The 72089-nt window shown below is 40.9% G+C and overlaps 4 protein-coding genes across 4 annotated transcripts in view; 2 read left to right on the top strand and 2 right to left on the bottom strand.

Moving 5' to 3' along the window:
• Positions 1-7197, bottom strand: part of TK2 (thymidine kinase 2) — a gene marked incomplete at both ends in the record, with an annotated part of 14031 nt that extends 6834 nt beyond the window's left edge. The window contains 6 exons of the mRNA XM_082005473.1: positions 1041-1114; positions 2354-2443; positions 3979-4032; positions 5408-5482; positions 6257-6294; positions 7032-7197. Coding sequence (XP_081861599.1) covers positions 1041-1114; positions 2354-2443; positions 3979-4032; positions 5408-5482; positions 6257-6294; positions 7032-7197 — 497 coding nt within the window. The remainder of the gene's footprint in view (positions 1-1040; positions 1115-2353; positions 2444-3978; positions 4033-5407; positions 5483-6256; positions 6295-7031) is intronic.
• A 168-nt stretch (positions 7198-7365) lies between these two features.
• CKLF (chemokine like factor) lies at positions 7366-9800 on the top strand (the record flags this gene model as incomplete). The annotated part of the gene is made up of 4 exons (XM_082005813.1): positions 7366-7428; positions 7512-7670; positions 8241-8336; positions 9526-9800. 4 exons carry the CDS (start codon positions 7366-7368, stop codon positions 9628-9630), a joined length of 423 nt encoding a protein of 140 aa, XP_081861939.1. The 3' UTR covers positions 9631-9800.
• Positions 9801-10402: 602 nt separating this feature from the next.
• On the top strand, positions 10403-24975 carry CMTM3 (CKLF like MARVEL transmembrane domain containing 3; the record flags this gene model as incomplete). Its single annotated transcript, XM_082005757.1, has 5 exons — positions 10403-10849; positions 19810-19965; positions 21765-21860; positions 23144-23261; positions 24947-24975. Exons 1-5 carry the CDS (start codon positions 10760-10762, stop codon positions 24973-24975), a joined length of 489 nt encoding a protein of 162 aa, XP_081861883.1. The 5' UTR covers positions 10403-10759.
• Positions 24976-39576: 14601 nt separating this feature from the next.
• On the bottom strand, positions 39577-71456 carry CMTM4 (CKLF like MARVEL transmembrane domain containing 4; the record flags this gene model as incomplete). Its single annotated transcript, XM_082005896.1, has 4 exons — positions 39577-39750; positions 40660-40758; positions 51684-51860; positions 71271-71456. The coding sequence occupies 4 exons, from the start codon at positions 71454-71456 to the stop codon at positions 39577-39579; spliced, it is 636 nt and encodes a 211-aa protein (XP_081862022.1).
• Positions 71457-72089: the final 633 nt, after the last annotated feature.

Raw genomic sequence — 72089 nt, 5'->3', positions numbered from 1 at the left:
ATACAGACTGGGATAAATAATGTCTCTTTCTGTTTGCCTTGCATCTTACTGCTTCTCTCTCAAATTTCAAAGCAGTTGCAGTAACAGACTAGGAGTTTACGGAGCATGGATGCCATCTTGTGGCATGCAGCCAGTCTCCCTGCAGACAGCAGCAGGAAACTGGTTTTGTCCCTTAAGACCACTGAAAAATCCATTAAAACAACAATCTGTTATGTACACTTCCCAATAGAAGGTCAGCATTCTAAACAAAAAAAACCACCCAAACAAACACAGACAACAAAGGAAATCAGTACTAATTATGGCATTATTTTAGTTAGTACAGAATGGATGAGTTATACATCACCCAGATATTAAATGCTTTTTCTACGTCAGGCCACAGTCTTAACCCCCAGAACAAAATAACCCAGGTTAAGCCCAACTGCTCTACCCCTGGCCCAAGAACGCCTGGGGGTGGGGACCTGATTCAGAAAGTGACATTTAGAGACCAGCAGCTCTTGTTCCTTCTTTACTCACTAGCCTACCAAGGTGTGCAGTCTGTTTTGATCCTATGAATCCTGATTCTGAGCACATGACTTGAGTTCCTGCTTGTCACTCAAGTTCCTGCTTGCAAGAAATGCCAATCCTGGACACCAGATAACACTATCTAGTTCTCTCCCTCTTACAGTGTTGTGCTTTACATCCTCATCGTTTTTTACCTGTTCCGTATGTGTTTGCTTTGATTTAAGCAAGACTTTTGTATTCAGCTGGAGAGCAGATAACTTCAATATGTGGTGTTCTAAATAACAAGAAGTTCTAAATACCCAAGAGCACTTCTAAAAAAGGCCCTTGCCTGGCCCATGTCCTACAGGTTTTGTTCTACCAGTGGGCAGCACATCTCATACAAAACACGCTGCCACTCCAACAAAGAACTGAGAGATTTCACAGACCACTTAGATGCAAATTACCTAAGAAATGATCAGTCAATTTTTTATATATATATATATATTTTATTTTTAATCTAATTAAGCCAAGCAAGTAAAATGGAAAACCATATCCCATACCTTCGATACAAATTTTCTACGAAAATGTACTTTGCACTGTGAATTGATCGCTCCATCATTCTTATGGGGGAAATCTACAAAATAAAACTTGACAGTCACTGACTAGTTTACATTTTCCAGCAGGTTTGTTTCTTTTCAAGCTCATATTGCACATCATGTCCTTTACATTATGAGATACATAACATTTTCAGTTCTTCCAGATCTTGTGATAAACAAATTTACTGGGAGGGTGGGAACCACAAAAAACAAGTGTTCTTCATCTTACTTATGGTCACTGCATTATTAAACACGTCCATAACTAATCTGTTATTCTCAGAGATTCTCTGACACTCTCTGGCCCCTGCAGAGCAAGGCAACCCTGGCAGGGCTCTTTCTAGCCAGGTATTCTGCACATTAGTCACCACAGAAGCAACAATTGCTCCGGCAAGGCTCAAACGGCAAATGACAGCAAAGCTCAGACTGAAACGCATGGTGGTCCTCAGGAATTTCTGAGTGAGCTTTTTCTGCAAGAAAATGAGATTTCTATCATCCTGGAAAAACAACTCTTTGAAAAACCTAATGATTATATGTGCGGTATAACTATCATATGTGGTACTGCTGAACATTTGCCCTGACACAAACTCAGAAAACGTAATGCAAGAACAATCATTAAGATTTCAGTGTGCCACCTAAGATCTGATCTTGTGATCAGGGAATGGAAGACTTAGCACAGAAGGTATCAAAAGATGTCTGAAGGAAGGAAAGAGAAATGAACAGGTGTTGATAAAAAAAGTAGAACGTGTGAATTGAGACAGAACAAGAAAAAACTGAGAAAAAAAAGGATGAAAACCGTCTGAAAAGAAGCAATAGAAAATTTTAGTGCAAGTATCTTGGATAATCACAAGAAGCAATGGCTAAGTTTGTGCTAAACAGCATGGAGACACAGAATGAATAACAAGAGTGTCTTTAAGATTACCTAATGATTGCCAAAGGTTTGAAATAGTGACATTTACATAGAAACCAATTACAGACAAGTCACTGATGTGCTATGATGAAGAGATATGTGCAAGTCTAGCTCATAAGGATGGTGCAAAAGAAAGCAATATTAGTTTTGGGAAGTAAAAGTTCTGAGCAGGTAGGAAGCAGATGTTTCGCGCCTTCTGAAAAACGTGTTGAGCATATCAGCAACATCTTTGCGTTATACATTCATACTCACTTCAGGAACAAGGAAAGAAAGCAAACAACATCTTACCTTTTGGATACAATGTTAAAAATACTTATTACTCATAACCGCATCGAACTCTTTTTTTAAATCAAAAGAAAAATATGTTTACCATTGGTCTGGTATGCTGCTCCAACATTGTAAGCTGTATGTAAGTCTGCAATGTTATCCCCCATCTTGAGGCATCTTGGTACATTAAGCCCTGGGGTTAGACAGACATTTTTGTTAGGTCAAACAGCAAAAAAAATGAAGTTGGGTATTTTGTAAGCTTTCGCATTACAACAGAATTGCTAAAAGGAGGGCACCAAAAAAGCTGACACCAGGTCAGACAAGAACTAAGTGACCGTTTGCTCTCCACAATGCAGATCAAGAATTACAGTCCGGGTCCTCAGACACTAAGTGGGGCACTTAGAACACTCGCTGAAGACAACAGGGATTAGTTACACTGCACCTGGAACAGTCAGGACCAAGGCATAGCTCATTTGAGACAGCTCAAATAGGCTTAGTAATTAAAAAACCTGTATCTGCTACTCTATTTTTGTGCACTGACAGACTCTCAGTATACCCAGTCTGTCCAGAAATGCATATAGGGTTTCCAGTAAGTGTGGGCTGGGCCTCAGAAAAGGTGTCTTTTAACACAGACAGTTGTTCTTCCCAAAGTATCCTAAAAGCAGTTGTCAGGTCTTCCACTCTTTCCGATTGCTGCAATTCCACACACACATTCACTTACCAGTAACAGTCTATCCTGCAAAGCAGAGAAAAGATCTGACTCAAACTAAGACATCATTCAGTGTCTATTTGCTGAGGTGACAAACTAAGTCAGCAGCATGGCTTCCACCCACAGATCTGATCTCTTTCTTTTCCTTGTCCCAGATCAGAATGAGAAAGTACCCTGAAGTGCACATGTTGCTGTGAAGATGTGCGACCCAGCCAAGCATACCCCATCCCTTTACTAATAAGAAAAGCATCAGCAACTCCTAGTAAGGAGAATTTACTTTTCTGGAGGACCTGTACTAGCAGTAATGGCATTAAATGCAAGTTTGGGCACATATGGTTTGGGTTGTATCCACACCACTGTGTTTACGCTGAATTCCACATGGGCTTGAGCATAGATACCCATCTCAGCCAACAATGAGATTTTCGCAACAGAGGTGATCATATAAGCAGGGAAGAGTGACATCAGAAACCACTTCAACCACCCCGGCAAAAGCGTATCTGCAGACCTCGTCAGGGCCCTGACCACCCTCTCCAAGCACAGCTGTGACAAAGGGACATACTTGTGCAGAATGGTTCCAAGAAACGATGACTACGCAGAAGACAACAGAAGCTCTCAACACCTCAAAGGACTGAATTTTCCTTATCTTCAACAGTCAAACAACATTAACCGATCAGATCCACCCCTCACTTTGAGTGATGTTCTTCCCTTCTTTGAAATAGGTATAAGTAGATTTAGAAACAACTGTCACACTCAGAGCTTACCTTTCTGTGAATTTTGTTAGCTCACACCCAATAAAAGACCCAGTCCTTGCCAAAACCCCATTTTATATGCAAAGTTTCTATTATATGCATGTCTTATCACAGCAAAAGGTCTTTTGCATTGTGGAGCTTTATCTTTTTTGCAGTGTGAGATTATGACCACACCTTTCGTAACAGTTTTGCTGGTTGGGAAGAAGTCCTCATGCGTGTCTTTCTAAAAGAACAGTAATTGTAATTGTGGGATTAATTTGTGCCACTTACCAGGATATTATGACCACGAACATTCCTCCATTTAGTCACTGGTTCTGTCAAAACCTTGTTAAAAAGAATTATTCCATGTTAAACATCTTCTACATTCAAAATATTTAATTTGACCCTACAAGTCTACAACTGTTTTTACTGAATACTCATTCACTAAGTCAGAGTATTCAGGACTTGTATTAGAAAGCTCATCCCTCTTCAAAAAACAGCACTGACTCCTGTAATACAAAAGGTAATAATGAACACGGTTAAAAAAATAGAAAAAGATACAACATCTTCTTAGCATTTTTAAACCCCCAAAATAAAACACTGGATTAATAACCTAATGAGCCTGGATATAATTTCACTTTTTTGAGTCAAAATCAGTACAACGTAAGGGAAGGAATGGCTTAGCCGAGTGCTGATTGCCTTTCAATGATCTGCTCATTTTCTCACAAATCTCTCAGAGTAACGCTCGTCAGCCAAGGAAGAAAGGATCAGAATGCTATCATATTACTTTTCATTTAATTTTTTGTGATCTAACAACAAAACGTATTCAAAAGTTTTATGAAACTGATCAGAAAAGCTTCTATCCCAAATAGGTAAAATCACAGGAGACTTATCTGGTTCAAACAGGGTCTAAAACTCCAATGATACTCTAGAGCCAGGCCTAAGAGAACCTGCTAAGCCTGGGAAGTTAACTAGCTTTTTAAAAAAATGTTGCACCGTATGCAAATTAATGTTTGTTATCCTTGAGTTAACAGCTATTTGCTCCATATGGATCATTCCTGTTAAATTACCAACTAACATCTGGCAACCCAGCATTTCTATGAGGAATCCTACAACTTAACAAATGTGTTCCCAAGTCCTCTGAGAAAAGTATTAATATCTGGTGCAAATGCAATTGCTCACTGAGGTTTGATCTCAGTTTTGTGTAAAATACAGTAAGTCTGGCCTTCCCCTAATTTTGTGCTAAGCAATATGAAATCAAAACCATACTACTCTAAGAAATCACCAGAAAAAATTCTAATAGATTTAGCATTTTTTTAAAAGACATCCATTTACTGGGATCTCAGTTACATGACATCGGTATTTTTACATCATTACTTCTTTACTTTTACTTTGCTTATTACAAGATACACGTAAGATCTAAGTTACATGAAATGGCAAACAAGCATGCCCAAACATGCCCAACCCACATGGGTTGCTGCTGCTTTACAGAGGTACAAACTCTAATCCACAGGTTTTACTGATATTTTAGTACCCAGTACTACATTACATAGGATCTAAATCTCTCTTCTACAATTTGACCATAAATAATTAGGGGAGGAGGGGGCCAAATATGTGCACCAGTAAGTGCACTGGCTCACAACCTGCTGCTCCTTTCTCAACTGTCAATTTTGTCAAGACAAGCAACTGCTTAATGACGTAAATAATGTAAATCCAGTACCTCAATGCTGGTAGTTTGTGCAAAATAATCCAGGCATGTTGTTTTTCCACTTGCAATGTTCCCCTCGATACATATCTGATGAAAAATAGTATGACCTTTTAAAAAACGTACTATCACATAGTAGCAAACAGCATATGTAAAAATATACTTTTTCCATATCAAGTATACTATATTCCCTTACACCGTAAATAGGTTATTTTGTAGGAAGACACTGGGGATCAGTCTGGGTGTTGTGACACCTCGCGGACCACTTTTTCTCTCCCTGAGATACATCTCCTGCCTCTTTACCCGGCAAGGGTAAGGATAAGAGGTACCTTACTCGCCGGACCCCTGCAGCAGCAGCTGCCTGCCCCTGCTTCCACCCCTTCCCACAGCCCCCAAGAGTTTCAGAGGGTGGTGGCCGGGCTGCTCCTCCTCCCACGCCCACACTGCCTGCCACAAGTCGCCCTCAGAGGCTTCAATGTAAAATAAATGCCAACCGAAGTAACAATTTCAGTACCCGTTAAAGAGATTGCTTAAACCTTAAGATGCATAAAATTTTTATTTTTAAAAACCTGCCCAATTAAAATAAGCTGAGGGAATTTTTGTTTCTTCTGTTTTAAGGTAGTTTATAGCTTAAAGTAATTAGAGTCCAAATAAAAAAAAAAAAAGCACCTCACAGGCAGGGTTGTATAGGGCAACTGCCACGCTGACCCCAAACCGACCCCAAAAAGACCCGGTAACAGACCCAGCACCCAACGCCATAAAACCACCTCGTCCAACGGCTGCCAATATACATACACTCGGCTTACAACAAAGTAAGAGGCTGCACGTTTTACGCAGCTTTCTGAACAAAACGCCAATACTCACAACTGTCTTCCTGTCATCTTCCTGTATCAGATGTTTATCTGGAACGGAAATGAACAGGAGTTACGACCAAGGAGGCCCTCGCACCTTACAGTTACGCTGAGCCTCTTGAGCTCCTCCGGCAAGTTTTCAGGTTCTCCATTGCTGAACAGGCGTATTTGCTAAAGCGCCCATCTTCAGGGCTTTCGGTAACCACGTACCAGACACGTGTGGCACACACACACGGCCGCGTTAGCTTAAGTGCCCCACCGGCCTCCACACTACAGCCACTGGGACGCGCGCAGCCCACGCGCCGTCAGGAGGCCGCCGCTGCAGCTCCGGCGGCAGCTCGTGCCCACCGCGGGAAAAACGGGTCAGCACGGCGGCTGCAGGACGCCCCCAAGACGAGCAGTTTAGGCGCCTCACATCTCAGAACTGCCCGTGTAAGACGTCAGCAGGCGCCGCTGGGATGACCGGACCCTTTCCAGGACAAGCGGGAGGCGGCGGGCGCCAGGCGGGGAAGCAGGGGTGCTCAGTCCGCAGGGGGGAGGCTGCGGGCAGCCCCGCTGCCGCCCCGCCGGTGGGGTCGGTGCCTCCTCGCACCAACGTAACCTCCGGCGCAGACTTTTAGAAAGAGCCGAGCGACGCCCCTTGCTTCCCCCCGCGCCGCCGCCGCCTCCCGCCGTTCGGGCGGCGACTGTCACCTCCCCGGCCGCCGCGCTCGCCCTTCCCTTTCCCCGCCGCTGCCCGAGCCCAGGTGACCGCGACCCGGCCCCGCGCCTCCGGCCCGCAGACTTACGGCCGCCGGGGCCGGGCCGGGAGCGCAGCGCCAGGCCGCCCGCCGAGGAGCCCGCGGCCGCTCCGCCCGCGTGGGCGGCCCCTGCCGCGCCGTTCCCCGCGCCTCGCCGGCCTCGGGCCCCGCGCAGCGCCGCGGGTCGCGCCCAGGCCGCACCCAACCGCCACATGGCCCATCCCCGCCACCGGCACCGGCACCGGCGCGGCCCCGCCCCGCTTCCGGCCGCTGCGCGCTCACTTCCGCCGCCGGGAGAGGCTTGGGGTGGGGCTGCGGTCGCGTTGGTGGTGTCGGTAGCAGCGGTGGCCGTCTCAGCTGAGGCTTGTCTCGTCCCGTCGCCATGGTGGTGGTGGATACCGGCTTCCCCCGCTCCCCGCGGGGCGCCGTGAAGATAGCCCGCGCGGTAGGCCCTGAGGGGAGCGGGGCGGCGTGGGGCGCCGCCGGGGGTCCCGCCGCTAGCCCCCGTGCCGCTCTCTGTCCCTTCAGCTGGTGGCCTGTGTCGCATTCCTCTGCTTCGCGGCCTCCCGCGCCCACGGGGCCTACACGGCGCTGGCCGTCATGGAGGTGCTCATCACGGCGCTGTTCTTCCTCCTGTACCTGCTGAAGCTGGACAAGAGGCTGAGCGGGCTGTTCTGGCCGCTGGCTGTGAGTACCGCGGGCGCGGCAGCGGTTGCGCTCTCGGGGCGGGCCGCTCTCCGCGCCTCAGCGGCCGCCGCTGCAAAGCACAAACCGGCGTTTCCTCCGTCTTGAACCGGCTTTCCCTAATGGAGGCGGCTGTTCTTCGGCACCCGTTTCTGAACGGCTGGCCTCTCCCCGATAAGGGCCCCTCCTGTAACGAGCACCATTTGCTTAACTTTCTAACGCTGTCCTCCTCATTTACATCACGAATCGAACATACGCTTCCACTTAAATATGAACGAGCTCTCCTCTTACCTCCCTTTTTTAGAATTTATTTGCTGCTTTAGTCTATCAGGCGTAGCCAAGTTGCACAAATCTGACAGGGGCAAAAAAAGGTAAAATGAAGTTTTATCACAAGCAGTCTTTTTAACACCAAACCACTGGGTGTCACTATCGACCTTACATGGCTATTACTGTAATTCTATTTTCACAGTAAACCAGCAATTTTTAACGATTCGTACCATATTGGGAGCTATTCACGTTCTTCTCCAGGTGTGTATTTCATAATAAATGTTTTGCCTGCACTGGCTGTTTCAGGATATTTTCAACTCGGTGATTGCAGCGTTGTTCCTCCTCATAGTGTGCCTCTTTGCGATAATTATCAAGACCAACAATGGGACACTGGCTGGAGGAGTAAGTAGGAACATTATTCACCAATTTCAGTTCTTCAAGTGGATGTGATTTTAAGTGATACTGTGACTATAAAGATTTTCGTGTACTTAAGATCAAACCAGTTTAGTAGTTTAAGCAACTAGTATTTTTAATTCAAATTAAAACAAATGTAACAAACATTAATAAACAAGGAGGGGGGAGACTCAGTTTTGAAAGTATTTCAGTCTCTGGAAATACAAGATAAGCTAAAATGTGGCGAGAAACCAAAAGAAACACAGAACTTGCCACAGGAGTTTTTCAAAATCAGCTTAAGAGCCAGAGAGGTGCAGAGCTGTTGTCTTGCTGCTGCTGGTGATGACAGCCTAAGCAAAGAGGACACTTTCTTCTGATAAAGTGACTGGCTGTGGTAGAATAAAGTTGTATTCTCAGTTGTGAAATTAATAGAAATGAAAGTTAAGTTGGAAGCAGAAGCCTAAGCAGGTAGCTTGGAAAACAAGTTTGGGCAGAATGTGTCATATCTTCAGTGTTGGGAGACACCGAACTGCCCCTAGGCCTGTGTTCCTAGGGTGCAAACTGCCTTGAACCGAAAGAGCTTGCTATAGCATTACTCCTGCTGATCAGATAATTCCGTTTTAAAACATGCTTACATGAAAAAAATTGCATGCGTTTGCGAGTTACCTCAGTGGTCGTTTTGCAAACACATTTTCCCAGGTGCCGGCCTGAAGTTGTATGTTTTTTAAATACCTAGGCACATTTTCCTCACTTTGGAATATGTGTCGCATTCAGAGCTTCAGAGGAGAGGAGTGCTATTTTTTTCCCTGCTAGGCTTGTTTCTACAAATGTTGACTTGTCTCTAGGTCAACACCAATAATTAGGCAATCCTTAAAGAGACAGAAGAGTTTTCATTTAGGATGAAAGCACTGGCTGGCATAATGCCGCATCAGCTTAGCTTTCAAGGAGAACACATCATCTCCAAGGCTTCAGACAAACATCAAACAAAGCCAGGGTGTAGGCTGCTATATGAAAGGCTGATGGGATTTAAATATGGATGTTATTTAATTTATCAGCTGTCTCACATCATGCATATTTAGAAGGCCAGAACCAACTTAGCAAGATGTGTTTACTGCTTCTTTGAGGAACGGTAGATGAGTCACTACAGTAAAAGATAACAGATTCTATAAGAAAACTAACGTTATCGTTATTTTTATAGGTGTTTGGTCTTGTATTGCTTGTTCTCTGTGTTGTCGATGCGGTTCTTCTTTTCCAGAAGATTAGCCTTGATGGACCGAGGGGAAGGAATACTCCTGCAAAATAAGATTAGCACTTTAGTAAAAGAACGATTTCTCCATTGATGACTGGTTTGCTGTTCTCTTTTAAAGAATTTGGTTTTTTATGTGTTCACCTTTGAATTTCCCATGCATTTATGTACATTTTTGCAAGTATTGTTCTTAAGTTTTCTTACATTTACAAACGTAGTCTCAGTGTTGCAATTTCACCACCATAAGCTTTGCAGAAAATGGTCTCATTTTTCTAAACTCGATTACATTTTCACCTGTATAAAAATTAATTTTGTAATTGTCTTCTTTCTGTAATAAAAATAAAATACAAACAGGCCTAAGTGCTTTATTTAACATTCTTTATTTATTAGGTGCACTTGGAGGAGAAATTACTTGATTTAACATACAGGTAAACATTTGATAGGATGAGAGGAAATGGCCTCAAATTGCACCAGGGGAGGTTTAGATTGGCTCTTAGGAAAAATTTCTTTAGTGAGAGAGTGGTCAGACATTGGCACAGGCTGCCCAGGGAAGTGGTGGTGTCACCGTCTCTGGAGGTGTTCAAAAACCGTGGAGACGTGGCACTTTGGGGCATGGTGGTGTTGGGTTGATGGTTGGACTTGATGATCTTAAAGGTCTTTTACAACCTTAATGAATCTATGATGATCTTTAGGAACAGGTATTTTTTCACCCTTGGGCGTTCTTCATGCCGTAGCTCAGCGTCTCACGCCACATTATTGCCGCGGGACCTTTTGGTCCCCGAGTTTTCCCGTTCACGTTCAGAGCAGTGCTGAGCGTAACCACGCCGTCCCCCCGGGGTAAGACAGTCACGACTGTCCTGCAGCGCAGTGGGGAGCGCAGAGAAGGTTACACGAGCGTGACAAGCCCGACGACGCGTCCCGGGGCCCCTGAGGAGCGCTGCCGCGGGGGCAAGCCCGGCGCCCGCAGGGGTAGCCCGGCCGCTCCGGGCGCCCGGGCCGCTGCAGGGCCACGGCCGAGAGCTAACAGACCTCGGGGGCCGCCCCCCATTTGGGGCTGCTGAAGCTTTTTTTCTCGTTTCCGCAGTGTCACGATTTCCGCTTCCCTCCTTCCCCAAAAAAAAAAAACCACCCAACCCCGAAGCGCCGAGCGCCCAGGCGCCGCCGCCGCCCGCGCTCCCCGGCAGCCATGGAGGAGCCCGCCGCGCCGCCGCCCGCGCTGCTGCCGCCCCGGGAGCTCCTCCGCTCCCGCAAGGGGCAGCTGCTGCTGGCCGAGTCGGTAAGGGCGCGGGCCGGGGCGGCGCCGCGGCGGGGGGCTCGCAGGGAGGGGGGACACACACACGCACCCCCGCAGAGCTCCCGGGGAGGCGGCGGGCTGCGGGAGCGCCCCCCGTCACGTACCGGCCACCTCGGGAGAGCGGGGCGGCGTGCGTGGGAGCGGGCTCAGCCCACGCGGGAGAGACCCCGTCTCTGGCCGGCGGCAGCGCGGTGGCAACCGAGGGGCAGCGGAGCGGGGGCAGCCGGGGGGCGGCCCTCCTCGCACCGGGGCCGGCGGTTCAGCTGACGGTGCTCAGGCGGGCGCTGTAGGACTCCAGCGCCCTTGTCACGATCAGCTTCCTGCGCCTTAAGCGTGTGCCCCTGCGGCAGCAGCCCCTTGTCCGCCAAAAAGGGCTTCGATTCCGCTTTAACCTATAGGCAGGGTGAAGCCAGTGACCGCTGCTCACCAGCGTTGCATTAGCTCCTAGTGACGTCAGGGAGGCACGGTTTACAAGACAGCTTCTCCCGCGTATGTCAGCAAAGGTCCAGCTCCTTCCTTTATGGTGTGTGGCATCACATAGGGGAGCACAATCTCTCAACTTTCATCCTGGGCGCTCCGAAACCTGTGTTTGACCCTGACCGCCCAGCAGCACAGGCTTGCTCCCTGCCTTGGAGCCAGTTACTTTACTGTGAAAATGTCAAATAACCATCATCATCGCCACAAGCTTAGTCCAGCGATAGCAGTGCTGGTCCCCTAAGAAATACAGCACATTTTTCCTTTAGGTTCAAGTTCTGAGATCTGGGCTAGTGTGGCAATTATAGACCTTTGATTTTTGATGTAACACTTTCTGGTGTTTTACTTGTAAAAGCTTAAAGTCTGACAGCTGAAACAGTCCCCACCCAGAAAACTCACCCCCATGGGTAAGGGGTATTTGACAATTAAAAGTTAAAATTTAAGAGGAAGTTACTTGATTGAAATAAACCTTCAACATCATTTATACTAGACATCATGAGAAATTTAAACACAAAGTTCTCTGTAATTTTAGCTGGAGTTCTGACAACAAGTAGTCAAATACCGGGACAGCCCAACCTAGCAGTCAAGCACATGTGCGGTGTGCCTGGCTGTGCACTGTGCTAGCTCAGAGAAGGAAACAAGGAGATTCAAGCAGGAGAAGGGGAAGCAATGGGCAGAAGGAGGCAGCACCATCAGGCTCCCTGACCAGCCCTTCTCTACCAGCCCTCTGAATTTGTGAGGCTGTGGGTGCTGCCCTGTGGCAGACAGTGAGAGGAACAGCCCGGAGATGCGAGGCTGGCTTTGAGAGGAAAAACCATTCATTCAGGAGATGAGGATGACTCCTGTGGTGGGGAACATAGGCCTTGGTCGGGGTAGCAGCAGCTGTATCCGCTCCACCAAAAATGCCGTAGAAGTTCCAGGTACCCCCCATCACTCATACAGCATCTGCAGTTTACAAAAACAGACATTTAGAAGATACCAAAGCCCAGCTAACTTCGCTCCTTTGGCACGTGCTTTTGTTACAAACTATAGCATGTAGTGGAATTTCCTACACAAGCTTACAGCCAGTAAATTATGGCTTTCAGAGAGCCTGGCTTTTTAACATCTCTGAATGATGACATACTCGAGGAATACTGTTTTGGTCATGGGATCAGACTCACCCTTTTGTTGTCATAGAGAAGTACTGATCATGCCTCCTCGGAGTAATAAAAACTGCTCTGTCTTGACAAAACAGGGATTTATCCTTTGTGAGGCCACTCGGGGCTTCCTGAGGCTTTGGCTGGCTGAAAGCAGCTCCAGAATCCCCTGTGTGCTCCTTGCAGGCCAGCCCACGTGCCTAGGACGTCGATTCCTGGCAGAGGGGAGGCAGCAGTAGTTTCTCTCCAGTTGTCTCAGCTTTGCCAGAAGAAATCCTTGAAAACAACACAGGCCCCAGAATAAATCCAGTCTGTATACAATTAGAGAAATGCAGTGCCAAATAATTGAAGATGAGTCCAAGTTAAATCTATCTTAGTTTAAAATCTGTGTTTCATCTTTAGCTTTGTATTTCTTGTCTTGAATGTTTGATTTTTTTTTCTTCTTTGACACAGCACTAATGTGGGGTGGGGTTGGGTTCTGCATAAATGTATGTAAATAATATTCATGGGATACAGATTTTGAATAGTGTCTTTTGTTCAGAAACAAAATGGGGTTCTCATTATGGTTACTGAGTATCTCTGTCACATTATTATTCAGCAGCTTGGCAAGACACGAGAAATGCGCTTTATTCATCAGTCTTTAAAGTTATGCAAATACTGGCCTCTCTGCAGGTAGATCAGAGGTTCTCTCTTCAGCTGCAGGAAAAGCCAAATCAGTTTTTTCAACATTCAAAAAGCAAACCACCATATACTGAAAAATATATTACTAACGAAACGAAGAAGCAACTTGCAAACATATCTTGACCGGGGGGGGTACATGGTTATACTTCTCCTTTTTGTTCTATGGCAGAAAGGGAAGGAGTTGGCTTCGCAAATTCCTTCAGTCCACTGACCGTGCTGGTTGTGTACTTGGTGGAAGTAACCTCATTAAAAAGTCTTGTTTTGCCCAGAAATGGCTGGCAAATGATCAGTTCAGCTGTCATAAATTACAGCGGACTGACTAGACTTCGTAAATGAAGACAACTGCCCCATTCACGTCAGCCCATTCCCTTCACCTGCACTGCTGGAGGCGGCTGGGAGCTCAGGGCATCCCAGGGAAGGTCACACCGGCAGCCGCACCGGGAGCGTGGGAGCTCAGCGCTGCCAGCGAGGATTGCTTTGTTCAGATTGAAGGAAACTGCTAAAACCACTTTTTAAAAATAACATTTACACACATTTTCCCATGAAGTGAGTATGGATCTTTACAATGTTCATGTGTAATTTTCATGTCAGCCTGTAAACTGCTCTGTGGGATATCGGGCCTGGGCATTCTGGTGCTTCCCCCAGAACAAGCTGGGCTGGTGAAGCAGCTGATTACTGCTAGAAGCTTAATTATAATCTCAGATTTTATTCAGAGAAGGAAGTCCTCTGTGTGTGTGTCCCCACTCCTTTTCCTTTTGATCTTCCTGCCTTATTTTTTATTCCACCTGGGATAGCTACACAGCCACAAAGCAGCAGTAACACCAAGTACATGTCTAAGCTTTGCTGTCTCTCCTGATCCTATTTATTCTCACTGTCCTGCTCCTCCACTTTCTAATCACCATAATTAATCTCCCAGGTTAATTTTTTTCTCTTTCTTTTTTCCCTTCTATTCTCTGCCCATACTATTATTTCTTCCATGTATTTTAACACTTTTAAGCTACTTATTTTTTCTGAATACTCAAGGTGCTGTCTTGAAGGTCAGCATGCTCAGATCATGCTGACCTCATCATGCTCAGATCATGCTGACCTCATCATGCTCATCAATCTCATCCATGCTCTTCCCCGCTTAAGAGATGCATTTTTTAGTTCCCTCTGTCCTGTGTTGGAACCATTTAACAGCCATTGTCATACCTGCCACTAAAGCTTGTCCAGGCAAGATCCATATTTATGCATTCTGCTGCTCACCCTGGCTATTTCAGTCAAGCTTTTGTGTTTGTCCTGGTGACTACTTTAATTAGCATCTGCTTAGTCCTTTGAAGCCAGTATGCAGTGGCACTATATATTTCTTTAATAAAAATGTATTATGAATATGTAAGGTTGTCCTCTATAAGGTTGTGTCACCTTTGTGGTGACAGAAAGGATGTAGAAATCATTGTGCCTGGTTTTCTCCTCTTTCCCTGTCTTTCTTCTGTCTTTTCAGTCATCTCTGAACTGACCTTCATAACTGAAACTTCCAGCTGCTCTGTGTAAAGCCGCCTCCTAATACGGCCCCGTGCCTTCCTCTGGGTCCGTAGCCAGAAAGCGACCCTTGCAGCTAATTCTGGGGAAACCAAGAACTTCACCTCCGTGACAAGTACGACGGAGAAGAAGTAACTGAATAGCAGGGACCACTAAGTGATCTGCTTTCTCCCTCTGCCGATAAACAGTAGCAAAATGCACTCTTGTCCAAAAGAGATCACCGCTAGCCACTTTGAAACTGTTTAAGCAGACCTGTTCTGTTCCACGGAGGTGAAACAAGCATCAGGCATTTGACGGCGCGGAGCGGCGAGCGGAGGGCACTGGGGCGTGTGTAGTAGCAGCATGCAATGACGTCAGCTGCACCGTCCCCGACGGGCTGCAGTGGGTCTGTTCTCCCTGCACGGAGGAGGCAAACGCCTTCACGCTCTGCCATGACCTCAGCGCTTCGGCAGTCCGCCCTCCCTTAAGGAGCACAGTGCTCTCCAGCCATTGTACCTAATTATTTTTTATACCTTAAGTTGCAAGCTGGTTATATGATACAGTATAACTTCATAATGCCTGGCCACTTTAAGATGCCCAGCAACACAATATTAAGTAACGTTTACATGGGAGAAAATAATTTTTTGAAACACAACACCAAAGAAGTTCCTTTGAAAAAGAACAAGTAACGTGTAATACTTCTTTCTCTTTTATGTACATTCCCATTCCCACAGAAAAGGTGCTCAATGAAAAAATCAGGCTGCTTTTTTGCCAGGATTTTTTACAATCTTACCATTGACAGACTATGAAAAGATCCTGTTCTATTCCTTGCTGCGCTAGAGCTTTCTGCATCCAAATATTCCTCCACAGTGAAGCTGGCAACAGTCGCACTAACCTTTCAACAGCAGTGCAGGAACAGCTCGGACTCCTAGCTGCTATCAATGCCGAGGATGTAATCCCAAGGGAAAAAGAACCCTTCTGTGTAAATACAAGCAGACAAAACACTAGACTTTTTTTTTTCATCCCAGAAGCAGCAGTGCTTTCCGAGTCTGAAAGTGCTAGAAATGAACTTGCAACTGCATTGAGCCTCACGAACTTCCTCTCTAGCTGTTTGGGATTGTATTTTTTAGCATAGACACAGAGCTGTTAGAAAAAGGACAGGATCCATTGCTTGACCTTTCTCTGAAATCACTTTTAAACACGCAGCTTCAGGAAAGAAGGTGCAGAACAAGTGTGATGTGCAGTGGGTCATCTGACAGTCTTTAGAGGGGGTCAGGCTGTATTCTGAAGGTTGCTTTTGAGTTTGTCGGTTTTAGAGCAACTTTCAGTTTGCCAGATGTTTGTCTCAAAGACTTAAAGTCTGGAAGAGTAAGTAAGCAGGTGTTCGTTATTTCTGGGCACAGACTGGCACATCTGCGTTTGTATTGTGGGAGGAGAGGTATATTTTTTAAATTACCAAATTTTTCAGTGACATCAAATGCTCCAGTTAGTGGCAACGCAATTAAATGCTGAGACAAGATAATAAGGTACCGACCCACTTTTATAATTCAGACAAGACAGTAATAAGGTCCAGTATTGCTCAGGAAGTCCATGCACTCCACCTGTCAGAAGGGGAAATGAGCTCTAAATAAAGAGAAATGAGAAACATCATCAAAAGCCGAGAGCTTTGTGGGCTCTTGTGTTACACAGGGCTGTCCCCAACTTAGCGAGTAGATCTGACATTAAAATCCACGTCAGGGCTGTGACACAGCCGCCAGGGACACAACGGCAGAAAACCAAAGCACAAGCTGTAGCACCGTAGCTGTCGCCCAACAGAGCCTTCAGACACCTCCTTCCCTTCGTCTCTCTTGCTCTTTCTATTGTCTGCAAGCCTCCCCTTCCAGCGCCTTCCAGCCTTGCCTCGATGAAGGCTGTAACGTCTAAAAATACCGTCTTTCAAACCTCCATTCTCAAAATCTCGTCCACTATTTTATAGGTGTGTATTTCACATAAAATCTTCCTTGGGCCTTTTCAGTCTCTGAATGCCTCCAAAATGAGGAATGATGCTTAATTGGAGAGCAATTATCACACTTCATGTCAGATTCTTTCCCTTTTATCATCAATAATTCATTGAAATCAAGGGACTTCTTGCAAATCAAGGATGCTTGTTTGTTTTGGGGGGTTTGGAGGGGGAGGTGTTTGTTTTTCTGTTTTGTTTTGTTTGGTTTTTTTTTTAACATGGCCTTGACATGCATTTCCCTTGCACAATGGGATGCTGACAAGTAGAGTCAGGAGCGGGACGGGCTGGGCTCGAGCCCAGCGCTCAAGGTGGTGGTGATGGCAAGGGGACAGTTACTGTTCTCAGGGCTGAGGAACAGGCACCAGGACACTGCTGTGATCCTACCAATAACCGAGGGGTTTGTCTGAGCACGTAACTGGCCTCTTAACTACATTTTAAAATAGGCAACTAGTATTTCCCCAGTCGTCAGCTTCTCCGGATCGGACCGAATTAGAAAGCAGAAATGCTCAGACTGATCCTTTTGTCTCTTCACCTTGCACCCGAGCAGGAATCCCGCTGGCACACCAGCACGCTGGAGCAGAAGCCCCTTGGCGTGGTCTTGCCACAAAACTAGTTTCCGTTTGCATCCCGAGCCGCGTTACAGCAGGGTCTCGGGCGCTGCACTGCGTTTCAAACCACGCGGACCTGCCCAGGGCCATCAGGGCGAGGGGTAGATAGCGGGATCCTTAAGTTACACAAATTACCATAAGGCTGATCTTAAGAGAACACAAAGGGTCTTCATTCCACCTAACGGTCAACGCTTCTGACAGAAACACTTTTTCTCTGTATAAAGGCAGGCAGAGCACAGGGGTTACTGTATCAAACAGCATTGAGATCAAAGCGATCTCTGCTGTGCTTCATCAACTTACATATATGAAATTTGCCTCTCTACCTCCCCTGGCTGCTGTAGTATGATGTATTATTTAACACTGCATTTAATCCTTTCATAAGAGATCTACCAAGTTCAGTTCAGGTCTAATGTTCTGCTATTGAAAGGAGGTTGGTTGGTGGGACCTATCCTGAACGCACCTCCTCCCTGCTGCTTTTTGCCCCTGCATACTTCTCTGTCTCTCTATCTCAGCTATCACACACTCTCCTTTAGCTTTAGACAGAAAAAGGAAGAGTTGGGTTTTGGTGGTGGGTTTTTTTTTTTTTGGACACCAGAACAAGAAAGAAAAAGTGTTCTAGCTACACGGTAATTTCTTTTTAAACCAAAAAAACACGAAACCGTGTCTAAATTATGTTCCACAAACATAAGTGAAGCAGATTCACAAAGTTACGGTCCCGTCCCCATCCTTTCTGCTTTTGTTGCGAGGGAGTAGGTGGTGTGATAGGAAGGACCAAGAAGTCCTCTCTCCTCGTAGTAGTTTTCAAGTCCCGTTATATCCACTTCTCTTCAACCAGTACTTACCACTTTTCATTCACAGAAGTAAAATACCACGTTAAGGATAACACACAGTGAACGAGTTCCCCCTGCTGTATGAAAACGATAGAAAAACCTGCGAAGTGGCTATGGAAGCAAAAAGAAAATAATAATAGGATAAATAACAACAAATAGGATAAATAGTAATAGGTAACAGGCCTCCACGAAGAAGTGAACTCTACATATTATACCAGATCAGTTTCTTACAACCCAATGAAACGAGAACAATGCACTCGCATTTTAAAATAATCTTACTAAAAATGTCACATCCTCTCAAACTCCACCACCCAGTCCTAACAGATCAAAACAATATACTCCAGCTATTATCATCCTGGTCAAGAGCTGACTGCTTTCCCCAAAAACCAGGCTTAGAATAAAGGCTTGTTAATTAATTAAAGAAATTATTTCAAACAGGATTGAAATTTAATGATCCAAATGCATTGATTGTCAGAGTCCAAACATTTATGCTTTTCAAGAAGCCACATCTGCCTTCGGATGTGCCATCTGGGGGAAAATACATCTATTTTCAATATTATATGAGTGAGAATGCCAGCGTCTGAATTTAGAAGTTCAAAAAAATCCTTGTAATCTAATGCTCAAACAGGACCTACTGTTATGTTGACCAGAAGCATCTCTGAGCATTGCTAAGGCAGAGATTTGTCTCCAAGAGGAAAGGCTGAATAGAGAAGCTCAGGCGTAAACTAGCACACAATACTCACACGTGCAGAAAATGTTTTATTCAGTATGCCAACTACTTTTTGTATTTGAAGCTAATTTGAAGAAAGCAGCAGCCAGTTACCACGTGAGGCAGGAGAGCAGTAGGGCTGGAGCCTCTTCTCGGGGGTGACCAGCTCCCAGTACATCATTTGAAAATTTTACTAAGTTTCTCCATGGTTCCCTCACCTCCCACTTTCACAAATACAGTAGCTGACAGTCCAGAAGTATAGCATGGCACTTTGGTACTGTCAGATTTAGGTGAAAATGCATTTTCTTTAGCCATTTTCCCACTGCGAAACTTTCTATTTTGAGCCATAAACTATATTCTAAAGGTATTTTAATTGAATGGGAAAACAAATGCCATTTTTATTATTTAGCAGAGTTAGGAAACATCATGGAGTTAAAACAAATCTATGGGAGTTGTCTATCCTGTTACTTTGAGAACAGCTATCTACGCTGGAAAACTAGAACCAGAGACTTCCAGAAATCACAGAATAATTAATTCTCAGCTCTTTTCTATCCAGCAGCAGCAAACTTTTTTCTTTTAACTCTAAGAAGATTATAAATGCTGAGTTACTTTGGGCTATCTAAGCAATGATTTGGATTTCAAATGAGAACTGTCACGGCTGAAAGCTTAAAGCTCTGTTTGCTTGGCAATGTCCCACTCTATTTTCAGAATTATGTTGTCAGAACTGTTTACAATCCAGAGCAAATTACTGACTCAGAGGTGCAAATCCACCAAGCTCTCTGGGAAAGTTGATTTCACATGCATTGAAATGAACACCATTACTTTAGATTTATTCCATGCTAGACAAGAAAATTAATTTGGCCCAAGAAAAAAAAAAAAGTAGGAAGCAAGATATGCCATCACCAGCAGCACTGACAGAAGTACACAGGGAGCATAATGCTTCAAAGCTGCTCAGCTGCCTGAGGCTCTGCTATTCCATGCGAATAACTAGTTTTCCCTTTACTCTAGGTGCTGTCATTTATCATCTTTATCTGCTATATTGCATCTCTAGCTGCCTCTTTCATGATGGCACCACTCCTAGAGTTTCTGCTGGCACTGTTTCTTTTTTTTGCGTACGCCTCCAAACTTAATGAGAAGTTTAAAGGACTCTACTGGCCTTTGACGGTAAGTGAAATGTGCAATGTAAACTCACAGATTTAGTTGTACGGTGTAACACGAGTAAAAGGGACTATAAGGGAGTTTTGGCTGACTGTTAACAACTTCACCCCCTTATTAGAAATTTGTCCGTATTGCCTTTCATTCCAAAGCTCCGAAAGCACTCTGTAAACTGTGCTGTACTATACACTATAGCTTTCTTGGTGCTGACGCAAAGCATGGTTTGATTAAAGCACAGACTTCATGTCCAGTTCCAGGCAAATGGCTTAGGGCTGGATCTTCAGAAGCGTGCAACATCAGCCTAAGTCAGTCTGACCACTACTGCGGTCCCCTTACGCATGGGGAAACGGAGCCATGCTATACAGTAATGCATACGCTTTACTAAACTGCTTAAAATTCTCAGGAAAGTGCTCGCTGAGGTGCAGAGTCATACTCACATGCAAACAACCTTGACAGCTGCTGTTGCTGTGGGGGGAAGCCCTTGCCAGCAGATGCTCATTCACACAAAGGAACCACTGGCTATTCTTGGGGGAGTTTTCAGGTTTGTAGAGGCAGGTGACGACTGCACAGCGGCCACTGGATGTCTCTGTTGCTGCAAACATACGTTGTATAGGGAGCATTTGTCTAGCAGTACAAATACTTCCAAAAAAATGCTAATCCAATCGATCTGGATTCTCTTTTGGTACAGTCTATCAATAGTTCATCATAGTGAGATTAGAGTTAGAGTTCTCAGTGTATAAAAACGACGTTAGCAAGGCCACCGGTGGATGAAACAGCAGCAGTAAGTGACTATGACTGTGTACATGGTTTTCAGACGGTAATCTCAGTTCCATTGTTTTCTTGTTTTCTACATGCATCCGATTCCAGAACTAAGACAAAAAAGCACTTGTATGTTTATTATGTCCATTACCATAATATACTCCAGCCGCAGAATGTAGATAACTGACCTCATCCTGACTTCTGAAGAGTCAAGTTTCTTGTAGGATTTGTGTTTTGAGACAGTATCTTATTCATCCATCTGTTCTGAAAAGGCAGAAGACCTAATTGTGAACAGAAGTCAAGATACCATTATTCCAGCTCACATGATTTACACATGCCCTGGGAATCACAGCTTTTTATTTAATATACAGTTCAGAGACGCTGTTGCTCCAGCACATCACTGCTCGTATTGTAGGGCATGGCCCCTGCCCTGCAGAGCTACAGTCTCAGCCAGAGAAGCACGTTTTTTGATGACAACTACAGGTATGTTCACTTCAGGCTCGCCGTTGGAGTTACAGGTGTACATACTAAGTATAAATCATAGTTTTAAACAATGAAAGTGTTTAGTTCCTAAATGAGGAGTTCCTACAGACAGGCCTACTTCTATATAGAAACAAGGGAACGGGTACTCTCCTCCTGAGCCTTTGGTACCACAGGAGTTCTGCTTAAAGATGAGGCTTTTTAAGGCAATTCGGATGATTCTTCCATCGGTGCCCTTGCTATACTCCAAGTTAAACATCACAAAGATAGCCCTTCTTAGCCTGAAGAAAGGTCTGCCTGACATTCGTACATTAAAAGTAGGATTTATACCAACGTCTGTAAGAGCAGAAGCTTATGCTGAGATTCTGGTCATCTCTCATTTGAAAATATTTCCCAGATGAACAATTCATGCTACAAAATACCAGGCTGTGGTTACACTCCAGCATCAGGCGAGTCCACTGATGCATCAACAAAGGTTTTTAATGGTCATTTTTGAAATAATTTTTAGAGGAGTTTGTATGTTGGAATTACATGACTAATCTGAGAATACAACATTGCTTATTTTACAGGATTTCTTGCGGTGCGTCACTGCTGCCATTATTTACTTTGCCATTTCAATTGCTGCTGTCTCAAAGTATAATGATGGAGCATCTAAAGCAGCGGGAGTAAGTAGATGTGAGCTTTCCACTTGGGTATTTTGGTGAGCTGCATATGGACATACTGTAGAAACAATTAAATTCTGACCCCATTGCAAGTAGTAGAAGTTTCTTCAGTTAACTGAGAATTAGATTTGGCTAAAGCAACAAAGAAATGGCTGGTTATTTAGAAAAAACAGGTCATTGAAAAAACTATTAATTGAATCAATGAATAGTTTTTCATCCTAACAGTGCTGCTCAATGTTAACTGCACTACTTAGTGAACGCACCTATTCTGCTTTGTAATTTCACCAGCTGTATGGGGAAGATAAACTTCTCTGTTCCTGCAAAGAACATCAAGATCCTTGAATGGAGGGAGTAATAACAATTAAAAAAGAAATCAAACCTGTAACTACTAAACTAATTTATTTCCTGCCTCTCCTGCTTCATTTTACTTGGATGAGTTGAAACAAGAGCAGTGTCATTTTACCCTCCAGTGTATGGACTGCCCAGGAGAAAGCCTTCATCAGCAGCATTTTGTGTTCAGAAATAAGATACAGCCTCTCCATCTGCAACTTGACTCTAAGCATCAATGATGTATGCAACATAAATAAAATTTGCATAATAATTTTAAAAAATAGGGAAGAACCAGACCCAGTAGTGTTTGCCAGCAACCCTTACCAAAACATCCCAAGTCATACACAATTTCAAATGATCCGTTTTGATCAGACGATCAGAATTTCAAAGATCTTGTTTTAATCTTTGTCACTAAGTTTAAACATGGTAGCATTTACCCTAGCTTCTCAGCCTGAAAACCAGCCTACTCTTGCCACGCTGCTGCTGCTTTGACATTGAATAGGTAACCCCAGAATCATTTTATCTCAATCTAGTTCACTCTGCAGTAGAAACATCTCCTTGCAAACCAGTAAAGAAACATTTCTAGAGAAATAAAGGTGATCTCTTCATGCCAAAGAGAAGACCTGGGATGGTGGAGGTGCAGGTTACGTTCTCCTGCAATGCTGATGCTCAGAACATGCCCAGAGCCAGAGAGCTGTGTAGGCTGGGGAAGGGCTAAGGACACATCTGATGGAGCAACTGCAGGGAACATGATTTAGGCTCCCAAATTAGCTGCAATTTAGTTGATGCCAGTGAGTCACAAGACATTTCCCTTCCCTGTCTTTTTAGAAAGGCACAGGCCAAAAAAATCAAGTCCAAGTTCTCTTCATGAATTTTTCTTGTGTCAGTTAGGCTTATTTTGGTTTGTCATTGATGGATGTGAACTGTTGTTAAAGAGTATTATTTTGCTATTTTAGGTGTTTGGATTTATAGCCACGATAGTGTACGCCATTGATTTCTACATAACCTTCAATGACCTGGTTACTTTTCTCAAGCAAGGCAGTTCTGATTCCCCTGAAGGGCGCAAGTCAGAAGGTAGGTAAAATTCCCCATTTTGGTTATACTAGCATGTAACGTGAGATTTTTCTTCTCCATTTCACTCTTCACAGGGGAGCAAAAGCACTCACTTGGTAATAACAGTTTCTATTCTTGGCTACCTTGGTTTTGTATGCCACAGCTATGCTGAATTATGCAGCTGCTCTAGTCTTAAAATACAAGAACTGTAATTTCAGTGATTTATAAAGAGAACTAGCAAGCCAGGAATGTGAAGTTTCTCAGAGTTTTGCGCCATCCAACTTTGAAAGGCCCCAAATCCAATTACAGAAATTATTGTACAGCATTGACCTTTTTTCCTCCTATCAAGATGTCTTACTTTAAAAATAAACAGACATCTACTTTTTTTTTGGTAACTTAATAATTATTAGTCCACAGTCTTTTATGTCCAACAGCGCTTTCCTCTTTACATCTCTTTATCATGATTACATCTTATTCAGGGTCAAGCTCGGACCATCCATGGGCAAATGTCCTTGAAATCCAAGGGCCACACACCATAAAATTAAAAAGATTGTTATCAAATTTCTTTCTAATATAGGAGGTGCAGTCTACCTCAAACCAGACAGATCCACTTAAACAACAATAAAGAGAGGGACCCCCTGTTGGGAGTTCAAACCCATTTCAAGTCAAGTCAGGACACAGGTAGCTGTTTTGCAGTACCCAGGAGCCCAAATCAGGCATCATGCCCTTGTGATACTACTTGTTGCACCCACGCAGATGAGAAAGACTGTTCCACACTTAAAAACAAGCAAACAAATCCCAAAATCAAAAAAAACACCCCACACAAACAAAAACCCTCAAAAACAAACACCCAAGACGCATACTGAATCCTAGAAAGTATATAGTAATGCTAACAGTCTTTTCTAGGTTTTTTAGTAGGTTATTAAGTGTTTTGCAAGCTTTAGGCGAGAAAGAGAGACAAAGAAAAGAAGAATTAAAGGAACACATCATAGGGAACAGACTGACTAAAAACTGTTTATCCCCACAAACTGAAGAGACCTCAAGAAGAAGATCAGTGACAAGGGTACAAAATTAGACTAAAAGATTAGATCTCCTTTCCCTGGAGATGGAGAGAGAAATATATAAGCTTAAAAACACGCAGTCGCGCGTCAATGATTTGACCATGCGAGAAGGGCTTTGCCCTGCAGCACCAAACTCATGCTCATGCTGGGGCTTTCAAGTGCCAAGGCCAGAAATCCCTGGCTTCCTTGCAAGCTGAGTCTCAAGCTTGGGCAAGATATACTTCTATAGGGCTATCAGGATTTCTTAATGTCTTAAAGCTTCTGGTTTTTAGATACGTTTAACTGGCAGTGCATAACTGTGACCAACAGCAAACAGCAATATTCTAGTACAGGAAGCATGTCTTCAGCAGACTTCCTCTTGGTGGTCATGCTAACAATATCAGCTCTGCAACTTCTTTCATTTGAGCTGTTACCTACATTGTAGTGGTCTAAGTGCCTCTCAGCAGCATTTCTCAAGTCCTTTAAAACACCATTTAAAGCTCCATCATGTCAGAACTGTCATTCTACAAGCCTTTTCCTAAATATGCCACAACCTTTGAAGCAGACACCAGCCAAAGAGCAGCATACCTCCCCCCGCAAGAGCTAAAGCTGACGTGGAGACTTCCAGTTTTAATTGTCACTGTTGTATCTTGTTTTAAATTTCAGATGAGGACTCTGATTCCGACTCGGACTGAAGAACTAACACCAACCAAGTGTGAAGGGAAGATGATCAAGCACTTTCCCCTTTGCTGAATGCACTGCCAGTTGAAAAAAATCTCCCTTATTTCAGCCTCGATATCCTCTTTCCACCTCACTGTTTATGGAATCACCAAAGCACAGACAGGGCAGTGATGTGGAAAAGGAGACTACTCCCAAAGCCGTTAGACACTCCTTCAGAACTATGGATTTTACAGTAGTTCAACCTGCCACAGACATCTGTATCCAAACAACACAGCTCAATTCTTCGTTGCCACTCCCTACTCAGCACTACAATGTACTGAGTAAACAGGAACATAGTATTTTAAACATGTAAGTGGAGCCTTTAATATGCTTTCTTAATTCCAAATCTTTAACGCTTATAGCTTTTATACTTCTTGCTGTGCCAAAGAAGAGAGGCTCAGAATGCCTCTACTTTATTTGTATTTATCTTGATTATCTAACAGTATTTCTTTATCTGAAGTCTGAATATTCCACTATCTCAAGCACTGAAGGCATAGGTTATAGTTAACATGTTGGTTTCAATACATTTATATCTACTGCCTATCTGCAACAAGAAAAAGTGACAACTGGAAATCCAAAGCAAGAACAAACCTCAAAGTATAATTGTACCACAGGGTAGCTGGCTCATCAAACATTCAATACCACTTTTTTAAGCTGCTTGGATGGGGCCACATTCCACCTTGTGCAGTTTCACCACAGAGATACGGTAGAACAGATGAGGCGGCGGCTTACCAGCCCCTTCCTACCATTTGCATGGAAGCCCTTGTACGTGTTTGCACATCCAGGTAAGGACGGCTTGCCAAATACCAGCTGCCATTATCTGCCCATCGAAGCCTGCAAATGTTTCTGCGCAGGATACCAGTGTCTGATCTCGTGCTCTGTGTTGCGAACACTGGTCCTCCCATGAGCAGCAGTGCCGGACTTAGTCTGCTGGGTTTGCAAAACACAACTCTTTCTGTAAATCTCAGGATACCTGAGCCCCAGGAGGGCAGTACATCCTTCCCACTGTGAAAAGGCAAAAAAACCAACCTCCAAGCTAAAGAATGTCTGCAGTGAAATTCATTTTCCCAGACCCTCTTTTTTTTTTTTGGGGGGGGGGGGGGGGGGGGGGGGGGAAGAGGCAGGGGGAGGGCAGGGGGGTGGTTTTGGTTGGTTTTCCCCCCCCTTGGAAGGACATGATTTCTTTCATGGTCTAATATTCTGGGGGAAAACCCTTCTGAACCTACAAGAAGGTGTTTTCATGGGTAGCACAACCTACCTTGAAATATTTGTGTCCACCTGTAAATGCATACTGCTTGGAAAAAGCATGGCATGCTCCTTATCTACAGCATCAGATGGGTCTATTTCAAAAGAAACCTGTATACTTTTTAAAAAAATTAATATAGTATCAAAACAGGTGGCCTTAAAAAGTAATTAAAATGAGAGCAGATGGTACTAACAGAGTAAATTAAAAGCAGGGTAAAACAATAAAGGCAGATTGCCTTTGGAACAAAATTACCGCTTGGGTTCCAATGGCCTGCTAGCAGCTGGCTGCTGACAGGCAGAAACACGGTACCTAACAGCGAGCAGGTGCCTGGGAAGGTGCTGGCCAGATTCGGAGTTGTCTAACAGGCAGCTCCTACATCTCCCGTTTCCAGACCACTGAATAAAAGCAAAACAAATGGTTGCTTCCAAATGTGACAAATAATCTTTGCTTTTATGAGAAAGAGCTCTTTGGACCTTTTCCTGTATGAAATTCCATGTTTCTCTCTTTTCTATTGTCATATTTTACTGGCACACACTGTGACATCAGGGGACCTGGGCTCATTTTTATATTCAATTGTTTTGTATTTCTCTTTCTTGAATTAAAAAAAAAAAATGTACTGCATGTCACAGCTGGAAACTAGTACATGGTTAATATTTAGAAACCATGCTGAATTAAACATCTTAATAGAAGTGTTGGGTGTCTTTACTTATTTTAAGACCTGCTTTTACTGCCTTGCCTCTGACCAGCGAGGGTAACGGTGTTTCAACAAACTCCAAGGAAGGACGCCGCGTTGTGGGGAGGCGACAGCAGCACAGAGCCAGCACTGGAGACCACTCACTCATGCTTACATGTCTTGCAAGGAGAAACTTCAGCACATAACCGAGAAAGAATTTAACGAAGAATTAGTTTTAGCATACTTAGTAGATATCCGAGACACAGTGCAACTAACTGAGATACTTGGCAACTAACAACATCGTAAACAACAATCCCCTTTGGGTTTACCCTTCACAGACATGTTACAACCTGAAATCCACTAAGGTTTTCTAGTAATTTTTTCACATTTGAATACTCCTAAAAATCAACAGAAAGGCAAACAAAACTGCTCATTAATTGCTTCAGGACTACTTTAGCAGGCACGCAATTAATTGCCTGTCCAGAGAATTTAATTTTTAGCTTTCAAGTATTTGATGATTTCATTTATTTCTAAGCAGTTTGCTCCCAGGGTCAAGCACTTGTGTAAGAGTCCAGCCTTTTATTTCAAAAGATCTGTTCCCATGATTGAAATAAAATACACTTCTATATTTTAGGAATATCATTTCAGAAAAAAGAACTCAATAAAAAATAATTACTTTAAAGTCAGATCTGATGAGGCAGGGAGAGCTGACTCGGTCTTTTGTTCCCTTCCTGCCAGCAATACTGCTCTAAGCTCAAATTCTGGTGTAAGGCAGAGGAAAAGTCTGTTCAGTTTTTCAGCTTTTTTGTTTGCTTTGTTTTTCCTCAACTGACAAGATCTAAATAGTGGTAGCACTGGTTTGTCTGAAATTCAGGATTTCCGACACAAGCATAATGCTACATCTGCAGCATGGAGGCTTTATTGACGTTCCTATTTTGGTGTACCAACAGGGTCATAATCAAACATCTCTTTTCCATCACAGTATGTTCTTATTCCACACAGAAGCCATTTCCAAAACCCATATAGACTAACATATGCCTTCATTACAACTAAAGTACAACTATTCCCATTTTGAATTCCTGAGCTTGTTGAACAGCACTCAGCAGTAGACAAGCCTAGGTATTGGAAACTCATCACTCCCAAGCAAGGAACAAATCTATGTAGAAACAATGTAAGAAGTCTTATGATATCAGCACTGTGAATCAAAGCCACTAGCGGAAAGGAAAAACAATCAGCTGGCACCACAGATGAATGACTTCATAAAACTCTCACACTGTTTAAAGGTCTCTCTCCCTCCTTCCAGCTTCTCTCATCAACAAGCTTTCATACTTATCTGTGGAAGATCTGTTCAGTCTTGTGTGGCAATATTGGACAGGCGATGTTAAGGAATTCAAAAGACCTTTCCAAGAAGCCCTTTTAGATTCTCGCTGAAATAAGAAGCTCAACTGTTCTTTTATCACTTTGTCCATTACGCCACTTAATTTTGCTTTTCACCTGATATTGTTCAAAGTTCTATAAGTCTTAAATTTCCAACTGACGAAGTAATTTCCAACATACTAAGTGAGAAGTGGTGTATTTCTGCCTATTTGGTATTTGAGAAAAATGCTTCCACCAGCCTAGTGTGTTGGAAAGTAGAAGACAATTTCATGCTCTGCATAGCAAGCAGATGTTTTTCATTCATTATGCTTCTGGTGAGTGTTCATTGTGCAAATTTCTAAGCCTGAATTTTATAGCTGCATCCTCCCCTGCTAGGAGACCAGCAGCCTGTATCATTAAGTGAGCATGTACTTGTAACCAAACACTAACTGTGCATGTTTCTGACACCTGTACTTCTAAAATGCATAAATAAATGAGAAAACTTACATATTGCTAGTAGGCTAAGCTAAACCTCACAGCAGGCAGCTTGTAACCAATCTCGTAAGAGATTAAAAATAATAAAGTGAAGTGGCTTCATTCCAAAGACCAGGATACAAACTGCACCCAAAGAGCAAATGCAAGATATATACGACCTCGTATTTTTACGTATGTATGAAGAAGCTCCACCTAGCTGTCCTTTAAGCCTTTTCTGAGCATGGAAAGGGAAAGAGTGAGAGAATACATCAAGGAAGTAGAAGAAATTTAGATAAGCACTAAGAATGTGAATCTTGTTACAAGATACTCGAGACATTTTTGCCTGAAGTATTGGTTTAAAAGTCAGGATGGAGACACCATCTCTTCGTTTTCTTCTAAGTAAACAGGACTGCATCAAAAAACTCTCACTGCAACACAGGCTCCTCTTTTACTAGAAGAATTCACAGTACTCTGAATGTTTTGTAAAACTTCTAGGTCAGAAGGTAAAACAATGCTACCAGAAAAACGTACTTAATTTTTTTTTTTCCAAAAATTCATTTTTTAATCTCTTTCCTTGAAAAAGAAAACAGTGGTTCTGATGTTAATTTTGGCCAAGTAATACCTGTGCTTTTGTTTTATGTATTTGTGATGCTGTTCATAACATTTTGTTAGCCTGATCCATTAAATAAGAAATCGATTATAGTCTTCCCAGAAGACTAAAGGAAGATGCAGTATTTAAAAGTCAGACAGAATAACCCAACAGCTGACAAAGCTTCTCTTGACCAGTGAACACGTAACATCAGCAGCAGTATGGCATTAAGTCCAGTCCTTTAACTTTGTTTTCTTAAAGAGTGCCCATTTCATTAAGGCCCGATCTCTAAGCAGTTCCAAGGGATGCAACACCACAGTAGATCACAATTTGCCACTGCTGACAACCCCACGCAGGCAAAATGAACTAGTCCATCTTCTAGCAGAAAAGTTGTACAAGCACATTCCCCTCCTTAGTGAATCCTTCTGTAGGAGCTCAATCATACCACCAACTTTGTCCACCTCCCCCCACACATCCCTAAGCAGTGTTTTAAGAGCATCATCCATATTCCCAGATCTTTCCACAACACTCATTCGACCATCCATGCGTTTCCTCAGTTCTTGCCCTTATGAACTCGATGCCTTCACCTCACACCTAAAGCACCTGGATACCAAAAATACCAACTGCATCAAGGTAGGACTTGCAACCTACAGCCCGTGAGGTGGCAGAGCATTACCCACTCACTAGCATTTCAGCTCCAAAATTATTCTTCAGTCCGGAATGCGATGCTGCAAGCCAGAAGATACAGCATTTCGGCCCATTACAGCATACCAGATGGAGGAACCTCCACAAGAGCAATCCCACCACAACCACTTTAGCAATAAAGCAGTTCCACGTGCTTTCTGCTACATGTAACCTCTCATCAAGGACTGCTTATACATGGTTTTTCATTACCTCCTGCATCTATGAGGTTTGTCTTGTTACAGTCACAAAAAGCCCTCAGGGTTGGTTTCTTTCATGTTTAACCCCTATGCCATTGTCTTGGATAGGAAGTGCATTTAGCAACTGCACTTACTGGATTATCAACTAATCACCCACAAGACTTGGTATACTGAGCTTATATGTTGCCTTTACTGATGAAGACAATGTTTTAGTACTTTAATATGTCCATTTATTAAACAGGAAGTCCTTCACAAATGATTCCATACTATATTGATCAAGATAAAGGCTAGAAAACTACCATTTTCCCTACATACAAAAATACAGACTTTTACCACTACGAAGACATGATCAGAAGAGTACCATGAAAATCCATAGAACTCAAATCTTCAAATATCAGAAAAAAAAAAAAGACAGGACAACTAAATTAAAAAAAAATTTACAAAAAGCATTGTGCCCATATACAAAAGACTGGAAAAGCAAAATAACATTTTAAACTGATAAATACACCATTTAAATTATGCTATAACAGTATGGATTTTAAAAACAAGACTGCCTTCTGTATTGCAAGACATTACAATTCTTCAGCTTGTGTTTTTTTGTTTAGCATAGAAATCGACAGAAAAGCAGCACACAACATACTGAAAAATCATTACTGGTGTAAAAACAAGTTGGAAGTTACATCTTCTTTTAGAGTTACCTTGCCTTTGAAATTAGTCAAGCATTAACAGCACAACTTTCACACACAGAGCTGGAAGATGCTACACTTACACAGGTTACAGCTGTCCATACTGAGGGGACAGTGACACAGCCGGTAGGTACCGCTACGGAAAGCATCTATTTTATCAGCTGGCCTCGTGTGCTATTTGAGAATTTCAAGAACACTTACCAAAATGATGTGAAATTGCTTCAAGGCTGTAAATTGTCTCTATACGAACATTTACTAACTTTGGATATTCTTCAAATCCTACATCAGGATTTGGTGATAAATGGGTACCTGATCTGCTGTCCCCTAAGTCAACGGGGAATTTTGCCTGAGTAAGGACAACAGAGGCAGGTTCTTCATTCAGACATATAGTATGCTTGTAAGATTTTCCTTGGCAAAACGTTAAAATTTCTGTTACTTCAAAAGCAAAATGCCAACGGTATTAGACAGCAGACTTGCGTTCATAAGACAAAAGGAAAATTGCATCCCCTTTGCTCAGCCCGAGATGGAATTCTAACCCACTATTTCGACTAATACTTCCGAGACGTTCACAATTACAAATCTGTCAGTATAGGACCTATATCCCCGAGGGATAAAGTCTTTTGGTCAGGCCTTGATGCTCCTTCCTTGGACACCATAAATCACAAGCTAGAATCAGAATGTTTAGATTACGCCTGCTATGTTTTACTAGAGGACCCAGAATCAGCACTGAGGATACAGGTATCTCGCTCTGAGCACACAAGTCTGAAGGAAATAAATATGCAGTACCTTTTCGCTCCCATCAGCAGCCTGATTTCCACCTTTCAGGTAGCAGCTGAAGGCAGAGCAGAGCAAAAGCGATGAAATCTTTTGATTCACCATGGGACCAGATTAACTATTTAGTGCACAAAGGGAAGGCCACGACTACCGTAGCCATAAAACTGGTATTAGTGGAAACAAAGCACAATGAAGCCAGAGATGCATTAGTGACTCACATTACAAAAATAGTGTTTACTGGTTTAATAATTTACATCTCTATTTTTGTGAATGACAAGTGTTTATACCACACATGGAAGGCACCCTAGGTGAAGCAGTTTCTCAGTACTTGTTTACAATTCTGTGAAAAGACATACAAAGTGTCAACTTTCAAATAAAAATTGAGCATTATAATGAGAAATAAATACATACTTTACTATTTTATTGTGGGTTCCTGAACCCTTACAAACTTCAACATATACAAATAGTTTCAAAATGACACTAACACAGAAGAGAGTAAGTCTAGACAGATATAATGATTAGCTAAGTCATTTGTTATATTAGGTCATAAATGTTGTGTCTTAGGTATAGAAATAATTTTTAAATGCAATAAATTGGCCACAATATATAAATCCAAATATTTTCTTACTCTGGAACTGTGATGTTTGAGTTAAAGCTGGATGAACTGTAGTGCTAGGACACACTCTCCCTCCACAATATCCAACAAGTAGAAACTGGTAAACATTCAAGATTAAAGTATAAATAGTAGAAAAATGAAGGTAGCAATTGTTGTAATAAAAGGGTGCTAGCCAGAACCACTTTAACCTGTAGACATCAGGATAAATGTAACATTACTAAAAATATTTAGACAATAATACTTTTGGGATTAAAAGGTTACCAAAAGTAATAAATCAGCCTAGTTAAGAGAGGGTATTTTCTTTCAAACACATGAAGGTTTTAATTAAATATGTCTATTGAGACATTTGTCCAAAGCAAAACAAATAAAATACCCTGAAATTTCCCATATTCTAGACAATAGTCCGTGACAGTCAGAAGAGACAGATGGTCACATTTCATTCTGCTACTCACATCCAGATGTTATTAAAATAGCTGTAGGGACCAGCCCCAACCAAAAAAATAAGAAAAAACCCCCAGATACTCTGTTAATATGATCTGGCTATTGCTTTTTTAAATGTTCCTATGTCCTCATTCTGAATTCATGAAGATAGTTTCCATATCCTTCCATATATGCTAACGGGCTTTTAAAATTTTACCCATGAAGTCCATGGTATACAGATAAAACCTTCATAGTAAACACAAAGCTCTATGTTATAAATATGTCAATCAAGGTAACTATGTATATTGTATATAAAATTAAATATCTTCTGTTTGCCAAGTATAATTTAAAAAGGAATATCTGTGGCTAGTTATAAAAAAATATTTATCAACCCATAGATATTAAAAGGCAATTTCACTAACTCATCCATCCAGCACATTTGAAAGAGTTGCACTGGGTTTCTGGATAGGTAATTTTATCTAATCACATTTTCATGATAAATAGACAACTTTAATTTCCGGGCATATATAAGAACACTTTTGAAAGTTGCATATCCCGAAAGAAAATTAGATTGTGTTGTATACTCTAAATTAAAGGCTATCATAAATCACAGTGTAAGCAGATTTTTTTAAAGATTATTTTAGAATACAAATGATTAAATTATAGACAGATTTAAAAAAAAACAACGCAAAAATAAGACCAAAACAACAAAGGAACCCTTTCAGGTTGGACAGCACCACTCTGACTGGCAAACCGATCTATCCAGGTGGCCAAGTGGCTAACAGGGGAAACAACATACCAGGAAAAACTCCCAAGTGGCATTCAGAGATCTCCTGAATATTTGTATAAATTCATTTTTAACCAACTCCCTCTGTTAAAATAAAGAAAGGAATATGGCATAATTTCTACAAACTATTTTCAAACATTCTGTTGGGTTTTGTACCTATTTGAGTTTAATTTTTAAATTATTACTTTCGTTGCCATTAAAATTCACATACACGACATCTCTATCTGCAGTCTTTGTGAGCTTTGTTGGCCCTCCAAACAATCCATTATTTTATGCTATAAACAAGAACCAAGTACGCAATTTTTATAAATGCTACACGATGGCTTTACCCATTTCAGTGGGACTGAGCAGAAATTAGTCTGAAACTATCCTTTTTTTCGAGATACATAAAGCCCTTCTGATGCAAGCTTCTATGTCCTGCAGATTTCTGTGAAACCAACTACTATCCTTCAGCTGAGCAGAGATTATTTGACAATCACACCAATCTGTCAACATACCTCAGCTTTTAAAATGCACCATTAACAGCGTCAGTGTAGAATCTCTCCAATTGTTTTTAAACAGCCAGCACAGCCCTGGAGCTAGGAAGAGAGAAACACTTCTACACCTACTTTTACTACTGACTCAAGGTGTCTTTCTCTCCTTCGCTATAAAGTACAGAAGCAATCTTTCCTTCTGCAGTTGGAGATTATTAAAGTTCACATAGCATTTTGAAAGCACGGGATTATTAAGCATTGAGTTTGGGTTTCTCTCTCCTTCTCACCCTTTATCACATCTCAGATTCATGACCAGATTGTGCCTACCTTTTCATTTACCCTAAATACCCGCTGAAGATGTTTGGCTCTAGAGCTTTCAGCCTAAGACTTGTTGTTTATGCTCCGATTTTCATGTACAAAGCTGTTCAGTATGTCATCCAAGTAGGAGAGAGGATATTATTTTCTACAGTATTTGAATAGCTATTAAGTTGGGGGGGGGGGGGGGGATATGTGTTAAATTATGTCCTAAAAACATCATTCATACTTATTTTGAGGGTTTGGTGTCACCCCCCCCAAGATAACAAGTAGGAATGTTTACAAAGTTGTCATGAGACCAGAAAATAACAGATATAAAACAAGGACTAAGGAAGAGTGAGGGCAAAAAAGGGTTGCATTAATAAAACTACATATTAGATAAGCATTTGCTGTGCCTGCACATCGCCAAAATAGCACAAAGGTGACAAATACCAAATTTCTTTAGGGACCTTAAAGCTCAGGGAAAACTAGTGGTTAATTCACTCGTAACAGTCCACATGCAGCTTGTAGCAGATCAATTCTCCTGCTGTGTTCCACAGCAGTTAAAGAACCATTAAGTCTGCTCTGTTAGGAAGGGGTAATCACCACATGGTACAAAATAATTCACAAGGGAACAAAAAAAAAAAAAAGTAAAATAAGATTATCTTAGGGAAGATTGGAAACCTCCCCAGTTTTCCCCTCTTCTTTCTATAATCAACAATAAAATACAAACAGATAAAACAATTATAGATCATATCATGAGATGCACAGTGAAATGTATGTGACAAAGCCTATGAAGAAGCACCCCACAGTACTGATTTTATTTCAATTCACATGTAAGAGACATCATATAAGCAAAAGATGAGAAGTTGCTTCCAAGGCACATCTCATTGCTGACGCCATGCTTCTGAATGCAAAAGCCCACGATGAATAGCACAGACTGAAATACAGGCATCAAATATCTAGAGTCAGTACCTTGTCTCTCAAAAAAGGCAGAGGTAGATGAATTTCTAATCCTCTCAACCTCTACATATGTGGCTCCTACCAGAAAGCTTACACAGAAACACATGCAGTATACCAGCTAGCTTCCAAAGTCACAGGGGAAAGAGTAACATTTCCTGCAGCACATCCAGCCCAAACATCCAAACATCTTAAGCTATCATAAAAGGGAAGAGTACCATACTTAAGCAAAAGGACATTGGACACAGCATTCTTATCTTCCTTATATTGAAGCAGACACTATAGAGATCAACGAAGAAGGCTTAACAAAAATTAAATGTAAGATAGATGATGCATGAATACACAAAATGAAAGGAACAAATGGAGACTCAGAAGGAATCAACTTTACTAAGAAGTGACAAAACTATCAAATCCGTTCTTAATTATTGTGTTAGAAACTTCTACTGTAGGTAGTTTGCACATCATTACGGGAATGTATGATAAACTTGAACTAAGGCTGACAAGACTACATAGCATTAGAAGGAAAATATTCTTACAACACTATACAACAGTTACTGTGCTGTTGCTCCAACCGTACCTTATGCTTTAATTAATCTTTTGACATCTGTGCATAGGTTGCAAAATTTACTGTCATTTCTACATGCAGAAATACATGGAGATTGCGTATCTGAGGGCTTACTTTGACAAAAGAGGACTAATCAGAACCATTAGACTTTCAAGCATGCCATTCCTACAAGGTTCAACTGTTTTGCTTTAATTTAGTTTTATTTACAGTGAGGTTTGAGTCCATTTATGGAGATAAACAGCACTCAAGGACTAAAAGAAATTATCCCTATATGCTCAGCAATTATAAGCAAGACTAACTGGCTGGGAGAAGCAATTTAGTATCACTTTTCTAAGCAAGTTACCAAAAAGATTTAAACTTTCTACCCTATTTTCTTCCTTCATAGCTTTTTAATGATGACTGCAGTTTGGATAACAGTCTTAAAATATTACCACCTCTTCAATACACTGTGTAAATTTAAGGGGTAGAGAGGAATCAACCGCATATATACATCATATGATATTAATGTTTCAAATTTAGTTGTCTCACAGCTACTTTATTTCCCTTCTATATAATCCAAATAGTAAATAACGTCTCTGTAGGGTAATAAATGCTTAACTTAGAGTTTTAGAAAGTATATACTGTACAATACTAAAATCATCTTTGGTCCCCAAAATAAGAAAATTACAAATTTACATTTGTTTTTCTGTTTTACAAAGTGTATCAGATTTTTTAAAAAATTAATAATCTCTTTGAATTCTACCCTGAAAGCTGTGCTAAGCTCAAGTCATGATGTAAATAATCAATAATGGCATACTGTTCTTAGCCCAAGAAAACTTATTTCACATGTAAAAGCACTCAAGGTCTTTCCTACAGGATGAAGTATTACACTGTATTAGAAGTACGGCTGTATCATTCTGTGTTTGTCATTCCAGCTAAAAGATAACAAAAGCTTTTCATCATCTCACTCCAGAAAAATCTTGAAGTTATCCTTTTCCTAGATAAGGAAAGGTGTAAGGATTTGAAAGATATAAAATCCATAAGCTTCCAGGTGCACGAGACCTCCTACACCTCTGAAAACACAGAATCGGCACAGGGAACACAGGAGAGAAACAGTGCGTTCTCTCACATACACACCATTTCAGTTCTTGTCATTAACCAGCAAACAGGATACACTCCTAATGAAACACCTTTGCTATGCATTACGTAACCTGTTTTCTGATTTCATATGAGGGTTCTAGTCTAAAAGCATGGATCTTCTGGAGGACAATATTCTGGTATTTGAGTAGGGGAGGTTTGGCTTTTTTTGTGGGTGGTTGTTTTTTTTGTTTGGTTGGTTTTTTACAGTCTTTATACAAACTGCTTTAATGCCAGTTTACAATTCCAGTCTAGATATGCTTGTGCTACTTTTTTTAAAAGGTTCTTTTAATAATTGACAATATCTACAAACTCTCCTTGCAAACTTTTCCAATACTAGGCAGAGCACTGAAAAACAGCAGGGCTATAACAGCTGTACTGGCAATAATAAACTTCGTTATTTCATACCACACTGAACACAGAACCATCATTTACTTTTCATAAAATGCACAGTAATCCTGGTGAGACATCACCTCAATAAAATGTCTATGTTCTAAATCCAGCACTAGAGGCTGGCTTCTATGGATCAATCTTTTTTTAAACTGGTGCTCTCTTTGGCATTAACTTTCAATGAAGCACAATAAAATGTTACTCTGGTAACTGGTAAACCATTACTCGTTAAGAAAAATGCAAGATTTCCTTAACCTCATTAGTAACTCTCTCTGAATTTTAATCTCTATCTTAGCCACCAAGGTGAAATGCACTGTGGACATCAGTAAATTGAAAATGAAAAGACATCAGTTTTGTCACCGGTTTTTCACACATCAAAATAACTAACTCTCTGTTGCGTAATTCAAACATTGCAGCGTTGGGTTCACACCTGCCACTAGCCCAGTTCCCTCCGGTAATAAAAAAGGCCAGGCACTTCTACTGACCTTCTGTTTGGTGTAACCTGTTTTTCCATATTTAAAAGTGACTTATTGCAATGTATTGCCGTTTGCTCTTAAGACTCCAGTTAACTGCATTCATCCACTTAAGAGTACAGCTACATAGGAACACAATGCAAAAAGTGTTCAAGTCAAACGTGAGATAAATTCAGGCATACGTGGCATATAGTTCCACTAATGTAAAAGATTTCATCAGCTCACACCAGAAAGGAATTCAGCTCTAGAGATCTTCTGTCTTACACATTCTCTTCATATAACATGCAGGCATGCATATGCCAAATAATGGATTACACAGATAAAGACACCAATCAAAAAAACAGAAAGATATCAAGGGACATATTCCTAATAACATTATAATAGTCTAATTGATTACTGCAGAATTCGAGTTTTGAGTAGAGAAAATATTCTTCTCTTCACAGGCAGTGCAATTAAAGTAAGAAAACTTCAGTTAGGTAAAACTATTTCTAAACAAATCAATACCACCATATTAGCCTCCAATTATCTAAACTCATTTTCCAAAGAAATATTAGGGGAAAAAATTGCAGAAACACCCAATTAAAAAAAAATTTTACCTGCTATCAACAGTTTTAATTTTAGAAGAAACAAACAACCCTCCAAAAAGGAAAACATTTATCTTAAATGAATCACAATATTGCAACCTTAGAAACACTTTGTAAGCACATTATAATTTTTTCGCTAGTTCTTGCTTACCCAAGGCTTCTCAGAAAGGTTGAACCTTAAAAAAAACCCACCACCCCTCAAAAAACAACCCAAAAACCACCACCAAAACCAAATTAAAAAAAAAATCAACAACAAAAAAAACAAAACAAAACCGAAAACAGAAGAAAAAAGCTATGACTGGAATGCAAGTCTATTGGACGACAACCCCTTTTTTCTGTACTGTGCCCCTCAAACCCCTTTATCTCCCCCCTGCCTCCCAAGCATATTTCTTTTCCCATTTCAGAATGAAAAATAGAATGTATCCCAACATGAGCAGAAAACCACATACTTCCACTTGATGCATTATGGTGACTATTCAGTAAACATGCTAATTTTGCACAAGTTCAGATCTGGCCAAGGCCATCCATGAACTGAGTATGTCAATTCCAGAGTAACCCATAGGGTAACTACCTCAACATTATATCCATCAATGAAAAAACGTGAAATGGGTGTCCATTTCAGCTATGTAAGTGCACCAACAGTGACACTGCAGGAGATCTTGGCAGATGAGAATTGAGCTGCGCTGCTGACGCTGCATGAGGATGGATACAGAGAGTTTGTTGGACAGGATACATGGCTAAAGTTATTGCTCTTTGCCCCTCACTTCCTTTTCTTGTCTATTAAATATACTTCTGGTGGATTTCTTTCTTGTATTAACCAAGCAATGTAGTGCTGGTCTTTGTGTTTACAATAGATGAAGAAACAGTGGCAGAACATGTGTTCAGAGCTTGCACTTGGGAGAAGGAAGGAAAGTACTGCACAGTTAATCCAAAACAATAACGTACTGCAAAACATATATATATTGTATATTATACAAGATATATAATATATGCATATATATATGTGGACGTCAAACAGATCTTGCTTTTGAATGACCAACATTTACTGCCTTCATGACAACAGCTTCTGACTCAACTTATCTCTGCACATGTGCAGGGCTGGGCATTCTTTGCCACCATCTGAATCTTCCTTTTTGTCCTTAAATTAAGAAAAAACCCTTTATTCCATGAGGGAGTTAAGCACTTCTTTTCCCTTTGCAGTCCCATTTGAACGTTGCTTTCATGCATCCAGACGCTGAATCTCAGGGCGATGATCTACTTCTCTGGATTCTGTCCGAGCACGTATGTAATCACTGGTCTGCCGACTACTTTGTTGTCTGCTGTTCATTCGCCACTTTTTAATAGCTAAATATGTGTTCACAGCATACACTGCCATTGCCAAGAAACCAAATATCTACAAGAAGTAGAAAGAATTGTCAAAGGCAATTTTTGAAAACAAGAACAATAGTAGTTTCACAACAAATTCCTCAGAAACTTTTCTACTTTATTTGCACTGACAAATCATCATGGTCTGTAAAATTGATGTTTTTCTTCTTCAACGAACTAGGGAATCTGCAAAAGCGACTTAAGATCAACGATCCCAGAAAACAAAGTTCTCTGTCTACAAACATGGCAATTAAATCTTGCAATGCAACTTCAGTGGAAGAACCTCTCACAAAGGAGAACACAGCTCTTCATCCAACGTTCCTCAGGGTGCACACAATAGTGAATGAGTGACCAGAGAACAAATGACCAGTCCAGACCATCAGCCTGGAGAAGGAGCTGATTTTCAGTTCTTCCTATATACCCCTGCAGAAATGTTGTGTGATTTTCCATGTCCAGGTTTGGTGGGTGGGAGTGGGGGGGTGGAGTTGCCGACTCAAGCACAACATGAATTTGCTTGACCTTACTGTTATAGATTTAAAATCTTGAAGTAAAGCACAACTCACTCCACAAAACAAAAATGATCTGTAGTGAGCAAGAAGAATTCAGCAAATTATGTCTAAGCAGCTTCAATTTCTTGTGAATTTTTGGCTCTATCTTTTCTGTAGGCTTGCAGTATAGAACGGTATCCCCTAAGCTAGCTATAGAGAAAGAAGCAAGGCTGCAAGTCATTTTTCTGTTTGTTCTTGCCTCAAGCCTTAAGAAAAACAACTCAAAGGATGTCAATACTTTTAAAATCAGAATTAGCATATAGCCAGCTGTAAAACGAGAAGTGAATTGCAATGAGAAAGGCAACAGGAGTATTCAATGAACAAGGGAAAAGTTATTCTCAGTTTTAATAGAAGGTAAGAGTCATATATAAAGAAGTTCAAATTCTTACCACAGCAGCAATTTCTGCTCCAGTTTTATGGTTTAAAGCAGCAAGTACTACAGAGGCAATGAAAAAGAAGAAAGTGCTGAGTCCAGTGTTGACCAGATCCTAAAAAAATAAATTCATTAGCATTACTAAACAATGATTCTTTTCTTGCTTTTATTAGAAGTGATGAAACAGAAGAAGGTTAGAACAAGAACTACAGCAATACTTTCCCACTTTCTATGCCATTTATCACTTACACAAAAGAAGGCAAAGGTTATTACACATAACTATTACACAGGAAACATAGCATGTGTGTGCATTAGTTTGTGAACCAAAGTCAAACAGCATGTAAACATAAAGCACCAGTGCAGATTCTGGATGCGTTACCTCAATTTCTACCGGGTTTATTTGAAAAGTACTGTCAGCATAAACAATGATTAAAGCTGTTCTACCTCAGCTGCCACTGAAGTAACCTGAATAGCAAACTTTAGCACTCCAGGAACCCCTTGTTCTCTTTCACATCACAACAGTGCTCCACACACTGCCCAGATATAAGTCATGAATTTTACTACAAATTCTTCGAGGCCTTTATTGTAGAAACCTGCACGTCCTATGCTATTTCTACGAATAACAGCCGCTGATGTTGTAAGAATACACGGATTTTTACATATTTATTGCATAAAATTGATGGTTCAAGCAGACATCTTAGAACATATGCACAGCAACACCCTGGGGGCACCTATATCCAGGGAAAATTCTCGCTTTGCTCCAAGCACAGAAAAATGACAGGCAACACGCAATTCAGCTATACATACGCTGCATACATCACTTCATGTTCAGATGATTATACTGCCATGCCTTACAAAAAGCAGGGTAATTAATGTGCCACTGGCACTATTCTTCTGCAGCTATTAGCAGAAGAATAGTTACAGCACTACAAGACTACCTGATCAGACTCAAGGAAAAAAAAAATCACGAGTTGGGACTTTAAAATAATAGAAGAAACAGTGCTAGATTCATTAGGGACTTTACTTGGGGTATCTTTTACAATCTTTTAAAACAATTTTTTTTATACATATGTAGACTGCACTATACGTACACTACAGAGATGTAGGAAATAACAGACTATCATAACTGAATGAATAGGTGAAGTCAGGGAGAGCAAGGAGGAATGTGGAAGAATCGAGGAATGGCAGTTCAGCACAAATATCCTGAAGGAACATGAAATCAGTGAGAAGTGAATACTAATATAAGCAAAAAGGATGGAAAGAAAGCCTGTATACAAGTTTGCTGGACAACTTACAGTTTTTAAAAGAAAAAGAGAGAAAAAACCCAACAAAACCACACTGAACATGCCAACTCCCATCATTAAAAAAATCTCATCATCACTCTAATTAGAATTCAAGGACAAATTTGTCCTACTTGACTCTCTTCCTTCACATGCAAGCCAGGCTCACTTCCTGTTCCTGCTCCTCCACTTACTAAAAGTGTAATTATTTTTTAAATGTCCCCCCCAGTACATCTTGTAAAGTGCTATAAGAGTTAGGCTTTTGAAGACTGAAGATATAAATCTAAACTTATCCACTGGATATGAATCCCATTACTATCTCCCAGCTACATAGCACAAAGACTCTGAAAAGACCATTGTCATCCAGCCACCCCCAAAACATCTGTTTTTTTAGCCATGATTGGAGAATGCTTTAGAAAGTAACTGTAAAAACTGAAAGTTTCTAGCACTGTGTTATTCACAGGTAAAAACCTCTCTTTTGAGGGTACTCACTGAGCAACAGCTGGTTATCAAAATTAAGTTGTACCTGGGATAACCTGTATGATGTATCACTGTGGCCTGATACTCATCTAAAAGGGGACCTTCCCAAGAAATGCGAGAGGCTTCCATTCTCATTGCTATTTCCACCCACATGTTCAGATTTCATGAGCCCAGTAAGACCCAAACTGTCCAACCAAACAGTAAGGCAACCAAAGCAAACTGTGGGTCTCCTACCATCTTTTCACCTCCCAGTGTGTAGTTAGAGAGATACTTTTTATCTCTGTTCAAGCTGAACAAGATAGATGTTATCTGGCACACACACCATCAAACAAAATTGGAATTCATTAAATAGTTATGGCAGTTTTAAATATATAACTTCTTGTTTTGCAGATATCAAGTTAAGAAATAGAGATATTAGAAAATAAATGCCATTTCACAATTCCTCCTAGTATCCTCCTCTCCAAATTTAAGTTTAGCAGCTCTAACTGTGTTTCTGGGGTTGCCAACAAGAGTTGTGGTTCTCATCTGCACAAACCTTTTCTCACTAGAGAGGAAGTCTCACTATATATGACAACAGATAATAGACTCAACAGTATTCAACATTTTCATCAAGTCTCTAGGCTAAATACATGTATGTCACCAAGAATGCTGACACTAAATACTGAGGAGAGGGTAGCTACGCTCTCGAAAAATTTAAAAAAAAATTCAAAAACAACATTCGTTCAACTCAAGGTCAAGTTGTGTATTTTACTACCAGAGTACATTTTCCATCTACAGGAATGACCTACAGAATGGAGATAAAATCCCCGAAGAAATAACTCAGAACAACTTAATAATTACCATAGGTAAGCATCTCAAGGTGTGATGCCATGACCAAAAAAAAAGGCAGGAGGGGGAAGCACTTATACATTCCTTTGGACATATGGACACAATAGGTATAAGGTGGTAATCTTACCTTTGCAAGGGACACTGGAATGCTGCATCCCGTTCTGGTATCCACATTTTTAAAAGTATGTTGAAAAATTGGACAGGGTATACAGAAGAGCCACAGAAGTTATTTGAAAGGAGGAAAAAATGTCTCACGGTACGAATCAAAGAACCTAAATTGCTTTGAATATTTAAAAGATTGTGTACATGAAGATTCCAGCGTTCAAATAATAAAAACAAATACTAGCTGTTTTAGAAGTTTAACATAGGAAAGCACAACAAAATTAATAGCACAACAAAATTAACAGCTGCAAAGTTAAGACAAAAGTTATATTCAAAATGAAGGAAGTTTTAATTGTAAGGGAGAAAACTGTCAGAACAACCAACCAAATATGAGCTTAATATTCCACCTTTTCACTTCTTATAATCCAGATTATGTTTTTTCAGACACACACTTTGTAGTTCCTTGGTACCGTACTTGAACATTAACTGGATGATTTATGGGGTCAGATGTTCTTATTAATTAATTAATCCTGCCGACCTCTGACTTTTTGGAATCTATCAGCTTCATCACCTTGCCAAAGGAGATTAGTATAAGCAAGATAGCTGGACCTATCCACAACATGACAGACATCATCGTCTATCTTCATGCTACAAATTGACTTGAAGGCTTCTTGTAAGAAGTTTGAGATACTGCAGAATATGAAATACTGCTGAAATTAGACTGCTGGTGCCTTTGTCATGATTTTTCCAAGAAATCAAAGATTTAAGTACCTTAGAAAACTTGTCATCATCACTGACAGTTTATTGTACTCTTTACAAAGAGCATTAAGTTTGTCCTTGCAAAGAATTCAACAACTCAAATCCAAAGAATTTATTCCATCTTGAGGCTCCAATTTATTTGCTTCTACAATTCCATTTTCCCTGTTTAGATCAAAACCTTTTAATGTTATAATTGATTCACAGTCATACAATAAGGCTCGTTTCTTAAAAAGCTAAAACTAGCACAATCTTTCATATCCACAAATCCGATTTTTTGCAGCTTAAGAAGCAATGATACTTATCAATAACATTGTCATACAGATATATAGTGGTAGCATTACAGATGCAAATATTTGTTACTTACTACTTAGAACAGAAAGAAAAGAAAAGATACAACAGTTTTGGATGAAGTCAGAGCAGAAACAAAAGAGAATGAACTACAGCAAGAATTCAAGTAGTAAGGGACACTCCCTAAAATAATGTAGCTTTTTTCTACATAAGAGAAAAATGAATAATCATGACAATAGAAAGAATAAACTAATTGAAAAAAGATGAGCCATTTCAAATCTGGGCATGATATAGCTGTTCTTGCTATTATATTTATAGACAAAGTAAAAACCACATCACACAGATAGAAGAATTCCTGCTGAAATTACAGCAACCTCATGAGACAGTATGCTGTGCCATAAAATACTGTACAAAGCTGCCATCCATAACAGAGAATAAAATCTATGAGCTGAATCAAATCCACTCTAGACTGATGCTGATCCCTTTCTCCTTTCCAAAAGGATTTAAAATGAAAGACTGACTTCTGTTCATTTGCTAGTTATTCACAACTCATTCTGTTCAGTCACCAACAGTCCTATTAGTCCAAAGGAGAGTATCCAAGGACATATATCTGCTACTGCCATCACCACCTATCTATCCCACTGAGAAGGCGCATAAGGCAGAGGAGGCATCTTAACTTCTGGATGAAGATGGATTTATGCCAAGACAGCATTTTTTACTAAAAAAGAGTGAGGCTTTTGTTCTGCTGATTCTGCTGTAAAAATGTGAAATTCTAGAAAAGTGGACAGAATCCTACAGTCTTTCAAGTGTCTGGGCAGGTATGGTTCCTGGATTAATGAGGATGGAGAAGCCGAATAAGTGCTATGAACGAGAGGTCTGTTAACAGACCTGAAAACTCCCATCAACTCACTCCTGAAAGCTGCAAGGCACATCATCTTTGAAAAATTTTTTTTAGTCCTCCAGTTTGGTATATTACCAGGAGTTGGCTCTGACGCTCAGAGGTGTCAGTAACATCTATGTGCCTTTATCCATCGCTCTCCAGGACTTCACACATGCAAACTTTTAAGAGACATTCAATCCAAATACATGCTCTGCCTTTTTACCCTGTATTTCATGATGAAGTGGGAGACTGCACAAGTGACCAGGTACTGTTTAAAAGGGAGACAGTGCCATACTGCAACTGTAATTTGTATAAACAAAAATATGACATTAAACTGGTGGTTGCTTTTGTCATTTGCTTTCTGAAATTCAACAGTTTACATTTAGACGGAGTTTAAAGTAGCTAAAAGAATGTACTCTGGAAAAGAAGCCTGCACATTTCAACAACTTGACTTTGTCAGAAAAGGTGACAAGTGTTGGTGGCCTGCTGCTGTCCAGGTTACTTTCCACAGAAGAGAGCATTCAAAATAACATTTCCTTTTAGCTCTGTTTGGGTTTTGGTGGTTTGTTTTTCAGTTGACAAGGGAAAGGAGGGGGAGTGTGGTTATTCTTTTGTTTTGGGTTTTTCTTCTTCTGCTTTTTCAAATTTTTTTTTTTTTTTTTTTTTACAGTGCCCCTAATTTTTCTTCCAACCAGTATTTACTTTCAAGGTTTGGGAACTTTTTCTCTTGTTTCTGTATGAAGCTATCAATTTGAAGTTTACAAACATACCAGTCAGTCCTCTAAACCAAGCACCTCTGGTCAAACTCCCATAATTTTACTCTATAATCACATTATTAAACATTGTATGAGCATTTTGCACCACAATTAAAAATGGAAACATGGTTTCTCAAGCAAAAATAAGTCCTAGATAGAAAGAACCAAATTAACTGTATGAGCACTGATTCCCACCTCTTTTTCTCATTTATTTGGGCTTACATATGTATGGGAGCCTGTATTCAAACACTAGATTCTGCTACTCCAAAACTCACATAAGCATCACTTTCCCCTGATAAAAGAGTTTGTGACCAACAATTTCAGAAATATGCTAGTGACCCAGAGGGCTGGATTCATGCTGTGCAAACAGAGATATCTTAGTGCCCATCTCACAGCGTGGGGCTACGCTGCCTGGCCCCTGCGCAGGGCTGAAGGTCCCTGTGGGTCCCACACCACACAGAGCAGTCCCCAAAGGTCTCTAGCATTCACCTGCAGATGCTCCCATTCAGGCATTTTGATCTGGTCCCAGGTGTCTGGCACTTGCTGGAAATCAGTTCCATTTACAGCATCTCAAGCAAAGTATGTAAAAAAAAAAAAAAAACAACACTGAATTGATACAAGTGACTTTCAAAAAACTGAGCTTTCCAAAAGGTCAGGGACAAGCTATGATTTTGAAGAAATGGAAGAAGTGGCCTCAAAACCAAAATTCATATGATATTATCCTTATTTCTAAATATTTTTTAGTTGGAATACAAGCTCTGTTAGAGGTAGTAACTCTGCTATAAATGACAAAACACATTCCTGAATGAATGCTTCCACAATCCCTGTTTCAACTTGGTTTCTTGAGTATCACCTGCCTATTTCCTTCTCAGTTCGTTCTTAGCTGCTCCTCACTGCTTTCCCTGTGTGTTTTCCAATAACCACTCCTGCATGAAGACAGGACCAGCAGTTATAGTTACAAAGCAACAGACCTTACTAGCAATAACTACCAAACCATGTAATATTTCTCATATTTAAAACTTGTGTTTGTATTTCTTACAGAATAATGCATCATTGTTTACACCATCCTCCACCAAATGACAGCTATCCACAAAGAGCCCTAACCCAGATGAAATTAATTCTATTTTTTTTTCAATTTATAAAATATTCATTTTTATCCTTAATAGGTATTGCTATTTTGACAGCAGTAAACATGAAAGTGAAGGATGACTGACTTAATTTCTCATTCAACAGCTAAGCAAGCCAAAGAAAACCAAGTTGTTTTCTCAAAACAGAAGGGAAAAAAATAAATTAAAAAAAAAATACCAAGATTGCCCTGTAAAAGCCTTTGAAACACTGCTCTGTAATTACACTCTTCAGAGCCAAGGTTGGCATAAGACAGTTTGTCATTCTGGCACCACATCAAATTTTCCGCCAACTACCTCAGCATCAGTTGCTTGCACACAAGGTTTCATCACTGCAACAACTGAAAAAACCCCAACCCTGCTAAGTTGATGAAATAAGTTTTCAGGCAGCACAAAATACAACCACTGCTCTGCATCTTCAAAGAGACATACCTGACTCTCCACATTTCCTCCCTGTAGCAGTGCTTCCCTGGGACTGAGCCCAGGCTAATAAGCCTGGCGGAACTCTAATTAGTTTGTGCTGTGCTCAGTTCTGTGCCTCATCTTTGAGGCTGCTCTGAGCTGAAAAACTCTATATTCAGAGCTGCACACATACACACAAAATACAATACCAGAGCTCCAGCAGAGGTTTAAAAAAAAAAAATTAAAAAAAAAAATATCAATGGTCAAAATCTATTGGAAGATACTTTTTTCCCTACACACAGACATAAATAGCCCATTCTACTGGCTGATTATGCAATGATTTACATCTGTAATGACTCTGATTTCTCTCATCATACAAACTCTCATCCAAGAGACATTTGTCAAATTTCAGTATTCTCAGCTATTTGTGATCACTTTTTTCCCCCTCCACAAGTCACCTCAGTTCCCAGCCCTGAAAAAGGAAGTAGCATTATGGTGGATCTACTCTACAGTGACAGTAATTGTAGGAAAGCCTGCAAACCACATGCCAATTCACCAGAACACCAAAGTTACTACAAACACTTCTGTTAACCTTCCTACAGGGCTATGTCAAGCGCACAGTTTGGCTGCAAGATCTTAAGTTCTCCCTGTAGATCACATGAGATTCAAATAATGAATTAAAAAAAAAAATAATTTAGCCAAACAAAAAATTATAGCAAACATTCAGTTACTAGTTAACTCTGAAAACGAACATTTCAAAGCAGCAGCTCCTCAATTAAGCAGGAATCTCTGCTGTAGTGTGCTCTTCACTCCCCTATGCTGCTTGCTAGTCTTGCAGAAGAGGCTCCCTTTGAGCTCTGAAGCATAAAGGAAATGGCAATTTCCACTGACAGGTTCCCCAGCTTTTGCATTTTTGCATAGTATTGATAGTACTGCACAACACAGGTAAGTGACTGTTCTTTCATCTTACTGTAACAGACCTGTCTCTTTCCAACACACCCAAGGAAGGTTCTTTTCTGGCCTCGCCATTTTCATGTTTCTTTCATGCTTCTCTCATGTTTACCTCAGGAAAATGAAAAAATGGTTGGCAAGTCTCTAATTAGGATCAAAGCTCTTTTCCCCAAGTGGCTAAAAATATCTGTTTTTAAAAAGTACTAGATTTGCATATCTGTTAGATGATAGTATATACTGATCCACATTTTCATTCCAGCTAGCAATAGTGAACATCAAACAATATCTACAACGCATTAGAAATAAGTCTAATTTTAATAAAGTACTGAAGGAAGCAATCCTGTATTGGACAATAGCAGCTGATGGCCTGGTACCTTCTAATATGTAAGATCATTTGAAGGCAAATGGTTTCAAATAGTTCCTAGGAAGTTTGTGCAAGTGCTGTGTTTAAAGAAAGACTTAATCCTCAATTTAAGACTAGGAAATTCTTTCAAGCATTGCAACAGCCTCTTCTTCTCACACAGCTTTTAAAAGCAAAGTTTGAGACTTTTCACAAGGGAAGCACCCATTATAAAGTCATACATATTTGTTTAAAGCATGTATATTAATGAACTTCTACATAAGCAGGAGTGACTTCCTCCTAAAGCATTCAGGACTGTCAAAGTCTGTTGTTCAGAAAGCAACTCCTGTGATAACTGTGTCATATAAAGAGATTTCAAAATTATCAAAATAACCATGAAAACACAGGAAAGCACTAAATACTGAAAGAGGCAAATAATTTATGAATATACTTCTAAACTGTAAAGAATAAAATGCCAAAATAAGCCAACAAAAAATTCAGCCACGACGCTACATTCTTCAATTTCCTACTAACTTTGTCAAAGTAATCCCCCACAGGTGTTTTATCAGCAGCCTTCGATCTCCCACTCTGTACATGCAACAGCAGACTACAGCTCTATGAATAATGAAGATACTCCCACATTCTCCTCAGACTAATGGTCCCATCAGACTACTGACTGCTAACATCAGTAAGCAATACCAGGAAGAAGCATGGTCTCATCAGTTAATGGAAGTCAGAAGCTTCCAGTTCTCTTTTCACTTCTGTCAGAGATCTTTGGTATAACGATGGAAGAATCATTTCATCATCAGTACATAACTAAAAGAATGAGACTTGCAAGATCATGACAACTACCTCTGTTGATGTGGCAATATGAACCAAAGCAAACGCTTTTGCAATGTATTCCATTTGCCCTTCAGGCTGAACTCTGACTATGTCATGTTGCTCCATGCTGTTTAGATAGGGGGTTCAGAGTGTGACCATTGCACTAAAAAACCAAAATGCTTAACTTTAATTAAAAACAAAGAGCCTCCCAACTGGTTGGATTTTTAAGCCCTCTTTTCTCTAAAGATCTCTAACAGTGTGCTCGATGCAGAGACAAGTAATGCGGCACTCAAAGCAGCAATTCTTGCCACTCAACTGCTGCAAGAAGTCAGAGTGGCTGAAAGGACCTACCAGTTATACACTGGTATCTGCTGCATTATCTGGGGGGAAAGGCAGAGCACCACACTTAGGCTTCTATACTTACGTATGTTCAACATACTGTCAAAGTGTTCTGGTAGGCAGTATAAGTGTGCCACAAGGCTCAACAACAAGAAGTACAAGGGTATGCAAAGTCATTAAACTGACTCTTCCAGAGATACAAGTTCAGCTCAGTCATGGACACCATGCATACCACTCTGTAGTCTCTTGATAAAAAGTCTTGGTCAAACTTACTTTGACCACAAGCAGGATCTAGTATTCACTGTGGAACTACTCATATCCCACCGGCAAAACCATCATGTATTTTATGTGACACTGACATACTTGTTCGCATGCTGTTGTACATCCTACTAGCATGTACAGAACTGTGTGGTATAAAAAGATGGTCTTCAATTGCTGTTAATCAGCTGACAGGTTGTTGGGATGCCTGTTAAACAATCAAGCTGGCAACAGAAACGGTGACTACCTTCTCTCTGCAGCTGCTGCTTTTTCAGCTTGCCACAAAGATAAGTGGTGACAATACTGGCGGAATGGAGACAAAAGGAGCAAAGACACAACAATCCAGTAACATTCCAATGGTTCCACTGGTTTTGTTTTTTGCAGGTCACCTGGATCTCCCCCATATACTGCTACCAGCCACAGTTCTCAGTCCATCTAATCTACCTACCAAGTATACTTAGGAAGAGTTCTTCAATAGAGCATGCATCCCCAGAGTACAAAGAATCATCTAATTCCACTTCCAGTCTCATTTAGGCAAGTCATTTAGGCTTATAAACAGTTACTGCAAATGTGCAAATTGCAACATCAATAAATTGCATTAAAAACAAAGAAAAAAGTCACACAGAAGCCGAGAAATGTCTGGGACTGGTCTCCAACAGTACTTACAAAATTAGTGTTATAAAATAAAGCAGAACATAGGCACATAAGTATCTGTACTGTCCAAAGAATTTTATATAAATGTTTTCCTTGAAGCTGACAGATCTTTTGCTAGAGTGACTAACATGTTGATTTTGTGACCTGTGTTTATGCAACCCAATCTGAAAGTTTAACTCATAATACAGCATGGAAATGTAAAATGAATGTGCAGTGCCAGCAGTTGTCTTCCTAAAACTCCTCATATTTGAGAGCACATTAAGCATTGCCAGTCAATGTTTAATAGTTATGTGTGTAAGCAATTCAAAACACCTGATTTTTTACACAAAGCACATAATTTTTTGCATTACTACCCGATAATGGTATTAATCTGTGTAAGAATATATATGTAGCACGGCTGTCCTAATACAAAAAACAGCTTAAGAGAGAATGACAGGCTACTGTAAATACAGCATCTGTCAAAAGTTAAATAACTACAGGCTGCATTTTTATCCACTTCATCCACAAACAGTAATTGCTGGCATTAGCAGGACATTTTTCCTTCCAAAGAGAATCTAACAAAAGACAATTTTAGTTCTAGCTAATGTAGTTTAATCTTGTTACATTTCAAAACTCATTCTGCTGTTAGTATTCAAAATAAATATACATAAAATGGATACTTTACTCAGCATGAAGAACACTCATACACAATCTTAAACAGTAGAAAGTAAAGTTCACAAACCAAACTTTAAAAGATTTGCAGCTATTTTTAACAGAGTAAGTATCTGTATGAACTTACAGTAAGATTCCAGTTGATCTGCGGTATTCTTGTGTGAAGATTCAGACTGAACATAAGCAACAGAACTCCAGTAACCACCAATGCACTACAGCTCACAAACTCGAAGAAATAAAGGCCTTCACAAGGGGAGCATTCCATGATGGTCTCTATGCAGATGAATGCAATCAGTGCCAAAACCTAGCAAGAAAAACAAGTGGAAAAAATATAAATAGATTTCCACATTTTCAAAATAGCCACAAGTATTCCTGAAATTTCCATTGGGAACATGATCAGTTTACACTCAGGAATGTGTGATTTTAGTTTATAACAGGGCACTGTCTAAAGAGCAAAAAACAAAAGCAAATTAATGCAAGACTTTCTGGATATCTCCTGTTCAACAAAATATATTTTAGAAAGGCATAGAAACCCCTCCAGGCCATTGGCTTAATATGCAAATGGCACCTCAAACATTTTACTTCATTTTTCAGTCATGAAATGCTATTCCAAACCTTGAAGATGGAATGCATTTGTCTATTGGTCCAACATCAAGCTCAATTATATAGTATTAATATAGTGTGATTATGAAAGACATTTCAATGAAGTTTTTATTTAAAATTCACTACCAACTTGACATCTAAATCAATTCAAAATAGAATAGATTCAGGATCCCTACCAGCCTACAAAAATCCGTGCCCTTTTCATGTTTATCAACAATATGCTGTATTTGATAGAAAAACATATTTTATCATTCCCTTACTAATAAGACAATAAAATAAGCAGCTAATAGATGAAGAAGAAATGCCTGGTGCTGCAAACACATACATCTAACTGGGATAATGGTTACTCACACTGAATTCAGAGTGCAGAACTTGGTAGAGTTAACACAAATGCAGACTTTTGCAAGACGAGAGTTTAATTTACAATTTAGCATAAAACAGTGAAGCTCACTGTACTTAAAAAAAATCTGCCCAATGGACAAAACTAAAATATATAAAAACCATACATTTAATAGTAGCTATGACTGAACTACACAGAGTATAAAACTTACATACGTAAGTCTAAGTTTCAAATTGATTCCTCTTTAAATATAACTGGTAAAAGAAAACCAGTTGCATGGATGGTTTTGGTTTGTTTGTTTGTTTATTTTTAATTTTCCATGGCAAGCAAGGAAGGCCTTAAGAGAGTTTTGCTTCGGTTTTCATGACAACAACCCCCCCACCACCACCCACTTACATTTTTCAGAAAAAATTAACTTTTTTTTTTTTTGCTCTGCCACAAAATTCTAATGAGACCATAACAAGTCACTTCAATTTGAGGATAAAGTACTCTGGGGGATAGCCTCCTCAGAGCTAAATATTCCATAATTTGAAGGTTTTGCACAAACCAAACATTAAGTTTAAAATATTGACAAGAGCCACAATACAAATCAACGTCTACTAAATTCTTCTTTGCCAATTTCAGTAATGTTTTGCAGATACACTTTCTTCCATACACTTTTTATGCTTCATCCATTAATTTGTCTTTGCCTCCTACAATGAAATGAGCAAAATGAAGAAAAAGGATTTTGAAAGAAGTTACCATTTTTGTCACTAGCATCAGCAGTAATTCCAAGTAAAAGACAATACCCCGCATGCTTCATTTGCCACATGCTTCAGAATACAGTAGCTAATTTAAGTTTAAAAATTGATTAAAGCAAAACGGTTTTAATCAAAAACTCATACTTGGGTAGAAAGTCTCTCACAGTTCACTTAGCATGCTCTCTTTAAGAGAGCACATGCCATACAAATTTTTGCCAGCTAATAGAGCAGGCCAATTCACATCAAACAAATTCTGAATGGGTATCCAGTGACTAAACACTTAACTTCAGATTTTATCTTTGGCATTGAATAGCTTTGGAAAGAAAGAAAGAAAGAATATGCAGTGAAATGGAACATTCAGAAAACCAGAATCAAAGTCAAACTATGATTTCAGCAATGACACAGACACAAAAAAACTACTGTCCAGAACACCGCTTCATTTTACAGTACTAGCATGTAATGAAGTCCACCTTTTATGTGAGCACAAACCTCGTAACTGAAGATGACGCTGAATACAATTTTTTTAAAAAAATAAGGATCTGAAAAAAAAATACTTAGCCGTTTCAAGCAAGATCAATATCAAGTATTAACACTAAATGTTAGCTGGCAGAACTTTTAACTTTTAGATGTTCCAATATAATAAAGACTCCACTGGCATATGGAGTCTCTGTTGTTTTGCTGATAAAGATCTTGCACTGGCTTTTCTCCACACCAGATAGCATTGCTTCTTCAACATATCCATCTTAGCAGTCAAAGCTCAAAAAACGTGAAAGAGTTTCTTGCATACAGCATTAGAAATAAATTATGTACTGAAGAGGAACTTGGAGCAATGAACTCTTATTATCACGTGTTACTTATATACTCCCAAGCTCAGAATTAATAATAAATCTCAGAGCAATTCTACCTTAAGATTTCATCTTATCCCGTAAGAAATTATAAAATACATTTACCCGTGACAAACCCTTATAAGAAAAAAAGTGTTAGTTGTGTATATTTAGGTTTGACTTAACCCAAACTGCTTCAAATGCAAGCAAAACTGATGGCACATCTTCATCTTAAGTAATAGTGTACCGGCATTAGTGTACCGTGGTCTGGGTGGCAGTAATAGTGTACCGGCATTAGTCTACCGTGGCAGCCCAAGTTTATTGATATGTTTATCACAAGAGTTGGGAGAAAACCTCAATTGCTTCAGTTTATGATGGAGATTCTGGCCACAAAGCAGAGGCTGTGTTTTGGAAACATGCACAATAACTATTAACAGGAGTATTATCATCACAGAGCAGACTGGGACACCTGAACACTTGTTGGCTGGGGGGACAGATAAAGGAGAACATTCCCATGCATACAATTTATTTGCAACACTTTTGTACTTCAAGTAAGATTCCAATTAAATGTGTTACTATTTTTCTTTGATAAAAATATATTTAACCCTTCTTGAAGACTGTCCATCCTACCAGTGCTACAGATAATACCTTCCTGTTAACTGCCCATTATTTGTCTCACAATTAATGCTATGACAAAGAATAAAATCCAAACTAATCACCACATCAGAAAGAGCTATCCTCCCACAGAAACTTCTCTTTTTGCAAACACAAGAGAAATCTCAGTCTTTAATGAGAAATATTTTCTCTTTGAAATATCAAGGTAATCTTGTCCTCCTACACATTTATAAACTTGCCAGAAGCATCCTTCCAATTAACTACAAGTAATGTGAAACTTCTATAAAAACACACTTTCACTGGCCATTCCACTCAGAGATGAACTTAATTTTGTTTCTAATAAAGAGCAAACTACTCTGAAAACATGAAAGTACTATACATTATAGAATCAAACCCATGACTTAGCTACATTACTTAAAAGTGTTGTGTAAATGCTGCAGCATGAGCCAAAGCAGCTTGCCAAAGGCCACGGTTCATCTAGTGATCAAGTTCATTTAAAAAAAAAGTGCTAAGCTTCTAAGAAAAATGCTTCATTTTATCTGCATTTTTAAGTGTATGAAATAGATAATTTATGAGACACTATTTAAATTAGGTAGTGAATTAATACAATTTCATCACTCAGAATACCACTTGACTGACAGTGCCATAAAGTAGACTGATGTGACCATAAGCGTGCCCCCAGAGTGTCCCATCACAACCTGCAAAGTCGGTCTTGGTCTCAGCTACTCCAGCTTATTTTCTGAGGCACTTTACACAGGTTTAGCACCAATAATTTTTCTCCTGTTCTCTCAGAGCTCTGTAACTGTAACAAAAACATCTTCTAACCTACATTTATCTCTACTGCCTGCCTACCACCCATCACTGCCTACTGAACTAGCTAATCTACATGCAGCTCACAGCTTACCAAGCCTCAAAGACCTGAAAAGTCACTTCTCCAGACCTTCCTATGCTCTTCCCTCTGCCCCACCACACATCCAAAATACAATTGCTGCCTCGCCTTACCACACTGGCTAGATACACTCTATTGGGAAGAGGGAGGAAGGGCAAAGACCCACCAGCCCTCCGGGAAGCCTCCGTGCTCCATCCGGACACTGTTTGAGGGCACAGAGACTTGCACTGCTGAAGATGACTCGGGCACAAAGCTGCAGCAGAGAAAAACCGTCACTCTCCAGCTGCTAAAGCTTCACTCTTGCTTTGTAACACAAGCCACCAACACTACCTTGGAAAAAGAGGAGATGGGATCTATCTAGGCCTGTATCTGCCTCCCATGACCGCAGTTACAGGACTAGCAAACAAAAAAAACACCCCACAAAAAACCACCAAACCACACACAACCAGCATCATATCGGAGCACAGGTCTCACAGCAAAATGCATGCTGCCACTTGTTCAATGCAGGACATGATCCTCATTTTTGAATCACACCTCATAGTTTAGGGTGATGAGTTTTGACAGGAAGTTTTTCCACAAGCAGAAGTTTCAAGGTTGGTTTACTGTGGAAAAACAGGAAGTTGAACGTGGTGGAGATCTCATACATGGATTACTGCTCTCCCACATCTCAATTCTTACATGAATTACTCTTCTTTCTGGGGCAGAGTCAATTGAGAAAGTTTCCTCTGATGGATGAAACAAACCTTTTCAGCTGTTTTTTTCTGCACTGAGCACTTCGGGGAGTTTTCTTTTCCACCCTAATTCCTCCAATGCCAAAAGAGAGTGGTATAACTCTCTTTTATTACTATCTCTCTCTTTTTTAACAGCTGCTTTTAGTTTCCCTTCCACTTCCATTCTTTTTGAAGTAAGTACAGTAGATATTGCTTGATACACAACTTGGTCACTATGGAAACATCTGCTTATTCTACTGGATGCTCAGGTCCATGCAGAGGCATCCTAGGCTACCTGTAATACCACCTTTTTCTTGAACAAAGGAGATGCAAGAGTCTGGTCAACAAAAGCAGGACCAACAGATGTGAGCTTCAGGGTAAGCGGGAATAACGTCTGCGTCTGCCCAGACCTGCAGCCCAGTGCATGCTATACAGCTCTACTGCTGCGACAGGAAGCTTCGTCCCGCATCCCCCACCATCACCTAATGCAAGGGCAGAAGAAAAAAAAAAAAAATCACTGAGTAGAGGATTAAGTATGGGATCTATTTTCTAATAATGATTTTTTTGGGCCTGTTGTCTTTAATAAACTGGCAAACTATCCAATTTTATTGTCTGGGACATTTCGGACTGTTAAAATAACTCACGTACAGTACGAAGTTATTGCACTTCTATTAAACAGCACTGAACCCTCACATAAAGGCTCTATTCAGAATGAAGCAGCCTCTCACTGGAAGGGGATGAGGCAGAGACAATTTAGGGCCATTTAATTCCTGAAAGAGACCCTCTATACTGGGATTCAATGTCCTCTAATTTAGCCACATTAGTCTCCTATCATTATCGTACTCATCTCAACTTTCCTGTAAATTCCCCTGGAGAAGGGCCTTTAATGAAGAAATCATCTGCCTTAGGGCTATGTAAATGGCTTATATTTACATCACTTTCTTGGCAACACAAGCACGTCAGACATAAAACACTGAATTTCCCCAAAATGGAGAAAATGTGCTACAACAGGCACCAATGCTGAAAGAGAGCTTTTAGGACATTGCTGATGGTGTATTTTTCCTGTCAGAATATGTTGTGTTTTGTTTTTGAAGAAAATAATCAAACAACTTTGCACTAAAAAGAAGAGAGACAGTTCTGCAATAAAAACAAAGTAAAAAATGAGTTTTCCTGTTTATCTAAAACGTTACCACAGAAAGCCTTATTGTGTGGTTAAATGACATAATTACGCATGATTTCCAAAAAACCACAAAATGGTCAGCATTTTTTCTGCCTGAAAAATACCCACAGAATTTTAGTAAGAATGTCACACTACCAAGACATTTTTACATCCAGACTGCTTAAATTACCGGTACAGCATAATACATATGCACAAAATACAGAAAAAATAAATTGCTTTTATACCACTTAAAGTATCTGAAGACACTAAGCTTTCTTGAATTAAAATCTAGATTTATTGTTCTCATTTACTTGGCCCAGCAGTCCCAACTTCATGTATGAAAGCAAGTGGGTCTCATTCCTTGCAAAGCACATGCATTTCCCACATCTAAAACAGCTGGCACAGATACGAATATTTGGGATCATATGGCTTAAACACAGTCCTGCTCCTCCAGCAGGAAACCATCTTTTACCCTAAGCAGAAGAATGACTGATTTCCCGCCTGTTCCTAGTCTGCATCCTTAAGACTAAAAGAAATGTGTTATTAACGCTGGTAACTGGACTGCAAGGAGCCTTAAATCATAGAATAGTTTGGGGTTGGAAGGGACCTTTAAAGGTCATCTAGTCCAAGCGCCCTGCAATGAGCATCACAAATGAGTATTAGATTTTTCTTGCAAGAAAAAAAAGTTTAGGAAAACTATGCTTACCAGAGAGGGAAGCTTAAGGAGCACCAGTAATTCAGCACCCTGGATAATCTAAATTGTGCTTTAATGGCACAAAATACAACACTGAATAAAGCCAGAGAAACTCAACCAGACCTCCAAATTCAACTCTGATTCGGTTTTGGCAGTGACAATAGAAATAATAGCAGAATATTTAAATTTCAGATCTTCATTGCACCTCGAGGGTTTTGCATGTAGCTGTACTCCTTAAGTTTTCATTATTTCTTAGCTGACTTTTGGATACAACATGGCAAGACTTCAGTGCATTAAATATTGTGGAATCTTTATTAAATCAGCTGATCTTTTGCTACCTCCAGCAGTTTTCTATAATCCTTGAAAGATTCAGCTACTGCTGACTTCTCTTTCTCAACTTAGGCAAAAGACCAAATCTAAACACAGAACATATTTCTGAGGCCAGAGGCATTTTGATGGGAGTATGATGAGAAAGAGTCACATTTAAGATTGAGGGTAATCAACACTCAAAGTTAATAACAGAATGATAGTTGTTTTGAAACAAAGTACATAAAAACTGACACTTACTCTAAAACAAACAAAAAAATTTAACTGGACTGAACTAGTGTGAAAAGAAGAGATTCTCAACTGGCTAAAATAGAAATGCATCAATTTTAAAAGTGGACTTAATCATAGAGTCTAGAATGCAAAAAGCTGCAGACATGAAGGAGTCTGAATATGTGTTAGTGCAGTGCTTTGCTTATTGCTTGGACACACCTATACAGCAGACATTTGTATCTGCTAGATAAATGCAAAACCAGTTCAAATGCCATTAAAAAAACAGTATTTTACAGTATGGAAATATTTTATGTTTGGGATTTTTTTTTTTTTTTTTTTTTTACACATAGTTCTTCCTATTACTGCTAAATAATTTAAGATTTTTTTTTCACATTACATTTAAATTGTCCTCAAAGTAAACCCATTTTACCGTTCGAAGTAATGTGAAGCCCTGGTTTGCACAACTCCCGTGCGGCTCTTTCTGGAGGTGTCGGTGACCAGACCTGTGCCGCGCTGCTCAGCACAAGGTGGCCTCAAGCTGCAGCAGACATGGCCGTGGCCACCACCTCCTCCCCTTTTCTCCCTGTACAAGCAGGGTCGCTGCCCAGGCGGCCCCTCACACCGGTGCCTTCGGGCATTAGGGGTCACTCCGCTGGGACCCACTCTCAGCCCCATCTCCACTGGTACCTCGCCTACTGTTATTTTGGCACCTGTAAGAAGTGTATGACTTTGCAGACCTGACTGTCTCATTTACACCCAACCAAAACACAACCATCTTCCTGACAAAACAAAAAAAAGAGCAAACAAGCAAACAAGAAAATCAATCTGATTTAGGGATATTTCCGGTTTTATCCACCAAACAGATGACCAATAGAACCACTGAACAGAATCTGAAGCCAAGGCACATTGTGAGGAGGTATTTGTTTTAGGCATATTACATTTCCTCACAGAAACCTGAATGAGACTCAAGCATACCTTCCAGGTTAGACCAAAAAGGAATGTAACATGCCACCTGGCCCGTAATCAAAAGCCCATCAATAGTTTTGCAGCAATCCCATCCTATAGCAACATTCATTTAAAAATCAGAGCACCATGCTTTAAACAAAGGCAAACAAAACATGTAAAACGTAACCAGTTTCTCCCACTGATTTCTTGCCATAGGAACCTGTGCCTCCAGTTCCCAGAAACTACAATTCATGTGTATTATAATTCAAAATATTTTCATAAGTAACAGGTCCTGCAAGACAATAATGAACAAAACCCCAACATACCAAGTTATACATTTCTAACTTTCCCATTTATATGCTGTATTAATCACTTCATTCCTATGCAACCCAGTGAAAAGAACAATTCATAGATGGAAATGCTTATTCCATCTATGAATATAATAGTACATATAATAGTACATTATTATTATAGTATTATTAGTATTATAGTACATATAATAGTACATTATATGTATTATAGTGTATCTATAGTACACTGAGTTGTGCCAATAGCTTCAGTGAGTAGACAGAAACAGTAAATTACAGGAGGTAAGGGGGGTTTCCCCCCTTTTCACCATATCCTGATATTTGAAGCCTAATTTTCCCATTCATTATCTCATACTCATTTTGATCAACATCTGCACGCATAGCTTTTTATAGCCATCTCTCTCACTCCAATTCCCAAACATCATAAGCTAGTCTTGCTAACGATGCTGCCTGGTACAAGACATGGCAGGTTCCTCAGTGGGAGCTGCAACTCACAAAGGTCAGACAGTGAAGTTCTCTCAACGGCCACCTCAGCAAGCCTCCACATACCCACGCCTGCACCCGGGGAGCAGAGAGGGACACGCCATAAAGCGAAGGGGACTCTTCAGATGAACTATTGCAGTATGTCCACATCAAACTCCAGAGTGCTAGTAAAAACTATCATTAGATCACATGCGTAACAAGAAAGTGGGAATTCTTCAACAGTAAAACTACTCAACTAAGTTTCTTCAAGTCCACTTTTATCACAGTTTGACTAGCATTTGCCCATCATATTCTTAGACAACCTAGGTAAAAATAGGTCATAAAAATATTACGCCTTTCTTCAGTGCTGCATTATATATAATTTGGTATACATTGAGTCCTCTGCATCTTCCTCAGCCACTGGCAGCTGCACATATTGGGGGCAGAAAGGTGAGAGAGGGAGAATAAAATATTTTCCATCAGTTCCATTTGCTGTTAGTCCTACTTATGCAGGCTTTACTACAATAGTAACACAGAGTAAAAACTGACTACAAGAAACAAAACAGGGGAAAAAAAAAATCTAGCTTAACAAACGAAATTTTAGTAACCCTCACTTTCAGTCACCAAGGCAGAGGAAGATACGACTTAGCTTCCTTAAAAATCATTGGTAATTCTGGTTCATCTGAGAGACTAATTTAACATGTCATTAAAAGTCACTAGTTTTGTATCAGCATTTATTAGTTTGTCAGTAACAGGCTGTGCAGGATGCTCAAGAGAACATGTCCAGGAGAGGCACCGCTCAGTACGTTGTCCAACTTCCCATCCCCAATCTACCAGCAAGGGTAGATTTTCCTAGTATTTTCTATTAAGTCGTCAAGCTGTAAGAACTCATAACTCATCTTATCTTTGCTATTTAAACAAAATGGATAAATACAGTTACCCTATTTTTGTCTTCAGGCTGCACAAACATCTTCTGTACAGTACGCACACAGGCACTCTGCTGGAACACAGCAAGTTGCTGAGATTGTGTTTGTATGATTTTTAAACAAAGTAAAAAAATTTGGCTGTTGCTTCACTTATGAGAATTCTCTACTCATCTCTTTTTAAAAGAGATTAATCAACACTTTTGACCTGGCTTCGTGCTCCAATTCACATTCATCGGCCAACCTGTGTTGGAAACCTGGCTAGTCAAAACAGTATTAAAACACAGTACTGTAAATCTGTAACAAACAGTAGGATAAATTAATTGGGTTTACGTAGTAAAGGTGTACTCATAAAATTTGGCAAGTATTTGATCTGCGCAGCTTCCTGTTTAACTAGCCCGTTAGGATATTTCAAAAAGTGAAAGTCCTATTTTAAGACTATCAGAATCAGTCTGTATCCTTTAAAACCCCATTTAATCCCAATTATGAGTAAACATCAAACATCCCACAAATACTAAAACAAGAAAAGAATTTTAATGAGAAAACAATCAAGAACTTAAAGTAGTCCTAAGGAATCCATTAAAGTTTTTTGGATTTGTTTTTGTTTAAAGGAAATGGTGCAAAATGTCCTTGCAATCCCAACGTTCCCAAGATTGCAATCTGAAGGCCCCCTTAGATGCCATGCCTTAAAAGGCAAAAAGAGTCTAGACATACTGGTAAGACAGAACATTAAAAAAAAAAATAGACGTAGGCCAGAACATTAAAAAGTGCTGCCAGCTGTACTGGGGAATGCATGAAACCTTCAAGCCCATCTTGCTGTTTAGACTGTCTTATAAGCGTTATACAGTAGTATCCCATCCAAAACAGAAAAGAGCTCACAAACTTTCATTGCATAACTGCAAATCCACCTACTCATGATTTTATAACTCAAGAACAGATCTGCCTAAAGACTGCAAACAAACTTGACATGCTGCAAACAGATGACTATAAAATGTTGTTAACACAAAAGCCCGAGGGCTCTGGCAACAATGCCTTCACCTTCTCAGTCACGATTCTTACTGTACTGCCACCATGAACTAAACATATAGAACATCCCAAAGACTTAGGACACTATCCTGTAATTCCAGAAGAGCACTTTTTGAAAACTACTTTAAAAATGTTACTAAGCGATAACATCATATAAAATTAAAAGATCACAATGTTTAATAAAACGTTTCATCTACATTAGATAAGAAGTTTCTAAGCATTAAATGCAACAATTACTTCATTTTAGAAGAGTATATGGTCAAAGAACAAATTAATTTATTAATGGCATTCAAGTGGCAATATCAGTTCCTACCATGAAAATAATTTTGTAAAACAAAAGTTACTGAAGGCTATTAAAGTCTGCTAGAACTTAAGCCTTTCATCATATTCACAACTGTGCTTGTTGCTTTCTTGCATGAACATTTCAGTTTAAAATGTACATAAGTACAGAAAGTTACTAGTATGGAAATGCTTGTAGTTGATTCATAAAATGATTTCGCAAAAAATTTCCAGAACAGTTATGAGTAGTGCTGTACCACTGGCAGATTTATAACATTTGAAAATAACAACGTTTAGTTTAAGTGAAAATTACAGAGGAAGTATCACCATATGCAACTCCAGATCTAAGTACAGGACATATTTCTATATTACCAGGCACATGGTTGCTGTGCTTTTAAGCTGCGCTGTAACAAAGGGAACTATCACAAACAAGTTCAGCTAACTTGCAAGCTGAACACTTCGTGAACATAAATACAAGCTAAAGAAAATTTAAAGAAGTGTCTTCAAGAAGACAGTCTTCAAGCATCAACACCTGAATATAAAGTTACATATTAAAAAAAGTTTAACCGCAGACAATGCTGAACACACTTGTCTGGTAAAAATGTATCATATTCTTCCACAATCTAAGGCCTTAAATACCAGAGCCTTAATTACAATTATTTAAATACAATAGTCAGAAATGTGACACACTGAATCATAGTTCCCAGTTTAATTTGCACACAGTGAGATTAAAACATTTGAAGTTACTCTGCTTACCTGAAACCACATTTCAGGCATTACGCCATTCTAGTAGCACGAGTACAGATTTCATCCTGGACATCTACTAAATAAAACAATGCTTGAAACCTTTCACTGTAAAGACTGTGTTACCCATGCTGTTGTGTACTGTGTGGGCTTCTCAGTCGGGGTGAGTGCTACACCAGCTCTAAGACCTCTTTGCCCATAGTTAGTAACATTCTTGACCCATCTTTCCTCTACTCATGGTTGTACATTCTTACACCTATTCTACATTGGCTTGGTGTTATCCAGCTTTTGCTTCCCTCCTCCCATATTCTGAAGAGTTGATAGTGCAAGTTCCAGAGAAACCTAAACATTACTTCCATATTTTGGAAGCAACTGACTACACAAATGATCTGAGAATTAAGTGACTTTTTTTTAAAATCAGAATGTTATTTGTTTTTTTAAATCCAGCTCTAATTTAGAAGTAGCCACTACTACTACCACGGAGTAACAGCAGTTGACCCACTGTTAAGATGTCTATTTATTGTGCATCTAGTCCCCTTTGTATACAAAATTTCAGTACAAAATTATTTGTTGAGGTCTAGAAGCAAGGCATGTATTTCTGAAATGCAATTTTGTGCACAGGATGATGGCTACCAAAAAGTATGCAAGTTGATTTGACAAAACGATGCATTAATTTGCATCAGAAGTAACAGATTCCTCCTGTACTGGTTATGTTACAAGAAAAACACATCCTCTTAAATTTCTAGTCCTTCTCCTTGTCTTCTTATCTCAAGATAATAATTAAATCACTAGGGAGGCTCATCAACAAAAGACATTACCAGAAAGATTATAACAAAAGAAGGTAGCTTTCCAAATAATAATACCATTAGAACTACACTTCTTCCTGTAGCATTTACAATTAGCATAGTGCATCTATTACTATTACACTGGTTCATAATGGGAGAAAAAAAAATAGACCACACTTATTACAGAGATTATAGAAATTTCTTCTGAAAGCAGAATTTAAAACTATCCACCATCTTTAGAGAGAAATTTATAACAGGAATTTGGAGTTTACTGACAGTAGGACACCAGCCCATGACCAGACTGTAGTTAAGAGACACCATGAAAGACACCAAAACCCATTTACCTTTCTGCGGGAAGCCAACCACAGTCTTTTCTCTAGTTGCACACACAAACAATAAAAAGCAAAGCTCAATAGAGTTCTCTCATCATTCTTCCCTCTATTTCTAAGCATATTTGTGTATAAAAAATTTGATCCTTTTAATACGATATTATAACAGGCTTTTTCTAAGACCAAATGCCAAAGATCACCAGTATCCACTGTAATACTTAATATCTTCTGAACAAGCAGCTACAAATATCACTGAGAATCAAAGCTCAAAATACAACATGCAAAGTCACAAGGGTTTTTTACATAAACACACATTTATTGTTTGGAAATTATATGAGAATAGAAGATGGAAGATACAGTTAATCACAGAATGACTATAAATTACCAATGCAATTCTAGGATGTAACAGGAGAGGTATCTCCAGCAGAGGCTTGAAAAGTGACACGTCATCATACACACTGGTTAGACATACTTGAACGGTTACCTACTGCTCAGGTTGTGCCTACTGAGAAATGATTGCCTCAGAGAGTGGTGCAAGGAAGGGCTGCTGGACGGTTCCGAGACCACAGAGCCCCTCTTACCAGCTGAGTCCAAAACAATTTTGTCTTGCCTTGTGCAGCCAAGATGAAGTACAGACAGCTGTTTTGAAGTGCACGAAGGAGTCGGGAGTAGTTACGGAAAGTGGCAATGTTAACACAAGAACAAATGGCTATAAATCTGCTAGAATTTTAAGTTCACACCAGAGATGAGGAAGGTTTCTGTACCTCCGAAGTGCAGAACAAATGAACAAAAGCCAACCTTAAGATGAAACTAACACTTATGGGGAAAAAAACATCAGGTACAGGCCTGCCTGTGACACCAAAGCTGCCTTAGAAGGCTCAGCTGTCTCCTGTAGTGCTCTGCTTCTCACCAAGACCACTGAATGCTTTACATCAGGATCGATGACCTGTCTGCCAAGGAATGACCTTACCATGCATCCGCTGACCTCTATCAGGTACAGTCTAATCTTCTGTAGCGTAGTTAACACCCCACTTACATAAAATTAAACTTCACAGTAATTAATGTGAAAGAAATCTCTATTAGCCACTGAATGCAATGTGGATAAACTGGTAACTTCTCTGATTTACAGAAAGACAACTGCCCATAAAGCACCTGGCTCTCCACTCTAACAACCCATAAACAAAGCAGATCAGGAATCACACTGCTGTGCAGCTGCACAGGAGTACTGCACAGAGACCCAGGGAGAAGGGAGCAGGAAAGACATGCTGTAAGATGTGGCACACTGGAACTGGGGTGGGAGGTTGGGGACTCCATCTGATCCTCCCCTCCAGAAGCAATCAGAATGAGATGCTGAGCTGAAGGCAACAAGGTGGCAGAGATAATTAAATACGAGATTATTGAACACCTCTTAATAGTTTTCAACCAGATTCTAATAGTCAGCAATTAGCTTACTCCTTGGAACCTAAATGTTATTACCCTATTTTTTTTTTTAAATTAACAATGAGAATTCTCAATAGTCTCATTACCCATGTAGCTGCGTATTACAGGCTTTTTGAATTTTGTTTTCTTCATTGCAATAGATCCTGATAGGAAAGAATATTACTATAGACCTGGCCTTAACCAATTTCTGGATCTGGAAATGCATAATGACAGTAAGCCACAAAACAACTTTTTCCAACATTCAGCTACTCTCCACCAATGAAGATGGAACTTTTTATTCTGAAAATTGTGAACATATGAACTGCTATTCCCATGAGATTTCATTTAGCTCAAAATCTTGCCTCCACTGATGGGCAATAGCATATGCTATAGAGAACAAGACAAGAGCAAGCACGCAGTGATACTTCCCAGTACACTCATCAGCAACTTGCTGCTCGGAGACCTCCCAAGCAGAAGTATTATTTTCTTTAGCAAGAGTCTCTGACGGATTTTTGTAGGTTGCTCTGTGATCTTACTGCTCCCGTTAAACCATTCCTAACTACCACCAATGTCACAAGAACTGGCCAGGCACAATTTTTCACATCAATTGTACCAGCTGTTAAAGGTGATATATGCTACTTTAAATCAAGTGCCTGTGAAAACCTGGCAGGATCCTGGCGAGAACCAACAAGTCTCCCAACAGGATCCTTCCTGGTTTCCTCATAACTCACCTGGTGGCCTAATGAACAGCCCACCTGGAGCTACAGTTCCCAAAGACAGGAGAAGCAGACACCAGGCAGTCATGACTCGTCATGGGAATTTCAGTGCGAAATATGTATCTACACCCAACTTGAATGATAGTAAGATCCTTGGAGGTGCAGAATGATAACAACCAGGGAAAAATAATAATGCATTTAGAAAAGCTAAAGAGAAAAATAAAGTGAGGGAGGAAAAAAGCAGGCAATCTCATCTAAAGTGAAACTATTTCCAGCAAAAAGGTGGCACCTGCTAACCAGCCCGTCTCTTTTGGAAAGCATCAAATTCCTCCTGATTCCTCACATAGTAAGCACCTTTCTTCAGCAAGCACACTCAGGAAAAGGAGAGAATCTCCTTAGAAAATTCAAGGCAATGGGGAAAAAAGTACCGAAATTAAACAAATCATATGAAGAGGTCCATAGGAAAGTTTTCCAGGAATATCTGTTTGGTTATTTTACAATAATCTCCACGGGAAGTATTAAAGCTCCCAAAAGCATAAGAAACATAAAACCATGCCAGGCAGTAATAAAAATAAACTCCAAAGAGTTCTTCTGCTCTGGTCTCCAAGGACAGCTATCTGATCTCTGACATCTGCCGTAAGGCAAGGTACTGCTCCATCTAAATGCTGGAAAGCCAGCTGAGACAATTTCCACCTAGATTTCAACATCCCCAAAGGAAAAGCATTTCTTTGGTTAGTACACAAGCATACTGCCTTCTCCCTGACTTCCATTTCAAGTTCAAACACTCAGCAAGAAAAAAAAAAAAAAAAGGCACAAAACCAAACATTAGAGCTCCACACTACTTTAAGTCTTCCCCCTCCCCCCATTTGTTTCCCTTCATGCCTTTTACTTCCCACCTGCCTGATGACACCCCATCAGGTGTCTCAGCAACCCCAGCAGCCCTGAACACTCCTTTCCTGGTATGGGCCAACACTCACCATCTTCCTTCCTTCAAACCGCTTCTTTAAAAGAGGCTTACAGCTGCAGCCCCAGTTACAGCAGATGTTTCCTCACAGATCCAAATAAACACACACACAGCTATTTCAACAGAACAGTAAGATACAGGCAAAAGAGCTACTTTCTGAAAAGCTCACCTAACAGTAAAACTTTCAAAAAGAGGAAAATCCGTTCAAAACTAAACTGTTCCACATGGGCCCTTTTTATTACTTCCTCACTATTCTTCATATCGATATCACTGACCATTAGCAGGCAGACACATGTACTACGTAACTTAGCCTTGAATATTAATAAGCAGCCCTAAATAGTAAAATACAGTTTTCTTAGTTTGGATATCCAATTTAAAATAAACAGAAAAACATAATGCTATTCAACCTTTTCTTGGAGTCAAGGGAAAGCAAGCCAAAATAAGACTCAAAAATAAGCTGCGCAATACTATACATGAATCATTAACATAACACATTATGTCGGTGCTCCTTTAAAAAGGGCACCTTAGGGCATATTCTCTTGAAATGTTAATAAATATGAGTTAAAACTATTCTCCCCTCTAGCAGCACTTAAATTACTCCATATGCCTAAAATGTCATACTTCTTTCCCGCTTGTAACAGCTCCTGTAACAATATTTTAAATCAATAAAGACAAATCTATAACAAAATAATAGAGCCCTACAATCACTTATTTTCAGTCACGTGGAGTTTTTTCCCATTCCCTGTTCCTTCTGCTTTTGACAATCAAAAAAGAGCATTTGGAAAAAGAGCCATTTAAACCACAATGTCCAACAGTTATCCTTCATAAACAGCACTACAAACTAATTTGCGGTAAGTCCTTCAACTGAAGATTAGAAAAAACAGCAATGCTTGTCTTGAGCTGATACTTTTGTCTGCCAATCATATATAAGTATTTTAAGACACATTGTGATGTTAAATGAAGTACATGTGTTGTAATCTTTCCTGTAGCATTTTTTTTACTAGAATATATTTAGAGACATTTTATCTTAAAAAAAAAAAAGGACAAGTATTGGTTAAGTTTTCTTGTGTGCAATAAAGGGAGTTCCTCCTCATTTTTAAGAGCTAGAGTTCTAGGCTATGGACTTTGATACATTTAAGGTCCTACAGTATTTTTGTAAAGGTATTATTAAACATTATAATTAAAATAATTACACTTGGCAAATAAGCAAATTAAGCACACTGTGGAATGGGGGAGTGGGGGTGTTCCAAAACTTCTCAGTTTTCCATCAGTTTGCAAAATCCAGTAGTCTGCTCTACAAGTCACTGCCATGAACTAGAGCTTCTTTCGACTACAACTGTGCAGAAACTAAGCGTGTTGAGGAAGCACATAGGCTTCCAGCCTATACTAGCTAATTTAATTTCTTGTTAGCTTTCTGACCCACTGGATCCATGCATTCCATAGGAACCATGTACAATAGCTCAGATCACTCATCAAAAAGGCACAAAACATTACTCAGTTCCTCCAAAGATACTAATCTGCACATTTACGTCTTCCCAATGATGTACTGGAAGTAGCAACATCTTAGTTCAACAGACAAGAGAACTCCTGTATCTCCAACTCCGGCACAGGGTGTTTTTCCCCCACCTTTCTTTGCAAGACTTAAAAAATTAAGAGATGTATTCCATCTATCTTCAGAACTTGTTCCAAGCAAATTGCAGTTTAATAATAAAGGATTCACTCATGATCAGTAATCACACATTTTAATTACAAGCTTTTAATAACTGTAGAAAGTCACGTTAGCGTACTACAGAAAGGATCAGCAGTAGGAATAGAAACAAAAATCCCGAGGGCAGATTATTTCAAAGCATTAGGAAGCACCACCCGAGGATTTCTACCACATGGACAGTTTTTAACAGTTCAAAGACAGGTAGATGTTGCACAGTGATGACAGAGTCTTTGGCTTCAGTCCTGGAAACACGTAACGCAAATATAGCTATTCCCTGTTGTTAGACTACTTAGGTAACATGCTCATTGCTACCACTTGCAGACCGCAGATCCTATTCTACACTAAGGAGATGAGAAGAAAACAAACTGCACTTCAAAATCCTGAATTTGACTAGGTATTCTTAAAAAATGATCATATATTCACCACCACTATATATAAAGTTGTATCACTGTTGAACCTAGGATACTTTGAATGTATTTTACATGAAACTTGTATGTGGCAAGCTTTGTCTCAAAACTTAACTGCTGGTTAGCACAAGTGCTGAAGTTACATATATGAAGTATTAAAAAGTTTCTGCCATCACAGTCCTCAAAGAACTCACCCATTTTAAGGGAAAACAATTTGCAGTACCCCATAAGAAACTACTTTAAAATTTATTTCAAACTTACTGCCATTTTCATGAAACTTTCTAATTTAAGATATCCTGAAAAACACATTTGTTGATTTAAAAAATATTCGTATCAAGGTGACTTTGAAAGTGGATCAGATGAAGACAAACATCGGCATGGTCACCAGAAAAACTGACAGAACACCTAGGTGTTTTTACACGCTTAGCTGCTATATTGCTCTTGACTTGCATGGACTCCATCGAACTAAACAGTTTAGCTGTTCAAAGTACACGAACAGACAGAACTGACATTTCATTTCAGAATGGAAAAACGTAGGTTTGGGGTGGTTTTGGACTTTCCCCCCTCAGGGTTTCTTCTCCTTTACTCCGTGCACTTAAGAGAATCTCAGCCGTTGAAGGCAAGCATGTAAGCGCATACTGTGCAGGCACCCATGCCGACCCCCAGGGACAAGCCGCGCCTGCAGCTCCTCACCTGGACACGTCAGGTGCTTCCCACACGTCACGTGGCTCTCACCGACGGACACGGGACCACCCCACGCCACGCCACGCCGCCAGGCACGCGGATGCCCGCACGCAGCAGGCTTGCCGGGGCAGGTTCACCTGGTCAGGGCCGGGTGCCTACCTCCCGCCCCTGCCACGCCGCTCTCCAACGCCTCTCTACGCTAAACCCACCAAAGCAGAACAACATTTGATATTTAAGTTGCAGTATTTATGTACTGAGAAGTTACCCCCCACACCCACAAAACCTGTAGTGGTGGAGTGCTTGGGGTTTTTTAATAACCCAGTGATCTATGGGCACAGGCAGGCCCTGGCACGCGCCATGAGGCAAAATCTTTCCTGAAACCAGCCGGCGCCGCCGAACACCCCCCCAGAGCCTCCCCTTACGGAGCCTGCCGCGGGGCAGCGGCACCACCTGACGGGAGCGAGCCCGGAGCTCCCTGCGGCCGCGGGGACGGCGGGAGGGCAGCTCGCGCCGCTGCCGGGCCGCACCGCGCCTCCCGCCGCCGCGGGTTGACACAGACCCTCGCGCCCAGCGGAGGCGACCGTTCAAACGGCGCGCGCCGCGGCGCCGAGCTCGGCAGCGGCCGGAGACGCGGCGCTCCCGGGCCGGCTGCGGCGGCTCCCGGCCCGCGCCGGGCCTCCCAGCCGCCTGAAATGGAGGACGGTTGGGCCGCCGCCAGGCGCCGCGCCCGCAGGTACGCACCTCGCCGCTGGGCCGGCAGGGCGAGCAGCACGGCCCCGCCGCCGCGGGGTGCCTGCCCCCGCTCCCCGCCCGCACCGGTCCGGGGAAAGGAGCCCGCCGGAGCGGGGGGAGGCTCTCTCGAACGCGGGCGGCCGCAGGCCCGCTCCCCGCCGGCGATACCTACCACCTCGGCCAGCTTGATCCTGCCGAAGGTGCCCCGCAGGTAGTCCAGGTCGCAGCGGAGGCTGCCGAGCCCGCGGCGCTGGCTGACGGGCTCCGTGGTGGGCTGGTAGGGACTGCTGGCCCCCGAGATCATGGAGGTGCTGGACGCCTCGCCGTCGAAGCCCTCCAGGTCATCGCCGTTCCTCATGGTGCCGGTGGTGCCGGTGCCGCCGGTGCCGGTGCCGCCGCGCTGCTGAGGGAGTGGCTGCAGAGCCCCGGCCCGAGCCGCGCCACGCTCACCTAGCGGGGCTGCATGGCTCCCCTGTCCCCGCGTCAGGCGGAGCGGCGCGGGGAAAGCGCGGGCAGCATGGTGCTGTACCCCGGCCCGGCCGCCGCCTCAGCCCCAGTCCCGCGCGGGAAGAGAAGGAGCAGAAGGAGAGCGGCGGCGCGCGGGCAGCCTTCAGCGCCGCGCCCCACCGCTCGGGGGCGCCCTGGCCCCGCCCAGGGGCGCGGGGACCGCCCGGCCGGGCGCTGCCTGGGACGGGACGCGACGGGACCTCACCGCCCTTGGCCCCCGGCGGCGCGGACACCCCGCCGCTCGCGCCGCACCCCGGTCCCGGCAGCCCAGCTCCGCTCGGCCGGGGACGCTGCTGCTGCTGCCGCTCCTCCCCCTGCGCTCAGCGGAAAGGGCGGAGAAATCCCGCCCCGGAGGGCGCGCCGCCGCCGGGCGGTGCCTCCACCGGCCCGCAGGCCTCCGCCCGCTCCGCCCCCGCGGCCTGCACCTGCCCCCTGGCCGCCCGGCCCGCCGTCGGGTCAGCTCGCGCGGCAGGAGCCGTTCGGA

This window comes from Phaethon aethereus (genome assembly GCF_964289735.1).
Source record: "Phaethon aethereus genome assembly, chromosome: 13".
Taxonomy (NCBI): domain Eukaryota; kingdom Metazoa; phylum Chordata; class Aves; order Phaethontiformes; family Phaethontidae; genus Phaethon; species Phaethon aethereus.
The sequence above is the reverse complement of the archived record's forward strand: the minus strand, read 5'-3'. Positions and strand labels throughout refer to the sequence as shown.